Source organism: Caretta caretta, chromosome 22, assembly GCF_965140235.1.
Source record: "Caretta caretta isolate rCarCar2 chromosome 22, rCarCar1.hap1, whole genome shotgun sequence".
Lineage (NCBI taxonomy): Eukaryota > Metazoa > Chordata > Testudines > Cheloniidae > Caretta > Caretta caretta.
Genome location: NC_134227.1, coordinates 16916841 through 16988168, shown reverse-complemented (window position 1 = coordinate 16988168; position 71328 = coordinate 16916841). Strand labels below are relative to the sequence as shown.

Genomic DNA, 71328 nt, shown 5'->3' with positions numbered 1-71328 from the left:
TTCCTGATTCACTTTCCCTGTACCATTCATGATTTTATAAATGTCTATCATATCCCTGGCTTAGTCGTCTCTTCTCTAAGATCAACATTCCCACTCTTTTTAATCTCTCCTCATATGGAACCTGTTCCATGCCTCTAATTATTTTTGTTGACCTTTACTGTACTTTTTCCAATTCTAATATATCTTTTTTGAGATGGGGCAACCAGAACTGCATGCAGTATTCAAGGTGTGAGCATACCAAGGATTTATAGAGTGGCATTATGATATTTTCTGTCTTATTATCTATCCTTTTCCTAATGGTCCCTAACATTCTGTTCACTTTTTTGACTGCTGCTGCACATTGAGTGGATATTTTCAGAGAACTCTCCACAGTGACGCCAAGATTTTTCTTGAGGGGTAACAGCAATTTTAGACACCATCATTTTGTATGTATAGTTGGGATTATATTTTCCAATGTGCATTACTTTGCATTTATCAACATAGAATTTCATCTGCCATTTTGTTGTCCAGTCAGCCAGTTTTGTGAGCTCCCTTTGTAACTCTTTGCGGTCTGCTTTGGACTTAATTATCTTGAGTAATTTTGTATCACCTGCAAACCTTGCCACCTCACTGTTGATCCCTTTTTCCAGATCATTGAGGAATATATTGAATAGCACAGGTCCCAGTGCAGATCCTTGAGGGACCGTACTATTTACCTCTCTAGTGTGAAAACTGACAAATTATACCTACCTTTTGTTTCCTCTCTTTTAACCAGTTACTGATCCATGAGAGGATTTTCCCTCAATGACTCCTTACTTTGCTTAAGAGCCTTTGGTGAGGGACCTTGTCAAAGGCATTCTGAAAGTCCAAGTACACTATAATCATTGGATCAGTCTTGTCCATGGGCTTGTTGATTCCCTCAGAGAATTCTAATAGATTGGTGAGGCATGATTTCCCTTTACAAAAGCCGTGTTGACTCTTCCCCAACAAATTGTGTTCATATATGTGTCAGATAATTCTGGTTTTTGCTATAGGTTCGACCAGTTTGCCTGGTACTGAAGTTGGGCTTACCGGTCTAACATTGCCAGGATCGCCTCTGGAGCCTTTTTCAATTAGTTATCTGCCAGTCATCTGGTACAAAGCCTGATTTAAGCAATAGTTTCTATACCACAGTTCGTCATTCTGCAGTATCATCTTTGATTTCTTTCAGAACTCTGAGGTGAATACCATCTAATCCTGGTGACTTATTACTCTTTAATTTAACATCTTGTTCCAAAACCTCCTCTATTGACACCTCAATCTGTCAATAGAGGAGGTTTTGGAACAAGATGTTAAATTAAAGAGTAATAAGTCCTCAAAGTTCCTCAAAGTTCCTCAGATTTGTCACCTGAAAAAGGCTAAGGTGTGGGAATCTCCCTCACATCTTCTGCAGAGAAGACAGATCCCAAGAATTCATTTAGCTTCTCCATAGTGGCCTTGTCTTCCTTGACTGCTCCTTTAGCACCTTGATCATCCAGTAGCCCCACTGATTGTTTGGCAGACTTCCTGCTTCTGATGTACTTAAAGAATATGGTGTTTGTTTTGTAGGAAGGAATTGGGGAGAACAGGGCAGTGTGGGACATCTGACATTTCCTTACCCCCCCATTCCCTCTCCGCCCCTCAAACACACAAGCAGAGGTAAGGCCATCAGGAAACTTGTCAGTGGAAATAAGTTGATGGGCAGCCTTTGCAATGGCTGGTGAACAGGGTTGGAGGAAGGGGGATGTCGCTGTGATGCTGCGGATGGAGCGGGTGAAAGAGGTACTGTAGGACTTGGGCATTAACCTCAGACACGGGCTGTGCAGTGATCTCAAGCATGACTGAGTACACGAGGAAGGACACAGTTTACAGCTTGGGGTTTGGCGTGGAGGTGGCTAAGTGTGACTGGGAACGGCTGGTCCAACAGGGCATTTGGGACGGGGTTGATTGAGCAGCATGGAAGGGATGGATGAAAGGTTTGCTGCAGCCAGGCTCTTCCGCAGGGGGTTGTGGAGCAGCCTGGGAGGAGTGGAGGGCTGAGGCGGAGGAAATGCCAGCTTATAGGAGCATGGGGCTGGCTGAGAGGAATCAAAGGCAAGAGAAATAAACACGTTTGCAAGGCATGTGAGGCTTTTGCTGATGGGTTTTTTCTCCCCGCCTCTCCCCCCTTAAGTAATGATAATGAAACAGAAACAATTAATATAATGTCAGCTGCAGGGTGAAGTGCGAGTCCCTATTCAGAATAAATAAAACAGGCCCGTTCTGGCTACACATTCAAACAAATTCCAGCCTAGATAAAAAAGCAAAGGAGTTCAAAGAGAATATAATGAATTGGATGAAATAAACAGCTAATCGCCTACAGATACTATTGAATGGCAACCGGGAGAGAATGCTGAGCAGTGCAGTAGGAGTGGGGAGCAGGGATGGTAAAGTGTGAGTCAGATGCACCCAAAGTGACAGCGACAGACTCGGGGCCAGATCCTTAGCTGCTCTAAAGCAGCATAGCCACTGTGAGATCTGGCTCATTCTATATCAGACCCAGCTATAACAGAGCTGCTGTAAAGGGTACGCATAAACCTGCAAAGGCAGGAATGGTCCCAAATGAAGCAGCAAGTTGGATTCGGTGAGCATGGTTTGGAAGGCGTAGGGTTGTGGGTGGAGGGGTCCACGCATTGGAGGCAGGTTTCCTTGCACTGGCTTTGTGATGTTAGGGCAGTAGGGGGGTGCCTCCAAACCCAGATACACAGACTCACCCTAGCATATGACTCACCTCTCTGTAATATGCATCAGCATTCAGCACAAACACAATTGTGCTGTCCTTGATACCAGAGAGGTGGGGTGAAAGTCCAAAGGGGATATGAGAGAGAGTGCATCCACTGACCTTCAAGGTTTATACCTGAAACCTTGAGTCTTGCACATTTCTCATTGCTATCCAGATGGGACTCATTCCAAGTGGATGTTTGCAGAACTCCTAAGGGGCATTAGCATCTCCAGATCAGCTTCTTAACCTTCATTCATTTTCTATTTTCTTTCAAGGCCCCTGGGGACTGCCTTGTAGCTTTTATCAGAAACAGAGGCGGGAGGTAAAAAGGGGCCTGGTTCTCTAGGCTAAGAAATGTTGGCCCCAGAACTGGAGGGACTTTAACATCAAAGTCTCAGCAGGGCAGACTGAAATTATTAACAGCATTGTTGGTGCTCAGATGCCATGGTGATGGGCTCAAAATAAGACCCCAAATAGCATAGAATAGGATTCCATCACCATGCTCTTCTACAGCTAATATTGAGACAAATCCTTCCACCATTCTGCATTCCCAAATCGTAAAAAAAAAAAAAAAAAAAAGCCCACTATGCTCAAAAGCAAAGCCCAGGCCTTCCCATATTGTCAGGAAACAAATTATTCAATCAATATGGCCTCCGACTAAGAGCATGGGATGGTGGGCCCCAGGAGATCCTGAATTCTAATTGTGGCTCTGACTATGGTCTCTAGAAAGTCACTTAATCGCTCCATGCCTCAGTTTCCACATCTGAAAAATAAGGATTTACTCTCCACCCTACCTAGGAGCTCTATTTTATCTCATTGTCTTCTCTCCACCAGTAATGCTAGCCTTTAGTGCCCATTAGTCTATTCTCCCACCCTCCTCCCCACCAAACAGCTCTGTGCTTTCTTTGTTTCAGCATGGAATAGGCACGTCTCAAGATGTCAAGTTCCACCATTTCTAATCAAAACAGAATGATTTGACCTTTTTCATTTTGATTCTCCAAAGCAGAAAAATAAAAAAAATTCACTGAAATCATCGTTTTCTTTCAGAAAACTTCCATTTTGATGAAACGGTCTTTTATGATGGGGAAATTTGTACATGAAAAATTGTGACCCGTTCCATGGTGTAGAAACCATCCAAAGGGTTGCTCTTGTGTTTATGTGACCAGATTCCTTTGGCTGAGTTAGTTCTGTCATCCTCTCTTGGGCCCACTATATTGATGACCTCAATATTACCATCCTGAAGGCTGAGCAGTGATGCTCTGCCCCTGGGAAAACAATTCTTTGCTGGACTTGGGTAATTGGGTAGCAAGCTCCCATAAATAAGAAGCACGAAGAGCGTGTGTCAGGCTCTTTCGAGTGGTGAAGGGACAGTGCAAACACAGAGCCTTCTGCAACAGACAAGCTAAACTTTATTTCCTTCTGTATCTCAGCCTTTGTTCCCCAGCCTCCGCATCTGCCTTCTCTCACTGTAAATGAATCTCAGCATTGCTAAAGTCCCCATCCTGATTCCTGTGTTCCACCAGGAGAATTTCTCATCAGCATTGTAAAATGCCTCATTAGGAAGGAACCAAGCTGAGCAGCCTTTGTTATGCTGGAATCCAAGGGGTGTGAAATGCACTCTTCACTTGCACTGTCTCAGGGTAGGAGATGAGGCAGTTTCATCTGTGATATCTTGCTTGACTTGACCTGGAAGCGTCACATGTGAGGGGTTTTATTCTCACACTCTCATCTGCATCCATTGAACTAAGTGACCTGAGAGCCTATCTGCATCTCTTACCATCAGCCTGCCTCCCCCACATGCCCTCCAACTCTGCAGCTCAGGAAGGCATGATCTCGCAAGGGACATGATGATAATAAAAACATCCTAAGCCCCCATTCCCCCATATCCTTTCTCTCTCACCCCTGGCCTGGCAAATGATGAGCTTCATGTTCTCAAATGGCTTCTTTCCATGCAGTGAATTTGATCAAATGGCTGAACATGGAGCCATAAAAAAAAAACTTGATTTTTATTCCACTGTTTCTCGTGTGTGGCTTCCTAACTCTGTTTGCTTCAACCATCTCCTTTTCTCTTCCCTCGGAACTGGAGTGGAACAGAGGATTTGCCAGTCAACTCTCATGATACTTGGTGTGTTTTCTTAAGCCAGCTCCTGGAGTCCTATGATTATCTGACAAGCTCAGATTTTGTAAAAAAAATAAAAAAGTTTTCTAGCCCTCACAATTGTAGAGAATAGTTTGAAAACCTGAACCATAAAGACTCAAAAATAAGGCGGCAAATAAAAAAAGAGCCCGAGTGTAGCAGCCTTCTTGGAACTTGGAAGGAGTAGCACAGGTTGCAGAGGGAAGAGTTTGGAGGAGGCTCTGGGAAGTCAGTTTGCGTACACATGGCTGGAATGTTAGCTACAGTTTCAGCATCTCTGTAAATAGTTCAGTTAAAAAAAAGTCAGTTTGGTTTTAGTAACATGGAGGCCTCTCATGTTATTACTCAGCACACGCTACATGAAACATCCAAATTTATTCATTTATGTTTTAAATCTCATGATTTTTTAACAGTTGGGGATAGGAATTGTAGTGTATAGGAATAGGAAAAGTTTCCTTAAAATAGCTTCCAGAGCAGCAGCCGTGTTAGTCTGTATTAGCAAAAAGAAAAGGAGTACTTGTGGCACCTTAGAGACTAAGGTTTAGAGACTAAATTTATTATGCTCAAATAAATGTATTAGTCTCTAAGGTGCCATAAGTACTCCTTTTCTTTTTAAAATAGTTTGTGGGCCCTGTAGGTGGTGCTCACTGTCTTCTCTGTATTAGAAGCCAGCAAAGGGCACAGCAGGTAGTTTGTGTATTCATTGTGCCCATGAGCTTCATATTGTTCTTATGCAACGAGCAAAAGACACCACACCAGTAATGCCAAATTATTATTTATTTGTATTGTGATGGCACTCAAAAGCCCTGATCAAGATCAGGATTTCAGCATGTGCTGGGTGTTGCACCATCCCAGAGGTAGACGCAGTTGTGTTCTGGATGGAGTGGAAGAATCAAAGTTTTCCACCAGGCATAGCAAGAGGGCCTTCTCAAATGCTGAAATCCCCTAGGGCTCTTTTTTTTGTTTTTTTACCCCGCTCCCAAGGATACGGTCTCCAATTCCATTAATCTTTTTCTGCAACTCATGCACAAATGGGCTGCAGATGACAAGCAGGCTCAGGAGAGTAGGACTCTGTCACAATGTGAAAAGCAGAACAACCCTCCCCATGAACACCCCACTCAGGTCTGGGATGATCCCAGACATGGACAGGGGGAGATGCGGGGGGTCACTTAGAAGCGCAGCACCAGGGTTTGTGTCACTTCTCTCATCCTGCTTTGCCTCACACATGGAACACAATTAGTAAGTCCTGCAGCTGAGATAGTCCCTGGGCCAAATTCAGAGGGGGTATAGATAGAAGTGTAAATTATCCCTAGGTAATTGGGTCTAAGGCTGTCTAAGCTGCTGTAACTCCCAGATATCAAGGAGCCCTGTAGTGAGGGGTGTCATGAACTGTAGCTAGCAGGAGCATGTAAGTTAAAGCTGCCTACACAGTTCACACCCATTCTTCAATCTTCTTGCAACCCCTTGGCACTTCAGTCGCACCAGCTGAGGATCTGATTCAGTGCTCCTGCAAACCCGGGCTGTCTCTGAAGTTAATGGTGACATCTTAAGTTCAAAACTGTTGTAAGGGAGATCAGAATCAGACCTGTAGGCAGCTCTCCGGGTCAGATCCCATTCTCGTACACCAATGTGAAGCCGGTGTGACTCCAGTGACCGCAAATCAACTAGCTGTGAAAGATTAAAATAACTTCCTCATGCCCAACACTTGTGAAACACTCGGGATATGTTTACACTTAAAATGCTACAGCAGCGCCATAGCACTTCAGTGTAGACACTCACGACAGAGACAGGAGAGGTTCTCCCGTTGCTTGTAGTTAATTCACCTCCCCGAGAGGTCGTAGTGAGGTTCACATCAGAATTCTTCCGTTAACGTAGCGCTGTCTGCAGTGGGGGTTAGTTCAGCATGGCCATGTCTCTTTGCGGTGTGGATTGCCCCTGACAGACATACCAATATCGATGTAGATTTTCAGTTTTCGAAGAGGAGCAAATCCTAGGACCCCGGATAAGTATGCAGAACGACTCTGCTGAGCTACCCAAAGCCCTAGAACCCTACAGAGAGACAGAGGGTAATTACTGCTGCCACAGGGAACCTGGTACCCTCATCCCTTCTGGGGAAGAGGGAATTGAGGATGGAGAGACATCATGCAGATGATGGTCTGGGAACAATTCCTGCCTGAGGTGCACAACGGGAGTGAACCCTGTGTAGGGCTGGTTGGAAAATAAGATTTCCATTTCACAAAAAATGGTGAGGTTTTAACATTTGTTTCCATTCCAATACCTGATTCAGAGCAGGGACATGAACACGGGCCTCCCCTATCCCCGTTGGCTGCCCTAACCACCTGGCCCTCCCTGGTTTGGGCCAGAAATTCCATCCTGCACAGAGAAACCTCACCAGTGAAAGTTTCAGCTAAAGTGATAGGTTTCCGCCAAAAGTTTCAGTTTTGATGAATTGGCATTTTCCAACAACAACAAAGTTTTGCAGAAAAAGTCTTGACCGGCTCTAGCCATGTGTCTCTCTTCTCTTCAGAGCTGGGTGGGAACATGGGATTTTTTAATTTTTTTTTGGCCTATCTATTCTATTCTCTCACCAGTCTGTCCGGTGCATAAGGACAAAGGAGCTCATAAATAAAGCCATGGATTTAAGGTTGGACTAAAATCTTATTTGAAGGGATTTGCTTTCCATTTCATTTTTTTCATGTATTTTTATTAACAAGTCTATTCAATCAGAACTGGAACTCTGCTGCCTCCTAATCCTGGAAGGATCTTTTCAATGTAATTTTTCAGCTGGATCCTTTCCTGGTCATCTTCCTGTTTTTCAGCACATTCAGATTTCTCAGTTTTTCATCACACGTGGGCACTTTCTATTCCTGGTGCATGGGGATGTTTCAATCACAATTTTGGCTGTGCGCGCATGTACACACACACACACACACTTATATATTTATTTATACTTAAAGTTTTAATTGAGTTTTATGTGGGGGGAGAAGTAGGAGGGGAATTTCCTGACAGCTTGACACATGAAATTGCAATCTTCTCCCTCCCCTGCTTGCCTTACAGAAATTGTATGTAAACCAGGTCTAAACACTGGCAAGTTTCACCACGGCACCAGCACCGGTGTGCAGTAGCAGTGTGTGTAGTGACAGCTGGTGTTTTTTTACCACCGAGTCAGTGAGGGTTGAGGGAAGGGCAGGTCAGTGAAATGGTTGTTGCAATCTCTTATTGTCCTTGTTGCGGATTTACCTTGAATAAGGGTTTTATCTGGTACCCAGATCTCTCTCAAAACTTTGTTTGGGGCTGGGGGAGGAAACAGAAGAGGCAAGAGTTGGGGAAAGGGGTGTGTGAGAGAGACAGAGAAGCCCCTGTAACGTGGCGATAGGCTCTTTAAGGGAGACTCTATGCCAAGCATTGCATTTGTCCTGAACAAACCCAGTCTGGGTAAGGGTCTGATGGGAGGTGTGTCCAGGAATCACATGACTGTGCTGGGGTTATATAAGGCAAACCTCTTAGAATCATAGAATCATAGAATATCAGGGTTGGAAGGGACCCCAGAAGGTCATCTAGTCCAACCCCCTGCTCAAAGCAGGACCAATTCCCAGTTAAATCATCCCAGCCAGGACTTTGTCAAGCCTGACCTTAAAAACCTCTAAGGAAGGAGATTCTACCACCTCCCTAAGTAACGCATTCCAGTGTTTCACCACCCTCTTAGTGAAAAAGTTTTTCCTAATATCCAATCTAAACCTCCCCCACTGCAACTTGAGACCATTACTCCTCGTTCTGTCATCTGCTACCATTGAGAACAGTCTAGAGCCATCCTCTTTGGAACCCCCTTTCAGGTAGTTGAAAGCAGCTATCAAATCCCCCCTCATTCTTCTCTTCTGCAGGCTAAACAATCCCAGCTCCCTCAGCCTCTCCTCATAACTCATGTGTTCCAGTCCCCTAATCATTTTTGTTGCCCTTCGCTGGACTCTCTCCAATTTATCCACATCCTTCTTGAAGTGTGGGGCCCAAAACTGGACACAGTACTCCAGATGAGGCCTCACTAATGTTGAATAGAGGGGAACGATCACGTCCCTCGATCTGCTCGCTATGCCCCTACTTATACATCCCAAAATGCCATTGGCCTTCTTGGCAACAAGGGCACACTGCTGACTCATATCCAGCTTCTCGTCCACTGTCACCCCTAGGTCCTTTTCCGCAGAACTGCTGCCTAGCCATTCGGTCCCTAGTCTGTAGCTGTGCATTGGGCTGGATGAATGCACTACAAGGTGGGTAGAAAGCTGGCTAGATTGTCGGGCTCAACGGGTAGTTATCAATGGCTCCATGTCTAGTTGGCAGCCGGTATCAAGTGGAGTGCCCCAAGGGTCGGTCCTGGGGCTGGTTTTGTTCAATATCTTCATAAATGATCTGGAGGATGGTGTGGATTGCACTCTCAGCAAATTTGCGGATGATACTAAACTGGGAGGAGTGGTAGATACGCTGGAGGGGAGAGATAGGATACAGAAGGACCTAGACAAATTGGAGGATTGGGCCAAAAGAAATCTGATGAGGTTCAATAAGGATAAGTGCAGGGTCCTGCACTTAGGACGGAAGAACCCAATGCACAGCTACAGACTAGGGACCGAATGGCTAGGCAGCAGTTCTGCGGAAAAGGACCTAGGGGTGACAGTGGACGAGAAGCTGGATATGAGTCAGCAGTGTGCCCTTGTTGCCAAGAAGGCCAATGGCATTTTGGGATGTATAAGTAGGGGCATAGCGAGCAGATCGAGGGACGTGATCGTTCCCCTCTATTCAACATTGGTGAGGCCTCATCTGGAGTACTGTGTCCAGTTTTGGGCCCCACACTTCAAGAAGGATGTGGATAAATTGGAGAGAGTCCAGCGAAGGGCAACAAAAATGATTAGGGGACTGGAACACATGAGTTATGAGGAGAGGCTGAGGGAGCTGGGATTGTTTAGCCTGCAGAAGAGAAGAATGAGGGGGGATTTGATAGCTGCTTTCAACTACCTGAAAGGGGGTTCCAAAGAGGATGGCTCTAGACTGTTCTCAATGGTATCAGATGACAGAACGAGGAGTAATGGTCTCAAGCTGCAGTGGGGGAGGTTTAGATTGGATATTAGGAAAAACTTTTTCACTAAGAGGGTGGTGAAACACTGGAATGCGTTACCTAGGGAGGTGGTAGAATCTCCTTCCTTAGAGGTTTTTAAGGTCAGGCTTGACAAAGCCCTGGCTGGGATGATTTAACTGGGAATTGGTCCTGCTTCGAGCAGGGGGTTGGACTAGATGACCTTCTGGGGTCCCTTCCAACCCTTATATTCTATGATTCTATGATTCTATGATTAGTCAGGCGTGACCTTCCCTTGGTGAATCCATGCTGGCTGTTCCTGATCACTTTCCTCTCATGCAAGTGCTTCAGGATTGATTCTTTGACGACCTGCTCCATGATTTTTCCAGGGACTGAAGTGAGGCTGACTGGCCTGTAGTTCCCAGGATCCTCCTTCTTCCCTTTTTTAAAGATTGGCACTACATTTTTTCCAGTCATCCGGGACTTCCCCGGTTCGCCACGAGTTTTCAAAGATAATGGCCAATGGCTCTGCAATCACAGCCGCCAATTCCTTCAGCACTCTCGGATGCAACTCGTCCGGCCCCATGGACTTGTGCACATCCAGCTTTTCTAAATAGTCCCTAACCACCCCTATCTCCACAGAGGGCTGGCCATCTCTTCCCCATTTTGTGATGCCCAGCGTAGCAGTCTGGGAGCTGACCTTGTTAGTGAAAACAGAGGCAAAAAAAGCATTGAGTACATTAGCTTTTTCCACATCCTCTGTCACTAGTTTGCCTCCCTCATTCAGTAAGGGGCCCACACATTCCTTGGCTTTCTTCTTGTTGCCAACATACCTGAAGAAACCCTTCTTGTTACTCTTGACATCTCTGGCTAGCTGCAGCTCCAGGTGTGATTTGGCCCTCCTGATAACATTCCTACATGCCCCAGCAATATTTTTATACTCTTCCCTGGTCATATGTCCAACCTTCCACTCTTGTCCAATATAGAGACCAAAAACGACCCGCAGGGAAGCTCTGTCAGAAGAGCCAGGGAAACAGTCCAGGAGAATTTGTGAGGAAAGCTTTGGTGGGACCCCTGGGTTGGGTGTAAATTTTTCAAGGCCTGCAGAGACAGGACACACAGGGACCCTGGGAGGGAGTGAAACAAGTGAGGGGGGAAAGGCTTAGGGGAACACAGTGAAAGTGTCAGCTTGTTATGTGTCTTTGGTTAATGGCTTCAGGCTGGGGCCTCGAGAGGGTGGGAGGAATTCCCCCAATCTGCCTCAGTGGGCAAAAACTAGGGCAGACCCTGGGGGAAAGGACTACTGACCTGGTTAGGACAAGGACTGATAGGTCAGATGTGGAGTGATTATAGGTGTTTTTGTCGTCTATCATTTTATTTTATTTTTTTTGAGAGTTCATTTGAGATCATAGCAATTGTCTGGTTTCACCCACTTAGTTGTTATCGGGGCATTTGATGCACTGGATGAGGTACTCCACATGTTATGATAAGCAATGTATAGGATCCATGGATCTTGAGTGGGTATGGGTTGTGGAGGGTATTTATCATCAGAGCAGTGGAGCAATGTCTGCAGATTTTGAATTTCCTGGGGCAGGGTCTGGTGCTGCTTTGAATTGGTGTGTCCTGGTCTGTTCAGAGATTGTTTTTGGTGAGGTTTGAAGGCCGGAAAAGGGGGTTCAGGAAAGATTTCTTTCAGGATGTGGTCCCCATCTAGTATAGGTTGTAAGTGTTTGACACCCTATATGGGTTTCATTGTGGGGTTGTAGGTGACAACTAGTGGTGCGCGGTCAGTGGAGGTTCTTTCTCTATATTGAAGCAGGTTTTCTTGGGGTATTTGGGTGGTCCGTTTCATGATGCAGTTTACTTCTCCAGTGGAGTGTCCTTGTTGAAGGCAGTTTTAAGTGTGTTAAGATCTGTATCCTGAACTTTCTCATAAGAGGTCATATTCTATGGTATCTGAGTGCCTGGCTGTAGATAACAGATTTCTTGGTGTATTTGGGGTGGTTACTAGATCTGTTAAGGTCAGCGTGGTGATCTGTCATTTTCTTATACATCGTAGTCTATAGGTTTCCATTGTTAAAGCTGATCCTGGTGTCCAGGAAGTTGATGCTGGTGTGGGAGTGTTCTAGAGAGAGTCCGATGGATAAGTGGTGGTGGTTGTTGAAGTTGTGCTGGAAATCTGAGGGAGTTTAGGTCGTCTGTCCAGAGGATGAAAATCCCAACGCTGTATTTCAGGTATATCATTGATGCATTTGTCCAGAAATCCTTCCTTGGAGTGGGCCTATGAAGAGATTGACATACTGGGGAGCCATCCTAGTCCCCATGGCGGTTCCCACGGTTTGGACAAAGTGTTTGTTTTTAAATGTAAAATTGTTAGAGGTGAAGATTAAATGAATGAGTTTGGCGATGTGTTTGGGGTGGACAATTGAGTGTTTTCCCTTGTCTTGTAGATATCTGAGGCGGGCAGCAGTGCCATCATGGGAGGGATTTTGGTGTAAAGGGAGGTAACAGTCCTGATGGCAAGGAGCGTGTTCTGAGGTTGTTGAGGGAAGGGTTTGATGATATCCTTAAATTCCTGTGTGAACTGTGGTGTGGAATGGTCTTTGAATTCTTTTTCGTAGATGGTATTTGAGAGTTGTCAGTTGGCCTCACAGATGTAAGTCCTCAGAGTTGAGGACTACAGTGACACCCCACTTTGTCTGGTGGTTTGATCACTATCTGGCGGCCGGATTTCAGGGACTGTATAGCTGGCCTCTCGGCAATAGAGAGATGGTGATGTTTGTTAAGGATTTCGCCATTTTTCTACTTATGTCATCCTTAGGTTGTGCTCTCCTAGGAGGAGGCAGTCCTCCTTGAATGCTCTTTGGACATAGTGAGTGCTTCAGAGCAGGGATGGGTCATGCAATAGTCTAAAACTGATCAATGCAGATGATTTGTACAGAAACAGAGCCCTTCCCGGCCAATAGGCATCCATTCTTCCAGCGATTGACTAGAACTTACTGTTGTGTTAGTGTTCCAAGCATTGCTCCATTTTAAGGGGAAAGGCAAAGCCCAAACCACAGATGGCAGATGCATCGTGTAGTGGAGGACTGCAAAGCACTGAGATACCACAGTGATGACGATGGTTGGTATAAGAAGCGATGTAGAGTCGAATAAATACCCCAAGGTCTGGGTATTGTGCACTGTGCCTGTATATGACATTCCCATTGATATCCATTTCTGGTTTCCTGAAAGTTTGGGAGTTTCCCAGGCAGGGGTGTAGCCTTGACTCACACCTCTTCTTTCTTGCACATTTGATCTATTGTGCATGCCCTGTTGTTATTCATTGTCAGTGGAGAGTTTGCAAAATACCCCCTGGCTGCCTACAGGAAGGGGCCATTCAGAAATGGAAATCTCCTACTGATTGCAGTTCCATATCAAACCTTGGATTTCAAAAAGTTTAATCATCCTTGTTAGCATAATTTGGGTGGATTTATTCCATATCTCAGTGACATAGCTGATTATTTATGGGACCTAACAGCAGATTACAATTAACTTTGATTAATGTAAAGATTTCTGAGGGGAAAAAAACCACCTTCCTCCACTCCCACTATAATTTATAATGCAGATCGGTTTTGGTGCAGATAAATTGAACCAGGTCATAAACCATCAAGACTCGAAGCATGGGGGCTGTGGGGAGAATCTGTGAGCCAGATCCCCAGCTGGTATAAACTGGAACAACTTCACCAAAGCCAACAGGGCAGTGTTTGTTTGACATAAACTGAGGATCTGGCCTTTTATTTTTAATCCTGTTTTTTCCTCTTTCCTGCTGATCTCTCCTTTGCTAATGCTAAGAGAGGAGAGGGAGAAAGTGGGTTTTAATTTATGTAGATTTATGCACAATACCAATATTTATGGAGGTGTGAGTATGCAGAGAGGGTAGGGGGAGAACAGGGATGTGTCCTCAGAGATGTCCCTAATAAGCAGATGCTGCAATCTCCAGGGATCTTTACCCCAGTAAACAGATCTCTAAGCAGGCTAAATGAGCGAAATAATCTCGTGAGCCTGGAACGTGAGAAATGCTGCATGTCAGAAAATGATGCAGCCTCAAATCAAGGTAATAACCAGAGAGAGGTGGTATTGAAATGGCCAGGGGTGGGGTGGGGGAAACACTGTCTTCACGGGGATGTCATTAGCATTCCAGGGTGATGCTGTGTCCATTTTGAGCAGGGGAGAGTCAGTATGAGTTTGGGCTGGTATTTGAACTACCCTTCTGAGATGAAGCTTTCAGAGATGCAAGGTCAGTTCCTGAGCGATGCCTTCAGGATGAAAATAACTGGGCTTGGGATGTTGCTGTGTCATTTGGGAGTTTTCCCAGAGATGCTCTGTGAATTCAGATCAGTCCAGCACTATCCCGATTCCATACCCAATTAACTCTCATTGGTTGAGATCCTGTGTGGAGGGCTGGTTCTTCTGATCTGCTTCCTCTAGTTCTGGAGCTGGACATCTTTAGCAAAGAGCCGTTCTCTGGCAACGTAGTTGCGTCTGATCAGAGTGGCGGGTTAAACTACTTCCTATCCCTTCTGAAGTCTGCTCCTGCCCTGTATATGATGGCTATTCAGTTAGGGCAGGATGCCTTTGAAGATGGGTAACAAGGGATATGGAGCTTTTCCCACCAAGTCTGCTTTGACCTGGTCGGTGGTAACTGAAAGGTGGCTAATATCTAATGTCTGCTCAGCAGCCGATGTGAAACTGGTGGATGCGTCACAAAAGAATCCCACTACGGCTGGCACCCTGCTGGCAGGCTCAGCAGAGAGGCCAAGAACAAACAGGCTGGGAAACCTTCATCGTCCTCCCTATTTCTTACCTGGAGACGGGGCTCTTGCAGCTCCTGGCTCAAACACACTGGCTGGGCGGCATGGAGGAAGATTGCAGTGCTGCTGTCCCTGCTCTGTGAATAAGCAGCTCATTCCATCACTGAGGCTTTAAGCCAGTGCTGGGGCAGACATTTAGGGGGCAGCTAGTGCCAGCAACAACTCTGAGCTCCCACTTCTGCCGGGGCAGAGGTCTGCCACCAGTCAAACTCTTCCCATCAGATTCACATGGCAGCTCTATCTCCAGGCTGAGAGGAGGGTTACCCTTGCACCGATGACCAGGAGAGCATGCTGCCTAGAGTTACACTGTATGCCTCTTGGGCTAAAACATCCTCCCTCACTCAAAGGAGAGAAAGTGCTTCTGCCTACAGGGTAAATGCTGCCCTATGTAGCACATGGCAGCCAAGCTGCGATTACTCAGCTTGAGAGTGGCGTGTGTAGTTCCTTCTTCCCCAGGGCGTGCATGGTGGGCCTTTTATGCTCAGCCATGTTTCACGTCTCCAAATCACCACCCTTTACTGGTTAGCAACAAGTCTCCAAGGATGCTCACAGCTGCAGCCTTATGCCCTGGACTCGCTCTGAGTGGGGTTTTGTCCATGTAGTTGTGTTCAATTCCTTAGGCACAGCTGTCTGCTGACAGTGGCGTTTGCACCAGGTCTGCAGCTGCCGCTGGCTTGCAAGGATTCCGAAAGGGACTCCCAGCACCTGCCTCAGCCACAGGATCTGTGCCTGGAGCCTGCTCACATGGGAGCACTAATCAAACTATTTTAAACAGCAGAACTTAAAAAGGATCGGGGAGGTGTTTGGATCGACTGCCAGAAACCTTCTTTGTCCTAAGCTTCCCTGCTCCTTCCTGGCTGGGAAGCGTGTGACGTTGCCGGTGCACCTGGGTTTTGTCAGGTCAGAACTGGAGGCTGGGACAAGATGAAAAGTTAAGATCCTGGATTGAGAACACTCAGTTGGGAGGTGTTAGGATCTAGGGGCTGGGCTCATCTCTAGCTAGACTATGGCTGTTAGGAAGGCATCCTCGCCAAATTTCTATGCAAGCAACCTTATGCTGCTGATCATAGAATGAGCCATATGCTTATAGGATAAGCTCTCCCTCGCTTTGAACGTGCTCTTGCTGAAAATCAGTGGGAACTTTGCCATGAAGCAAAACCGAGAGCAGTTTTTCATCCATGGGTCCCCACTCTGCAAAGGTTATATTTAGCTGCTCAGCACCTGCAGGAGTCCCCGGGCACCTTGTGGGATCAAGCACGAAAAGCAACTCTAAGCAGCAATGCTAGTGCAAGAACAGCTGCCATATTCCATCTCAGAGGCGGCTGCACATCACTGACGAGCAATGTGGCAGCAAGAGGAAGGCCTGGCCTGGCCTGTTAATTAGTAGTTTAGGATATGGGAGACTCGGGTTCAATTGCCTGTTCCACCACAAACTTCCTGTGTGACCTTGAGCAAGTCATTTAATTTCTGTGACTCAGTTTCCCTTCTTCAAATGGCAAAAATAGCACTTTCCTCCTTCACCAGGGTGTGGTAGGGATAAATGGATTAGACTGTGAGGAGCTCAGTAAGCTGTTGTATGACACTGATGGGGGGCCATAAAAGTACTATAGATAGAACACAATCCCTCCGCCTGCAGGACCAGCCTCAAGTCAGCATGGCTTGCTCTATTAACTACAGCCAGCTGAGTCACTGGCCCCCGGTCTGCTGATCACTGAGCAGTCCCCTTTGTGGATGAAAAGGTGCTATTGGAATGCACAAGGCATTGTTCTGCTTAACATAAAGGGGCTTGCGTGCAGTTGTTTCTTTGTGCCGCTGACCTCGGGGTGATGTCCTCCCTCTGAGCTTTTTACCAGCTGTAGTAAATGTTCATTCCAGATTAATTCTGTCTCCGATCAATAATTAATGTTGCTGCATCCTTTACAACTCTCCCCAGCAAGAGGGAGAGAGAAGCTTGGTGACAGGATAGCATTTCACACGTTCCCTGTCAATTTCACACGTTCCCTTGTTGTACGCAGTGGTGTTGTCGCCATGTTGGTCCCAGAATATTAGGGACATAAGGTGGGTGAGGTAATATCTTTTGTTGGCCCAACTTCTGATGGTGAGAGAGATAAGCTTGCGAGCTTACACAGAGTTGTTTGTGAAGAGCTGAAGAAGAGCTCTGTGTAAGCTCACAAGCGTGTCTCTCTCACCAGCAGAAGTTGGGCCAATAAAAGATATTACCTCACCCACCTTGTCTCCCAAAAGGTCTTTTGTATTCTTTGAAGACCCCTCTGGTCCAAGCTCTATCAGGCTTTTTATATCATAGATGCATTTTACTACTTTAGGGAAAGCAAGATCTCAGGGCATGTTGATTGACATTGTCTTTAATAGCTTCCCTCCTTGCTACGTAAATGAAATCCACCTAATGTGCTTGCCCGAGTCTGTGAAGCAGAGCCCTCGCTATCCAGACACAGTATCTTGTTTTAAGGGGGAAGTGCTGCTGAAAGGTGCCAGATGGCAATGGAGATCAATCCTCCAACCCACAAGATAGACAGGTTCCCCACTATTGCACCTCAATCCTGGCCTAGAGGGAGATCCCCTCTAAGAATGAGAGGGGAGTTAAGTCTCCATAACCCATTCAATCCAGGCCTTTCTGGTGGGACCCCCCAAAAAAGAGGACAGATGAGTAGACCAAGACCACCGACTTCCTTTTGGCCACCAAACAACTGTCAGATCATTGATGTCCAGCTGCAAACAAACTGAGTCAGACTTGAAGTGGTGACCTAAGGTGAAAAATCTCTGAATCCCATTACCAGCCCCCGGAGCCGTCCAAGTAACTCGTATTAAAAATCAAAGTGATCTTGATTCTGTCTCTTTAGAAGACAAATAGGTCAAGACAGAGCAAGTTGGAATCAGAGCTCCTTTAGCCTCCGGCTCCCCTTGAGACAGCTCGCGACACATCAGGGTTCCTTCCCAATTGCAGTTTTGACTAATGCATTTGCCACTGGATAGAGAAATCTAAGCATCTATGTTTATTTCTGTAATGGAGAAAACTAGCAGTGCAGCTGGACTTAGCCATGCTGGTGGCTATCGAGGAGCCTTGCCATTGCACCTGGGACATAGGACTTGTAATATGTTTACAGTATATGAGACAAATGCTCACTTAATACTGTGTTTTAATAGCTCCTTTCATGCATGGATCTCAAACAGATTTTGCAAGTCCAAATGTGTGGATTATGATTTCCTTTAAAGAAACTGAGGCAATGATAGGTGCTGCAACAGGCCTGTATTCTCCCAGAAAAGAGTTTTGAATGGAGCTAACTGAAAAATGCCAACTTTCCATGGAAAATTTTGAAAGATCCTGGGTTTATTTGGGAGTTTGGGAGGAGGGGTCCCTCAAAATTTTTTGTCATTTTGTTTTTTGTCGAACAAATGAAACAAGAAGAACTTCAGTTTTGTATTTTTTTCTCAAATTGATTCCAAAAACTGATTTTTGCCTGTTTCTTTTTAGAAAATGTTGACAGCTTATTTTCTGCACAAAAAAAATACATAAAAATAAATCCTTTTTTGTAAAAAAAAATTGTCAAAATGGCTTTTATGATGGCGAAAAAAATTGATGATAAATTTGGAGTTGTAGAAGTCAAGTCCTGCCTCCTAGTTCCCTCCCTAACCACTGGTTACACTCCTTCCCAGTCCACGGGTATCACAGTGAATCAGTGCGAGACTGAGCAACAGAACCCAAAAATTCTTACTCTCTAAACACCACTTCCCAGATCCTGCTGACCAGAAAAGGGAAAAAAGAGATTCTGAGTATAGAAAGAATAAAAATGTGACTCACGATGTAGAATGCAGACTGCTGTTCCTCCAATTTAATCTCTCTGGGACCAGGACTGACTCTTGCTATGTGTATGTACAGAGCCTAGCATTATGGGCCTAGACATCAACTGGATTCTCTAGGCTCAATAATAGGAGCACTGAAATTTAGAAGAGCTGACTGGTAGCTCATAGTTATGCTTGACAGAATTAGATTTTTATTTTTTGTGCCTGTTTTTTTTTAAGCATTTTTCCTTTTTTATAACTGTTCACATTTGTGGGAAAATACGGGAGGAGCTCAGACGGCAATTATTTCATGACAGTAGAGGCTGACATTCAAAAAGTTAAAGCTTTATAATCGTCAAAATCCAAATACTCAACATCACACGTTAGGATACACAAGCAAATATCCTTAACGCAAACACTGATAAGTTCTAAAGCAGCATTTTTCTTACCTGGCCTATCTGTAAATTTTGATCGTTATCAATGGGAATATTTTTTTCGTCAGTTTGTATGCGTGCAGCAAAATTGACATTTCCAGACATTTACTGGGGTAAAATTCTAATCCTTCCAAGCCTGCTCCTTGCACAGCCCAGGACCACCAGCTCTCTCTCTCTCTCTTTCTCTCTCTGTGTGCAGGTTTTTATTGCCAGGGAAGTCTTGCAACAAGCAATTTCTATTCATCTATCTGGGAACATACGAGCTCTTTGTTCTTGGTTTGTTTTTTCCTCAATCAAAATAAGTCGTCTAGCCTGAAAGACCAGTTTCACTCTTATGTCTAAAAAATAGCATGAGAGACAAACCTAAGGGGGCAGAAGGATCCTGGTGCTGGAATAGATCCTCAGCTGGCATAAAGCATTGAAAGCTGCACTGCTTTATACCAGCTGCGGATCTGGGCCCTCACAATGGGAGAAGCTTTGACACAATTTGCCTATATTCTCCCTCTTTGCCCCAGACTGGGCTCAGGAAAATCCTCTGCATGCTTCCTAGCCAGCACCAATCGGTTGGTGATAAGCAGCAAGGCCCTAGCATGCGGCCGCATGCCGTTGGTCTTGTAACACAGGTTCGTGACAGCGTTTGTCTGTTAATGTGATTGATGCCATGGGAATGGCTAAAGCCCAGCTCGTAAATCTAGCTGTGCAGACTTCGTGCCGAACATCGGTTGCATTGATCACTGAATCGAAGAGTCTGTGGCTGAGTCTCGTGGGGTTCCTCCCACAAGGCGTCTTCACTTGCGAGTCCATTAATCAGAGCTTGGAAGAGCGAGCACAGCCTAACTCTAGCCTTGCGGTTGCAATACACGGTGTGGCTTTCTCCTTGTACCACATACGCTTGCATATAAAACAACGTGCATGTAAACTGATCCTCCCTGCACTGCCCTGCAATGTGCTAAGATTGAAACAAAGAGCCTATAAATAATCCAATCCCCCGCCACAACCTGTGTTACCGCACCACTCACTTCTGTTGTCCTCTTCGTTTGCTGTGAACATCCTCTCCATCCTTCAGCCGCTTTGCCAACCTCATTGTTCTCTCTGTGCCCAATAGCCTTTCCTCTAGGCATGACAAGGCATCGCTCAGCTACCTTCTGCTCATCTATTGGTGCAACAATTGGGTTACTCTAATTAATCCATAAATACGTCAGTGAAATGGGTTGATCAGCCTTGGTCTCTCAATTGGGCCCTGATCTAAAGCCAAATGGCATCAGTGGAAAGCCATCTGGTGACATCAGGCCCATCTTGACTTGAGATTCCATTATGCCTTCCTTTATCTCCTAGGTGAGAGTACATGGTATGTTGCTTTTACAGTACAGGTGTTCAGATACTCCAGTGAAGATCAGGCAATAGAGTTGTCTGGGGGTAAGGGGAGGGGTGGAAGCAATATAGGGAGTGCAAACTAATTAGAATGGGACATAGGGAGAAAATGTGTAAATATCAAGATTAATTGTGAAGGATTTTTCTTTTTTTTTTTAAGCAATATACTTACTGTTTGTTTTGCTGTAGTTCTTGACCTGCAGAAGGGACTGTGGGATTTATTTCTGGAGTCAAACTGGTGCTTTTGACTCACACAGAAGGGCAAACACCTTTGGTGTTTTGTTTTGTTTTTTTTAAACTAGTTAACTTGTTTCGAATAATGGGGGGGGGGGACAAAGAACAAATATAAAGTCTCGCTGGGAGAGAGCACCGTGATCTTGCTGGAACATTCTGCATCTGAATTAAAACACACAGTGCCTGTGCAGCAGAGAGTGAGGGTTCTCTGCATTTCAAGGGGAAGAAAACAGAAGGACCAACATCTCCATAGCTACAAACACCATCCAGACCAGGGAGAGGAGTGTTTCCTTGTGGGGGCGGGATTTGGAGTTATGTTTGGTGGCTGGCCGGAAGTACTTAAGAAAGAAGTATATGAACAGGAGTGTGTTGCTGTACTCTGCCTGTAGGAGGAGCAGAAAAAAAATGCTCCGTTTACAGATTTAAGCCCTGAGGGAGAGAGGTATAAGTGGTATATGCATGATAGTTACTGTCTTAGCTGACACATTAGGGACTGAACTGGCGACCTCAAGAGCTGAAAGCATGAGCTAAAGTACCATGGTTCCTTACGTGTGGTTGTAACAAACACACATCCTCACCAGAATGGGCACACTCACCGGTGGATTATGCAGGGCTCTTACCCTCATGGGGTGCTGAGGCTAAGGGACTTGCCCAAGGCCACACGGAGGGATTCTGTGGCAAAGCAAAGAATTGAATCCAGGTCACCGAGTTCCCGGGCAACTACCTAACTACTGTACCGTCCCCCCTCACAGAATTCTGGGCTGCTCAAGGGGCCAGAGCAGGCCCTGGTGTTGCTCTAAGTTATGACATCCCATCCCAGGCTGTGCCACTGTGTTGCCTAGACCTGCACAGAAGGTCAACAGCTATGGGGCTGTCTCTCTGAGCTGGAACTTTGCGAGGGAGCTTTTGTAGAGCAGTTTATAGCAGCTCTCAGCAATGCCTACACTGCGGGAGTTCTCCCCTGGCAGGCTGTGGGCTTTTACAGGCAGGGGCCTGTGCAGGGGGGTGTGGGGGGGCAGTGCTTCCAGGACTCCTGAAGAAGGCAAAGGGGCAGGTAAGGGACTTTGTCTCTCTCACAAGGTCAAACACTTCCTCCTCTCTCGCTGGTTAGCAGAAGGAACGAAGACCACTGCAAAGGGCAGCTCTCTCGCTCCATGCAGGAGTGTGTTTCGTAACTGGAGGTGCTCAGGCATATTCCTGCATCGAAGAAACTGAGATGGAGACAGGAAAATATAGATTTTTGCAGCGTTGCAGCAATTATGGCAAATTACAGCTCATGCCCACACCTTGGCTATGAATGCATACTTCTGAAGAATGCGCAGGATTTTGGGGAGAGGGGAGAGGACATGTGTGCAGGGAGAATGATAGGCTTGTTTTAGCAACCGCATTTAGAATAGCAATAGCAGCAGCCATGTGGACTGGCCAGCCTTCCAGTCCTACAATTCTATGATTCTAAATGCTAACCATGTTTTGTGCTGCACACCATGGTCATGAGCCAGGGAACTCGAATTCTTCTGCTCTAAAAGCACAGGCTGCTGCCCCTGGAGCTAAAAGAGAGTGTTAGAATTGTAGGACCTATCATACACAGCTGAGCTGTTCTGATTCCATCCAGTGGAGGACAGAGGCCAACTCATTGCATGATTTAGCTGTAAGGTGCTTTGGGATTTGTTTAACTGCAAGGGCCTAGGTAAGCCAAAGCATTTGGGTAGTTGCAGGGCTGAGGGGGGAGTGATACTAGCCTTGTGTGAGCATTCCAGTCTGGGTACTAGGGGAGTTTTGGGGAATGCTTTTACTGCCCCCTCCCTGAGAAGCCTTAAGGCCTGTGAAGTATCTGTCTTTATGCACCCCCTCTCTGAAAAGCTACCGCAAAATCATCTCACCCCAAACAAGAGTCCTCAGGAGTGAAACCGCTGAGTATTGTCTCATTAGGAGGTGTCAATCACAGAGGATGGAATAGGCTGTGGGAGGAAAGTGGCTGAGAGAGAGAGAGAGAGAGAGAGAGAGCTGGGAGCCAAAGATGGGTGGGGAAGGTGCAGGGGAAGTGGGAATCTGACGGACATAGTAGTGGGAAGAATCTCTGACACAGCAGCTGCACCACCCGTCCTTCCCACTGAGTACACCTGCTCGACTGCACCCTGGAGCACGAACAACATTCCCCCCCCGCACACACACACATGCATTTGGCCACTCCGTCCTCCTCCATGTACAAAAATAGACTATGCAATAGACACCTGAGCGACCAGAGGCACTTGCCAGGTTCTCTTCGCCTGACCTGAGGAAAGGGAGAGGAGCACTCTGACACAGAAATAGCCGTACAGGGTCAGGCCTTTGCTGGTGTACATGGGTGTAACTCCACTGAAACCAACAAAGCTCCACCAAGCTAGGTGAGCAGAGTCCCATGGCCCCCTGTCTGCGGTTTGCATGCATTCATGTCTTCTGAGACTCCAGCACCAGTCAGGGATTGCATTGCATTCAGTAGCAGGCAGTGGAGTTCGCAACGTGGTGATTGGAGGATGGAGGAAATGGGAAATCTGCCTTCCATGATTACCTAAGCAAGCTGCAAAAATCAATTGCCTAGAGCAGAGATTGGTCTTTAGTATCCCCCAGGTACCAGTGTAATTTCCTTCAGCCTTTATTTAAAGAGTTGATTTAAGATGGAGTCAGAAGGGTCCTTTGTATAAATTTCTCTGTTATTTCTTGTCCATCAAGTGCCTGTCTGTTTCCTCCTTCCAATCTCGGCATCTCCCACAGATCCTCCTGACCCTGCTCTCTCCTCTTCCTTCCTCTCCTGAATTGTTTCCTATCTGGGTCATGCAGAATACACCCCCCTTCTCTTCTGGCATGATATGGGGAACTGTAGCCTCCCTAAAACAGGAACCCTTTCTGAGTCTGAAAACCCACAAACCTGCTTCCCCACACAGCTTGATTCTAGCTCTGTCCCCTCTATCCACCAAGAATCTGCAGGGAAAGGGAAAGAGACCTCTGCTGGCTGAATATCCTAATGCAAGCAAAGATATCATTGCTCTGCAGGGAGAACAGAGGGACAAAGATGCAATAACATCCTAGAAGCTGGGAACATATGTCATTTGCCTGATGACTAGGTTGTTATCTGCAGCATATTGCACAGTGGATTAGGTCTCTGCCTTCTTCCTGAGCATTGTGGAAAAGCTGCCCCTAATTCAGAGTTAAAGTGAAATCAAACCATCTGAAGGTGATGAAGCTGTAGCCCATCGTGAAGTTGATTTAGCCACACTGGCTATTTTAGATCTGGTTCAGCAAAGATCAACTCATCTGTTTCTGCTTTAAATTACATGTGAGACTGGCTTATTTCATGATAACCCAGAATTAAACTAACTGCTGCCTGGTTTACTTAGTCTGTAGCGAAATGGGTCCAGGTTAATGAGTCTGCACCCACCAGTTTAGTGTGGATTTGGCTGGCAAACAGCAGGCGCTGGCTGCAGTTACATAGACAGTAGCTGCCTTAGTTTCGCTGTACTACAAGCCTACCTGTCTGTGGGGTTACTAAGCAGCTCAGCGTGTGTAGACACAGCAACAGCAAATATTGACTGCTATTGATTATGATCCATTGGCTGCACCAGCAGCAGAGGAATGATGGAGCATTGTGCCATGACTGTTCCTTAGTGCCACTCAGAACTATGGTGGCTGATTGACACACATAAAGTGCTCCCAACCTCTCTGTCCCTCCCCAGCCTCAAGCAAATCCACATACTCCCACCTCAATGTCAAAGCCCTCCTTGCCTTTTCTCCCTGTGTGCTCTCCCTTTCTGCGCACCTCTCCTCATCTAGCAGGAGTCTCTTTTCTGCCTTTTCCCACGGCCTTATCATCTGCAGCTCCTGCTATCTGGAAAAGAGGTCTTCCTCTTCATCTCTCCATTTTCCCCAAAATTTCCCTGAGTTCCTGGCACTATAGCGCTTATGACACACACTAAGGCACTTCTGATTCCATCCAGCAGAGGGCAGTGATACAGTGGCCAACTTATTACAGTTTATCAGAGAGAAGGTCAAGAGGTGACTTGATCATGGTTCACAAGTGCCTACCAGAAAGAAAACTTCTGATGATAGAGGGCTATTAACCTAACAGACAAAGGAAGAACAAGATACAATAAGTAGAAGCAGAAGCTAGAGAAATTCAGGCTTGATACAAATATTGAACAATGAGTAACCATTGCAATAACTGACCAAGGGACAGGGTGGATTCTCCATCAGTTGAAGTCAAGATTGGATGTCTTTCTAAGGCCTGGTCTACACGTATAATTTAGATCCCCATAGTTACATCCCTTGGATATGAAAAACTCACATCCCAAGCATTGTGCTATGCCCACCCAACCTTCAGCGTAAACATGGCTTGGTTGATAGAAGAATGCTTCTGTCGATCCAGCTATTGCCACTTGGGGAGGTAGGTTACCTACAGTGATGGAAACCCCCTTCCGTCGCTGTAGGAGGTATCTGCACGACAGGCTACAGTAGCCTAGCTACATCATGTAGTGCCCATGGTGTAGCAATGGCCTTAAAAAAGGGCTCTAACTCTACCACCAGGTATGGGCTAAAGGCAGGTATTACTGGGTGAAATTCTTCGGCACGTGTTATTCAGGAGGTCAGACTAGATGGTTATAATGATCCCTTCTGGCCTTAAAATCTATGAATTACAGCATGATCATGCACGGTCTGTTCTGCAAATCTTTCTTGCTTCAGTACCACTCGGAGCACCAGGGTCTCAATGCTGCTCAGAGTCTGGGCAGCACCACTGAGAATCTCGTGTCCCTCGTTAGCATGCCTGTTAGCACAGCTGAAAGTGTTTGACATGAACTCCACAAATCCCAGGATTACCATAGGTAGCTAAATGTTTGTACAGTGCTTTGGAAAACAGAGAACAGTGTCTTTAAGTACTTAGGTATTAGTATTGTCATCAGCCCTCCAAGGCCTCTTTGCTTGGCGTTCAAGCTGTGTTCATGCACTAGGACGTCTTTTGAACCGTCAGGAAACCATCTGTCAAAGCTTTATGTGACCTTTTCTGGGCCCTCTCTGGATGCTGAGGAACATTCTGGGGTCTCCGTGCTTTAGGAGACATGAGGTTCAACCTGTGTTTACTAAGAATATGCACATAAGGCAACCCACGCAGTCATTACTTAGAGGACTCCTAGTCTTGGTTCCAGTGAGGCTGATACGAGTGCACATGGCCCCATCCCACCTGATTACTCACTTGGCAGGTTCTGAACAAGACTTGACCCACGGGGGAAGCTCAACCTGAACCCATTCCAACCCCCACGAATTGGCCAACTTGGAAGTGCTCATACAGTGCTAATACCTGTCCTCTTGGTGTCATTTAGAATACATTTGACCATGCTCTGGAGCTTCCAGACGTGGTCTGGTGAAGAGGGCACTTGATAAGTACCTGGGAGAGCTGGGCTGTCTCCTTAATTATGTCGCTGTGTGAGCCGAGGCAAGTCACTTCCCCTCCCCGTGCATCAGTTTCACCAGCTGTATGGCATGTATGATAATGCTTGAAGTGCTTTGAGATCTGTGAAGCCGAGTGCTTAGCAGGATTTGAAAAAGGATGGGACATTTCCACGGTGAATGAGACGCTACGTTAATGGGATTATTCTTTTTAAAGATAGTTTGGAAGGGCTACATAACCCCACCTGCTTTTAAGAGTATAAACCGACCTCTGCAGGAGGAATAGGGGAATCTTCTTCCTGTCTACATGCATGTTCCTCATTACCATAGCATTTGAGTACCTCCCAGTCATTAGTGGATTTGCCCTCATGATACCACTGTATGAGAGGGAAGGATTAATCTCCCATTTTTACTGGGGGGAACTGAGCACAGTGTAGATCAAGTGACTTGGCCAAGGTCACAGAGGCAGTCTGTGGCAGAGTGAGGAATCAAAGCCCAGTCTCCCCAGCTCCACTAAAATCATCCTTTCTCCTTGTGGGCAGGTTATTCGATTTATTGCCCATTTGGGGGGGGGGGGGCAGGAAGGAGGGTGCACCTTCCTCTGATGCATCTGGCGCAAGGCGTTGTCAGAGACAGGAAACCTACCACTCCAGAGGCCAGCCCGCTGTCTTTCTTCCTCTGCTCCTCATCGGTGCCATCCTTGGACCCACTTGGCATGGCCATCTCCTCCTTCCACCGCCCTTGCAAGTTGGCCGCCTGGGCTGGAAGCAGGTTTGAAGGCGGAGTTCGCCCATGTGTTGCCAGCAGCCCGCGCTGCTTGAAGCTGGCACCTGCTGCCAGGCTGGAGGAGGAATCCGCCTCCTATTTCACTTGCCGTGGCTGCAGCAGCAGCGTGAGAGGCAGGGGATGAACCGGGAGCCGTGGAGACATTTCGCCATTAAGTGGTGTAATTTAGTCTCCGCTCGGTGTTTTGATTTTGCCCAGCTGAGTCTATGTGCATTTAGATTAATCCTGTTAGCTGGCAGGAGCAGGGCTGCCTGCCGTTTATCAAGTTTGCTTGTGTGATTTCTTATTTGATATGCAGCCGCCACGGAGAAGGACTTTGCTGCCTCGCTTCTGTCTCTAGCGAGGCCCTCTAGACAGACCATGCTTGGAACCCAGGGGAGGGAGGAGATCCCTTGCTTTTTGTTGCATTCCTTGGGATTGTCTGAAATGCAAAGAAGGGGTCAGCTCCTCAGAGACTTCCAGGCCCTTCTGGGGATAATGGCTTGTTTCGTGACCATTGCTGTCTACCATACTATTAATATAACTCATGGGCTTGTGTGTGTTTGTTCTACGGCACTCTAGTGGTTGGAATTGGAACATATCAGCTATATCTCATAGACCCCATACAGCTAAGAGTAAATAAGGTTTCAGAGTAACAGCCGTGTTAGTCTGTATTCGCAAAAAGAAAAGGAGTACTTGTGGCACCTTAGAGACTAACCAATTTATTTGAGCATGAGCTTTCGTGAGCTACAGCTCACTTCATCAGATGCATACCGTGGAAACTGCAGCAGACTTTATATACACACAGAGATCATAAAACAATACCTCCTCCTTCTCCTTTAGCACAGGTAGTAGGGGTGCTTTTAAAACAGGAAGCTTTGAGCTCTATCCCAGCTGCCACTGTTAATTTCTGAGTGGGCACGCTATGCAGCAGAGTCACTAGCCATGAAGTCCTAAGTGGCCACAGGTTGGTTACGGGATAGATCTGCCTTTTCAGGTGTGTCACAGTTCCTTCTCAGGAACGTTATCCTAGATTTATGGGGCTAAGGTCCCAGATTCTAAATCCAGGAGTGGTGAGGAGGGAAACAAGTCTGTGTTTTGATTGTAGGAAATGATATGAAAGCGGTCAGTCTGATTCAATCAACGTGAGTTTTGCCTTTAGCACAGGTAGTAGGGGTGCTTTTAAAACAGGAAGCTTTGAGCTCTATCCCAGCTGCCACTGTTAATTTCTGAGTGGGCACGCTATGCAGCAGAGTCACTAGCCATGAAGTCCTAAGTGGCCACAGGTTGGTTACGGGATAGATCTGCCTTTTCAGGTGTGTCACAGTTCCTTCTCAGGAACGTTATCCTAGATTTATGGGGCTAAGGTCCCAGATTCTAAATCCAGGAGTGGTGAGGAGGGAAACAAGTCTGTGTTTTGATTGTAGGAAATGATATGAAAGCGGTCAGTCTGATTCAATCAACGTGAGTTTTGCCGGCATCAGGACTGCAGATCAAAGCTGTATCCTCTGTCTTTTTTAAATAATGCACAATGAGGACTTCTTGCCACTAGATGTCATTGAGCAAGGAGCCTAGCAGGGTTGTAGTTAAGGAGGGCAGAAGACCCTGGTAGAGTCTGACCCTGGGACAGAGCTCAGGTTAATAGCTGGTTTTGGGGATTATTCACTGAGTCCTCCAAGGCTGGTCCAATCCTAGCAGGAGCTGGCAGATCAGGAACGTTCAGTCCCAGAGCTGCTGCCATTAGAACTGGCTGAATATTTTTCTTTAAAAAAAAAATAAAAATGTTTCAGCCAGAAAATGGTCCTTTTTTCCAAATGAATCTTTTTGCAGAAAATTTATATTTTTGTTGAAATTTTTCTTCCTCCCATCCCAATTTTGGGGCTTTCAAAATACAAAGCACTTTTGGTTTTTGATAAAACTGCCAAACTTCCACAAAATAAATGGACGCATAGAAAATAATTCCTATATCCCAACCAGCTTTACTTACCACGGGCCTCACTGACATTATACCTGCAGATTAATGGATCCCCACCTTTATAACAGAGAATGCATACTGCATCCTGAAAGAAACACCCCAGAGTCCTCCCTCTTAACGCCACCATCTCGGTCCTGCCAGAGTTCTCATTTTGATCAACAGCTGGCCTTTTAGCCAGGAGGATTTTTCTAATGTAAATCTGCTGCCCATGACAAGTGAGAATGGATGAAGTCGATTCATCAACACATGCTCCTTGGCTTCTGTTGTATGCATCGTTGGGAAAAGCGGGCTCACCATCTCCTGGGAGAGGAAACTGCAGTCTTTCTATATCCTAGCAGTATCCTAGAGGAAACTGCAGTCTTTCTATATCCTCACTGTGTCCACTGTGCCGCTTGCTCACCAACTGACCCGTAAACACATTGAGACCTTGGTGGAAGGGGCATTCCAACACATGGAGCAATCAATGGGAGGACTTCCTGAATCAGGACTGCAAGTCAGGGCCATGTCGTCTACTTTTCACATAATGCCTAACTAGCCAGTGGAACTCCTTGCAACGAGATATTGTTGAGGCCAAAATTCTAGTGCTTTTCAAAATAGGATTAGACATTTATAAAAAGAGCGAGAACACTCACAGTTATGTCAGGAAGCATGGTCCAATGGTTAGGGCACAAGTTGATGACTTCGGTTCAAATCCCCCCTCTGCCACAATCTTCCTGTGTGACCAGGAGCAAGTCACTTAGCTCCTCTGTCCTTTACTTGCCCATCTATAAAATGTGGATAATAGCACTGCCCTGCCTTGGGACAGGCTGCCTCCCAAGCACCCCAGAGGTTATTCTGCAGCTCCAACCTCCTCAGTGCTTCTCAAACAAACTCTCCACTGTCCAGAGGAAACCAAAACATCCCTCCTGCTTCCATGGGGTCCAATTTATTCACATCTCAAGTAAACAGGTGCCCTCCAGGCCACAAGCCCAGTTCAGTGTCTCTCTCCCCTTACTTGCGGGGTTCCCAGCCCTTTTCCCTAAATCTGGGCACACTTCAAAGTCTCAGAAAGAGCTAATGTTGCTTGCTGCAACCTCTGTTTCATGGAGATCACCCACCTGTCTGCCTCCACCTGCTGCTCTTTTAGAGAATCAGCTCCTCCCACAGGTGTGCCTCCTTTAGTAATCAGGGTTGGCTAGCCCCAGGCCCTCCAGCCAGGAAGGGGCAAACCACCCTTGTCAGTACCTTAGATATCTAGTTATTACGATTTTAAAAAAGAGGAGGGGTATAACGTAAGAACGGCCACACTGGGTCAGAACAAAGGTCCATCTAGACCGGTATCCTGTCTTCCGACAGCGGCCAGTGCCAGATTCTTTGGAGAGAGTGAACAGAATAGGGCAATTGTTGAGTGATCCATCCCCTGTAGTCCAATCCCAACAGTCAGAGGCCTAGGAACGCTTAGAGCATGCAGATGCACCCCTGACCATCTTGACTAATAGCCATTCGATAAACCTATCCTCCATGAGCTTAGCTAATTCTTTCTTGAAACCAGATTTGGCCTTCACAACATCCCCTAGCAAAGAGTTCCACAGGCTGACTGTCCGTTGTGTGAAGAAGTGCTTCCTTATGCTTGTTTTAAACCTGCTGCCTATGAATTTCATTGGTGAACCCCTAATTTGTGTGTTATGTGAAGGGGTAAGTAACCCTTCCCTAGTCACTTGCTCCACACCCGTCACTCTTGTCTAGCCCTCTGACATCTATCCCTCCTCAGTCGTCTCTTTTCTAAACTGAGCAGTCCCGGTCTTTTTAATCTCTTCTCATGGGGAAGCTGTTCCACGCCCTTAATCAATCCTCATAAATCCTCATCTTTCAGGGCATAAGCCAACGACTAACTGATGGGTGTCAGGAAGACGCTCCCATTATGGACAGGTTATTCCATAATTGTCCACTGTGTTTCTTGCATATTCCTTTTAAACATCTGTTACTGTTCACTGTGAGATGGGAGACTGGCCTAGAGGAATCCATTGGTCTCATCTAGTCTGGCATCTCCTTTGTCCTTGTATCCCCTGATTCCCCATTCAAATTTGTCATTTTCCCTTTGTTAATGGAGACTGATTATTGTGGAGCAGAATCCATCTCATATCCATTTGGAAAATCTGATGCAAAGGCTTGGCTGAGGGCTTTTTTATTTTTTTAAAAATTATTTTTAATAAAATTGGAAGTCATCAAAGAAAATGAACCTTGCTCAGTGGTATTCAGGCCTCAGTGACTAGGCTGAGATGGCATCTGATAAATGAGAGGTAAGAAGAGTTACAGGAAATTTGCTTCTGTTTCTTGGAAGCACATGACTGAGCGAGGTTAATAATCTGATTCATTAGTTTATATCTGTGTGAACTAAATGTAAATCTTGAGTCAGCACTGCATATCCTCCCACCTGGATGTTACCACTTCCAGCACAGCCCAGACTGTTCGCCAGTTGGCCAACGAGTGCCATCCTATGGTTGATCAGTGATCAATGTGAAATGAATTTGGTTAGATTCTGGCCCATTCCTAGTATCTGTATTAAAAAAAAAATCTCACAACAACTGTCGAGAGCTGGCCTCCTTGTTGGCCACCAGCGGAGACGTCATGCATTGAAGAGGCAGGGAGGGGCCAATGTACCACTCACTCCTAGAGATGGAGACATCCTGGCAGTAGTGAAATTTGCCCTGTTCTGTAGCTAATGCATCGCCATCTAGGGCTGCCAGTTGCCAGCACTAAATGGAGATGGATTTCACTGTATGTTACCATAATGGGTATAGCCTTGTTATTCTGACTCTTGCTGTGTGACGGGGTGTGTCCATCCTGTCCAGAGATGGGCAGGGAAAGGGCTTAACCCTCTGTCTCTGGCTAAAGGAAGGACCCACACTTGCCTTCCCTGAGGACAGGGATCTGCTCGGTACTAGGGCTGGGCCAGCCGTGAGGAACTGATAATGACTGGGATTGTCAGAGGAGTCTAAGGGAATTAGATACATCCCACTGAAACCAGTGAGTCAGGTACTTAACTCCCTTAGGCACCTCTGATGACCCCAGCCTGCATCCCTCCTAGCATATTCAAAGGCGAGTTTGCAGAGGGGAGCTGGGATGGACTCCGGGCAGGGAGAGTCAGGATCCCTAGAGACGTGTGGGAGGGGAGTGGGCAGCTTCCTCTTTAGAACTTGGCTGGAGGGACCCATCCTTGGACCCCTGCCCTGGACACTGGCTGAGAGGCCCTGGATGGGGCAGGCCGTTCCTCCTGGCTTACAGTAAAGCTCATCGCAAAGGTTAAAGTCCCCCTTGGTGCTTGTTTAGACTCACGCAACTCTGCACCAGTGCACCACAGCACTGGGGAAAAGCCCTAATGCACTGCTGTAGAATCATGCTTGCGCTGGCCCCGCTTACCCCCCAGTAACTGGAGTCGTTAGTGCATCTCCTCTGGGGATTTCCACAATGCAGCCAAAAGCCAGTGTAGGCAAGACCTTAGAGGGTTTAATCCTCTGCTGCCGCCTTGAGGGAGTGGGGGTTGAACAGTCATGAAAATCAGAGACTTTGCAACCAGCAGTGACAGGGATAGACCCCCCCTCCGTGTTAGATCACTGGAGCTTGCCATGCCGGACTTCACTCATGCAAGTAACATAGATCTCATCCCTCCTGCTCAGAGCCCCAGGAAAACGGACGCTTAACAAGCTCCTCCTGCTGGTGCATGCAGCAATGCAAGGCGGCACGTCCTTCACTGTGCAGGAGCCCAGCTGCAGGCGCCTGAGCTGGGAAACCTAGGCACTTCCACCCCCGCAGCCAGTTCCATGCAGGTACTGACATGCCTCCAGCACCCACGACATTAGCCAGCTGCGTAGCTCGGCAGGGATGGCCGCTGATGTATTTTAATTAGAGAGAGAGTGAATTACATCAGGCTACAAGAGCCCCTGACTCCTACTTGACGGCCTGGGAAAATGGAAAAACTAGCATTTTCAATTTAAGGTTTAGTTCGATAATGCCTTTTGGTGCCAGTAGATTACAGAGTGGATATTAAATCCTGCAGGATTTGCAATAGCAGAATACCAGTGGAATCCATAAGTAGGTGGGAGATGCAGAGTCAGGGAGCGATCGTCCTCTGGAGGTCCTGAGAGGCAAGAGAGAATCAGAAGTGAAGCTTTTCTATGAAGGTTGCTCCAGGTCAAGGCACACACGCACAGGCCTGTGGCCTGTAAAGGTTCCCTCTTGAGACAACTTGGGGCATCAGACAGTAGCTGACTCAACATGTCTGAAAGAAGCAGTGTAAGAGAAGATGGGGGCATGTCTAGATGTTGGAAAAGGGGCTCGGGAGCCAGGACTCTACAGTGCTATCTCCCAGCTCAGGGAGGGGAGTTCGAGCTAGATGGTAAAACAGAGGGCGAGGAAGTAGGATTCCTGGGTTCTTCTCCCAGGTGGGAGGAGACTGTGATTTTGTGGTTAAAGCAGGGGGAAATGGGAGCCTGGACTCTTGGGTTCTATCTCCCAGCTCTGGGAGGGGAGTGTGATTAAGTGGTTGCAGCAAGAGAACAGGTGTCAGGCTCATAGGACCCAACTGACCTTTTTTGTGCACCTCTGTTTGGTTTTGCTTTCCACGAACATTCTAACAAGCCAGTGCACTGGCAGGAATTTCTGCTGTAAACGTGATAAAATAGCCAAAGCCAAACTTCATACTTGTGTTATATTGAGTATAGGCCCGGAAAGGCGATTCTAAGAGTTTGGCTTATCCAGGCAGGGTACAGAGACATACCACAGGACTTCTGCCTGTACAACACCCAGCAATAGCATCCCAGCACCTGTTTACGCAATCCACATGGCTTTAATCACTGATATCCAGTCCTTGCAGAGACAGCTGCTAACAGCCCAGGACAGTAGGTGGGAAATGCTGTGCAAATCATTTAAGATAACAACTGGATAACAAGAACATGCAGAGTTGTAACAGTTAAAGCAAACAAAGAGTTTTGGAAGGGATAAACCTCCTCCTGTTTCAGGATTTAAACCAATCTCTAGCTATCAGGGATTAGAAGGAGACCTTCATGGGTGGGAGGGTGGGGGCAGATGTTCCCACATCTGTCTTGTCTTGTGCCTTCCTCTGAAGCATCTGATGACGGGCACTTTTGGACTAGATGGACCACGAGTGACCCAGTCTGACAGTTCCGATCTTTCTAGGACTGGAGAAAATTCTCTCTCCACAGAAAACTGGCAAATGGAGAGAGGTGCAACAATCTGAGTAAATTATGCATTGTACATTGTACATCTAGTCAATTTTTGGTCTAGCCTAAGGATAGCCAAGCTGGAGCAGACCAGTGGTCCATCTATCCTTTCTCCAACAACGCCCAGAGGCTTCAGGACAAGGGCAGCTTTAGTGCAGAGTCATGGGTGCAATTGCACACTCAGGATCACAGCGCCTGACCAGTTTGGCCCGGCTACAGAGCCTGCTCAGGCTGGCCCAGCCACCCCTCCATTGTGACATCATGGCAGAGGGGCAGCCAGGCCTAAGATGCGTGGCACTGAGACCCTGTGCATCACATTGCAATGGCCTGAGCAGGAAGCCAGGCCCAGCTCCGCAGGACAGGAGCTGTTGCTGCAGGGTGAGCGTGAGACAGGCTTGCTTTCCAGCCCCCAGACTCCAGGGCCTCTTGTCTGCTCCCACTGAATTGGGAGGCTACGTCTGTCCCTGCTTCAGGGTAAAATGCAAGAAACCCTTGTGGGATGACCTAACTTCAGGGAAAGTTTGTGCCTGACCTGCATTAAAGGTTGGCTGCTACCCTGAAAAAACAGGGTTTCCAAAATTCTTGGTGTGAAATCCTGGCCCTGTTGATGTCAATGGCAAAATATCCATTGACCAGTGGAGCCAGGATTTCACCCTTGGTTGTTTTTAATCCTTACCATCATAACTGGATATTTTTGATAGCAATATCCGCACCTGCTTTGAATCCTGCTGAGCTCTTCATCTAAATAATATTTCACAGCAACGAGTTCCATGCTAGAAATGCCATGGCTAGGTTTCCCCATTAGTAAATGCAAGTAATATTTGCTTACCTCCCAGGATGGAAGTGGTGAAAATTAATATTTGCAAAGCACTTTAAGATCACTCTGATGGCAGGTGCTGGAGGAAGGCAAAAGGTTGTCACTTATTATTCTAATGTACAGGTTGGTTGGTTTGACAGTTTATGGAGACTGTTTATGGACTATATACATGATTGATGAGGTTATATAGGATTATTAGTTTTAAGTAGAATAAAACGTGTACATTAATTACCCTGAATATTTTATGTGGTTCAAACTTTCACTCATGGGTTAGGAGAAATATTAACCTTTAAGCTCTTTTCCAGCAGCGTTTCCTTCTATTTGGATACTAAGGTTAATTGAGAGTTGTTTCAAACACCCTGTTAGAGGAAGGAGTTGGAGTGGTAGAAGAATGTACCATATGTTTATCACTCGTTCTACCGTAGTACAGAGAGACCCCGGCTGAGATGAGGGGCCCGTTATGCTAGGCACCGTAATACGTGGGATGCTCAGAAAACTTTGAGTAATAATTCAGTGTTCATTCTCTGACCACGATGGGAGAGAAGCTGCTGTGGGGAAGGGAAGGGGGGTTTCCTGGCCGCTGAGAATTAGCAGATACCTCCCAACAGAACACTCGCATCCCTCTGCTGATGATTCCAGGTCACTGCCTCGAGGACTCCAGTGGGCAGGGAGGTGGGTCTCCTGAAAGGCTGTGGCACAGAAGCACCTCCATCGGGCGAGGCTGACAGCACTGTGGAGTGTGAGACTTCTAGCCTTGGGAGGGCGTCAGAGAGGGGTAGGGGATGGCCGAGCAGCGAGAGAGAGCTCGTTATGTTCAGGTGAGGGAGGAGAAGCAAGGGCTGGGAGAGAAAACAAATCCAAGCTCTGTCTTTCCCTTAGTTTGGCCTAAGAAGGTGAGGTTGCACGGGACTAATTTACAGCAACGTCTAATGATATGCCTTGAAAATCAGTGTTTTTTGATGCACGGGTGAAGGACGAAGAATGGAATTAACAGATTGCTGGGAGGAGAGTAGGTGGCGATGTCCTACAGGGAGTCCAAGAGCTGTTGCATGGACTCATAAACCAAAGGGCTCCCAGTCAAATCACAGGAGTGCTGAGCACCTACGGCTTCCATTGATAGCAACAGGGGTTGTAATGCTCAGCACACCTCCGGGTTTGGCTCACTGACCTCGGTGAGCATTGTGGGTGCTCAGCATCTGGCCCTGCTGGCAACGGGATCTCCACAGAGATGGATGCAATACTCAGGCTGCCCTGTCTTCCAGGCCTGGATTTCTACCTCCTGCCTCTTTTTGTTCTTCCTGCGCTTAGAGAACATTAAGCACATGACTATTCACAGCTGTTTCCTGGGGCATTCAGCAAATGGCTGAAAAAAAGCCAATGTCTCGCTGTCAAGGTGTCACCGTTATCAATCCCTTCAACCTAGCAAGGTCACCGAAGTCATGTGATCAGAATTATTTCAATAGCACCCAGAGCCACAGTCATTCACCATTGTGCTGGACATTGTACAAACACAGATCGAAAAGACAGTCTCTGCCCCCAAGAGCTTACAATCTAGGTATCAGACAAGAGGGAGAAGATGGATACAGGTAGGCACCTGGGGGGCCACAAGGAAACAAGGAGAAGTTGCTCAGTATGATCTCTTGGTGAGGGTACTAAACCAAGAGCCAGGAAACCTAGGTTCTATTCCCGGCTTTTCCACTGACTTGGGGTAAGTCGCTGCTACAGCATTTCCGTCCTGTAAAATAGGGCTAATATTTCCTTATCTCATGCAATGTTATGAGGATGAAGTTCGAAATGTCTGTGAGGTACTCAGACCGTTGGGTAACAGGGTGTGTCATGTCACTAGCTACATAGTATACTGAGCTCCTACGTGTCTAACTTGCCGCCAAATAACCTTAGGCCCCAGTGCTGCAAGCACTTACGGACGTGCTTAGTTTTTTCTCGTGCACTTGGCTTCAATGGGATCACCTGCGATGAGTAAAGCTAAGCAAGTGCATAAATGTTTGCAGGCTCAAGGCCCTAGACTGTAAACTCATCAGGGCAGTGATGTCTTGCTAATGGCCTGATTCAGCTCCTGTTGAAGTTAATGGACTTCCTTCCATCAACTTTGACCCCTGTGTTATCAGTAATATGTTTTTAGGTTCTGTATTGATGACGGGTGGAGGTTATTTTCCAGCATCCTAAACCCAGGAGTTTCCGATGATTTGGATAAGCTTTTGCTAAGGATTTAAAGGTTGAGATGCATATTGGAACAGTACCTCTGAGTCTTCCGAAGGTCTCCAGTCACCATTTGTAACCCTTGAGTAGTTTTACCAGGAGGCTGTATTTTACACTTGCTAATTTGCAAATTCAAATGCTACTTTCATCTGTTATTTCTTTTATGCAAAAAGTGGCAAATTTATGTGGCAAAAAATACTGCGAGAACAGAAAGGTTCACATGCAATTAGACTTTATTAGCCTTGTTTATGCCTCCCAAGAATTGTTAATTGTAAAACTTTATAGTCAGTATGTAAGAAAGATAAAACAGTGGCCTGACTTGCTCTGGTAAGAGGGGCCAAGGATTTGAATGGACTGAAAGGGATTAATAAGAAGCCCATCCTTTGGGGAAGTTTAGGGGACATTGGGTCACATCCCCAGCTAGTGTAAACTGGCCTCAGGGGAGCAATGCTGATTTACGCTAGCAGAGGCTCTGACCCAACATTATCCTGATCTCCTGCTCAGTGGTGCACACAGAGAGTAGATCCATTTAAATCAATGGAATGACAACAACACACAACCAAGCACAAGTATGAATAAACTCAAGCCCATTATGATGCAAACCTATGTTAGTGTGGACTGGGGGTCAAATCCTGCATTGCTGAGCACCCTCAAATGCCATGAAAGTCCATTCACAAGACAAACACTTCAATGCTGCTCTGGGGTCATCCTGACCTTCCTGAACAGGGCTGTAAAAGCCCAAATTCAACCACTGGAGAGGTGAGGTATTGCCCAAATGTCCCCTACAAGAACACTAGGCTACATCTGTGCTAGGAACACTTCACCAGTCTAGGAATTCTGGAATAGTGTGCTGGCAAAGCGCTCCTAGCATATGTCAACTTTGCAATCCGAGGTGTGATGGCAGCATGGCCAGGCATGCCTGCCCTAGCACAGTTAAAAATAACAGTGCAATCATGGGGGCGCAGGCTAGCAGGGTGTGTATGTCCCTAGAATCCCCAGTGTGCTTGTACAGCCCATGCTGCCCTACGCAAGAAGTAGGGGTCACCAAATGAAATTAATAGGCAGGAGATTTAAAACAAAGCATTTTTTACACAACGCAGTCAACCTGTGGAACTCCTTGCCAGAGGATGTTGTGAAGGCCAAGACTATAACAGGGTTCAAAAAAGAACTAGATAAGTTTATGGAGGATAAGTCCATCAGTGGCTTTCAGCCAGGATGGACAGGGATGGTGTCCCTAGCCTCTGTTTGCCAGACGCTGGGAATGGGCGACAGAGGATGGATCACTTGATAATTACCTGCTCTGTTAATTTCCTTTGAAGCTCCTGGCATTGGTCACTGTCGGAAGACAGGATACTGGGCTAGATGGATCTTTGGTCTGACCCAGTATGGCCGCTCTTATGTTCTTATGTACACTGCTGTTTTTAGCCCAGCTAGTGTGGGTAAAACTAGCCAGCTTTTCCTACCCAAGCTGTAATTCTACCATGGACTGCAGTGTAGACGTACTTCTAGTGTAGACGCAGCTGTGCCAGCAAAGACGCACATTATAGCAGGATAGTAAAACCACCGCCCATGAACGAAACAAGCTATGCCAGTAAAAGCACAGCTTTGCCGCTATAACTGTGTCTACACTAGGGACTTCTGCCAGCACCGCTATCTTGGGCAGCTGTCTTCACCCCCTTATCTGACAGAGCTAGGTCAGCAGAAGCCTGTTGTTTAAACACAGTCTTAGTACATAGTATTGCAGTGTTCAAAAACCATGAGTCCGGCTCAAGAAACCGTGAGCTTGGCTTAAAACCCATGCGATTTAATAATGATAATTAATAGGTTCTTTTTATTTCTTTTGGCACTTTTAGCAGGCACAAGTCACATTTTCCAGTTCCTCTTGGCAAGGAGAAGGGATAGAAATTATTTTTAAAGAAAGCTCAGCTTCTCATTTGAACACGTTTCCAGGACCTGGTGCTTCAAGGAAAGCATCAAATAGCGCGAGAGATGACGCAGCTGATTACAGGAAAAAACAAAGAGCAAAGGTTAGCTGTCCAGGGAATGCCCAGTTCAGACCACGCTGCCCACTCCACCCCACCTCAGCTCTGCCCCTTTTTGGAATAATAGCAGTTGGCTGTACTGTCATGTTTGGGAGTGGGGGATTGTGCATCTGGCTCCAATGAGGCATCTCATCCTGTCCAGTGCGATCCTTCAGCCAGTAGCAGTTGTGCTGCCGCACAGGCCAGATGGAGAGTCCCATTCAATTATATGAACAGTTGTTATGCCTTGGAGCTGGGGGGCATGGGAAGATGGCAAGGAGGGGATAGGCTGCGGTAGGGTTGCAGGCTTTTCATGGCATCCCAAGGGGCATGCAGAGGAGCCTTAACTCCACCTGATCCTGTTTTCCAATGGCTGGATTCTGGCTCCGACACTTGCGTTCAGGAAGGGTACAAAGGCCACCAGCCAGCGTGCGGGCTGCAGCCTTCACTCCACCTTAGCTCCCTTGGACTGTGAGAGAGGAAGAGTCTGCATTCAGGTCTCAGCTTCACCATTCAGACCCAGTGCGGCTCATATATTGCTCCTATTGTGGTAGCACCCAGAAGCCCCAGTCATGGCCCAGGCCCCATTGTGCTGGGTGCTGTACAAACCCAGAACGAAAAGGCAGGCCCTGCCCCAGAGAACTGAGTATAAGAGAAAAGACAAGGACGGATACAGATGGACAGGGTGTGCAAAGAAACAATGGGACAGCAGTGGTCCGCATGACAGGCAGCTCATCCACCCCTTTCTGAAGAACAGCTTTGATTCAAGTGCCACTTTCCTAGGTCAAGTCCGGTTCCCTTCTTTGGGCTTTTGCCATGTAATTCCTGGGTACCTCGTGGCAAAACAGGGGTGCGACGTGCTTGAACACACAGCCCTGCCTCTGCCCATTCAGCCCTGCAACACCAGAGCTGCAGCCTCCTTCGAGAAGAGGAAGACTCACAGTACCATGCTGCCATCTAGTTCTCAGCCTGAGCAGGTGAGGGTGGCGACGGAGGCGTGCAGCTGTCCATCCGCTCTCCCTGCCAGTAGCAGTCATGCGGCTACTTTCCCCAGCGCCATGTCAAAATGAAGTATCTCGAAGGGTTAATGCTGGTCCAGCGTGGGAAGGTAATCCCCAGAAGGGCCCAGCAACAGGGATGTGCGGCACAGAAGATGCTGCAACTGAAAGGCTGTTTAATGCTGACATCTATTGGACGCTCGTGTCTCACAAACTTGGAACTCCCCCAGTGCTATGGGAATAGATGTGCGGGAAAGGCAGCAATGGGAATTTTCTGTCTGCTCCCCTTAGAGGTGGAGGTGTCCGAATGTTCCTCCCTGCTGCTCCAGGATGTTCCCTGCTGCTGGCATTGGCAGATCGGGGAGCAGGGACAAGAGGGCCCTGTCACCTTGCCCCTTTTGTTGTCCCTCAGGCCAGCGCTAAGTGGTGGTGTCGCAAACCAGAATGGTAGCGGTTTACACTGAGGTGGCAGGGATGTAAATTGACCACTCAAGGTGCAGGGCAGGGGGGAGCCCTGGCTATTGTCCACCGATGAGTCTTTACTACTCGTCTGCTGAGGAAACCCCTCCTCTGCACCAAGACTCTAGATCCGGACTCTCCTGAGTTTCGTAAGGAGTTCAGCAGAATAATTCCCAGGCAGGAAGAGCTGGTTCTGTGCTGTGAATAATAGCTGGGTCTGTCTTGAATGTCTCAACCAATAGGAAGGGCCCTCTTGGCTTGTCCTCCTCCACGCAACCCTTGTTCTGAATCTTTTCATCTACTCCCCCCTCTAATAGCCAAGCTGCAGGGCCCTCAGCACCAGCTCCATCACCCTCCCGCTGCTGGCTGGCCATGAGATGCTCATCACCTTGGCTATGTTCTCCTTGTAGTTTGTTTCCTTTCTCTCCCTTAGAATCTAAACTGAGGAAGGGCTACCTGAGGGGAGCCCTGTGGCAGTGGTGATGTGGCTTTAAAATACTCTGGAGTTAATCAGCCAATGTCTGGAAACACCCAAAAGCATGCCGGCCTGCCACTCCAAAGGCTACCGCTGTCCTGCCACCCTCTGACATCAAGCTGCTTTCACTATATATTTGGCATGGAAGAGGGATATGATTTGGGGCCTGCATGTCTTATGTTGCACAGGGTCTGGCAAAATTTAAGGTCAGCCCGGCACCTGTTCTAACTGGGACTGGAAGCACTGAAAATCTCTGTTCTTGTCAAATTTCCAACCTGATTCGCAGCTCCTAGAGGGGCCGGGCGGTGAACTGGACCTCAGAATTTTTTGAGGGGGTCTTGTAATGCTTGGGACCAAGCATCGAAGCATGAATCCAGGTCTGAACTTCCCCAAAGCTTAGGGCTGTGTAGATCCAGCTTTGGTTGGGGCTTGTCTCTTTCTATGAGACTCTGTCCCAGTGTCACAGAGCTGTGAGCGTGGACCACACTCCCGGGGGGGGGGGGGTTCATTATTTTGTGTCTCAGGGTTGGCTCTGACTGGATTCTCTAAGCAGGGATTGCACAGTCCTGCAGCTGTAAGATTCATTATTCTATCCCCATGCTACCACACTGACTCTGAGGCTGGCCTGGTGTTGAAGTTCATTCCCAGGAGCTGAGGTTCGTTATTTTCTCCCAGAGTCACAGAGACAGGAGTGCAGACTGAGGCTGTAACTTCCTTGCCTCATGCTTAGGAGCAGGAACAAAGAGGTTTTCAGTAATTTCAGGACCGGAAGAAGATTCCCTGTGATTGCTTTTTAATCACAGTAATAACAGTAATGGATGCAGCGAGTGGAATTGATGGGGAAGAGCTGAGATGTGTGCGCTCATAAACACATGTGGGATAAATGAGCAGGATTTATTGGCTTCTCCACTTAAGTGGCGCTGGCTTCATTCTGCTGGAGAGCAAGAGAGATCCTCAGTGTGGAAAAGGTACCCATCAGGCATCCTATGGCATGAAATGAGCCAGCCATCCTCTGGAAAGAGATGCATCTTAGGGGCTTATTATGGCACAGGTTACCACAGTACCTGGGCACCTTACAATAACCCTCTGAGATAGGGCAGGGCTGTTATCCCCATTTTACAGGCACAGAGACTAGATGATTTGACCAAGCTCACACAGGAAGTCTGTGGCAGAGCATGGTTTTAACTCTAGGTCTTCTGATTTCTAGGCAAGTACCCTAAACACTGGACCATCTTTCCTCTTGAGCACAGTGAGAGCTTCACCCTGCTCTGACCAGCCTTTAGGCCCTGAAGACATAACCATTCTCATTCTAGTGCCATTACTTTGGTTTCCCACTACATTTAACTTAGCATCAAGCCCCTTTCACCAGCAACCTTGTTCTGGTGAAGTTCAATCCTTCCTATAGGAGGAGAGCTGCTTCCAGGGAAGAAGGTTTTGTAAAGCTAAGTTAGTGTGGGGGACCTGCTGGTAGATAGAACCGGCTTATAATGTACCAGCCTGTTACAGAGACCTGGGCCCAGGCCATGGGTGAAATAGCATCCTCAGCTCAGCCCCCTTATATCATAAAACTGCTGCACTCTGGTCTTTTTTTGTTTGATTGGCAGTTTTTGCCAAATCTTTCCTTCAGCGGGAATTGCACGTGCTCAGGATTCGGCCCAAGATGCAAGCTGTGAATGACACTGGCAGAGTTTTGCGGGGCCCTAAGAATGGGTATTAGAAGGAAGGAGCTGTGTGGGTGGGATGTGACTGGGCTAGCTGGGGGGTTGGGGGCTGCAGAGCAAGTGCGAGGTGCTTTAGCGGAGCTATGTGTGAGAGGGCCTGGGCCAGCTAGGAATTCTGCACATCTGGATTTCTATGCACTGGCAGAGGGCGCAGAGTTAAAACAATGGGATTTGTTATACGTCAGGGGATGTTACGGGGCCAGGGGTACACACAGCAGGTGTACACTCAGCCCTTCCCCTGCTCTATTTGTGGCTCTCATTTTCGAAGGCCCTAAAAGTGATCCAGAATAATGTAAACACGCAATCCACAGAGAGAGAGATCTTGACCCCAGCTGCTCCTCAGACAGAGGTTTCTCTTTTATTTCCGCAGTGCAGGTTGCACACTCCAAGAACCTCGTTTACATCGGCACAGCGTTGGCCTGCCTGATAAGACAGAATTCTGAGTGGCGTTTCTGCTTTGTTGATCAAGACAAACAAAATAATAAAACAGTTCATGCAAAATTCACCTCTAAGCCTCAGTGCTAATCCACGAGGTACAGTAAGGACAAGAGCCCTGCCTGATACATGATTGCTTTCCATTGGGCGAGAAGGTCTCAAGCAAACTAGGGGTGCTGGCTGGAGAAAGTGGGGGCCTGATTCTTCTCTCACACTGGGGTAAATCAGGAGCAATTCCACTGAAGTCAATGGTGTTACATCAATGTAAAAAATGGTGTGGGCAAGATCAGAATCAGGCCCATAAGAGTACAGATCTAAAGTAGGGAATATCATCGAGATGGGCATGAGACATATATACACTGGGTCTCGGGGAGGCAGAAAGTGGTCAGTTTACCTTATTATAGACATAAGAGCCTGTAATGAAATTCAGATCTAAATCTGAGCTCCCCCCAAAGTTTGTGGGTTGTTTAGATCTGGGGTTGTGGGAGTCACGCCTGTCTCTTAACAAATACACATGAAGGAAGTGGGAGCATTTATCAGACTAAAACAATCAGAGTGCCTTTCAAGAGCCCAGATGGGGGACATTTTTTGTAAAAAGGCAACCGCTGTTGTATTTGGAAGAGAAGCCAGGGAAATCTTTTTCCTAAACTACCCCATCCCTGGTATCTAGACAATGCATCACTGCCTCTTTCCCCTGTGGTTTGTCTTGTTGCTTGCTAAACATATTATATTACTGTGTGCTGTTTCCCTAGGTCCGTGATTTCGGGACCTGTGGTTCCCCACCCCACCCCCCCACGCGCTCCTGACTTAAAACAACAGTGTGGTCAGTCGTTTATTTTAATATCACACACATGCACACATGCTACTCTAGCTTTTTTTTTATCAAAGCAAACGGATACCCGAGCCCAACCCCACTCCCACCCAACTCCAACCCCAGCCCCAGCCCCAGCCCCCTTCTCCCTCCCCAGCCCCTTCCTTTCATTTAAAACACGGATATAAAAGAGGAGGCGTTTCAAATATTCTGGAGCAACCATCTTTCAGACTCAGAAGTTTTGTCTGCAGAGTCAGATTAAAAAACAGCACATAGCTTTGCCATGGGGATTAACTACAAAGTAATTTTCAGCAAGCAATAGGTGTGACCTCACTCAACCAGGTGCTGCATGCGTGTGTGAGCGGGGAGCAGGGGTGGGCTGGCTGTGACCCTGAGGAAGGCTTGAACTGAACAAGTCATGAAAAGTAGCTGCACACGCTAGCATCTCGGCTCTGCAGCGACTTATCATTGTCAGAGAGCCAGGCCTTGATCCTGCAATGTGCCTTTAGTTCCAGCAGCAAGCTCCGATGCTCTTGGAGTTTTTCCATCGCTACAATGACCCCTCCCTGTTGCCCAGAGGGAAAAGCTAAGTTGGATGATTGGAACACTAACCGCCTCTGCCCTGCTTTCTGGCTGGCAACGGTCATGCGACCGCTCTGTCCAGAGCGCAGTCAGAAAAAAAACAACCCTGAAATATTACGCTGAGCAACAAAAAAATTAATTCCTGATCCAGAAAAAAATAAGGGAACCAAAATATATAAGCCAATTTTGTTTGGGGGGGAAAAGCGGGGGGTACCCACCTAAGACATCTAATCAATCTTCCATTAGTGGGATGGATTTTCCTTTTCTTTTTCAATTTGAAGCGGTGGCCGGGGGCGGGTGGGGGGGGTATGTTAATGGGATGTAGAGCCTTTTTGCCATCGATTGGGAGCCAGCGCCGGGGAGGAGTGACTGGAAGCGGTTACAGGCTGATGCTTCTTTGGTGGCCACTGTGAGATGGGTGGGTGGGACTCAGAGCTGTCCTTAGTGAGGAGGTGGTGTCCAGCATGTGGTAACCACTGGACATTGGCAAGGGGAAGCCCAAGAGTGTCTCCATAGAGAGGCCAAGGATTGAGTGGCTCACAGAGACAGAGCTGCCCTTTCCACTGATGGGGGCGGGGTCCCTACAGATTAGGTTTGAGGCAGGTGGATGGAGGAGCATAGACAAAGCATGGCCTGCCAGTTCCCGGGATGACCCTGCCTTTTAGATTCAAAGAGGACTTCAGACTCCAACTTGGCACCTTTCACCAGCTCTACAAATTCATTCAACGACGACTATGTGGTCGGGAGAGCAGGAAGCACATGGAGGGGAAGGGCTCAGTGCACTGTGGAGGGGAAGGGCTCAGTGCATACCATATCCAAGATCCCACCTTCCCCAAAGCACCTAGGAGAAGTAGAGCAATCTGCTCTGCAGGCAGAGGAGGGTGTTGCAAGACAGGGAATAAGAAATCTACAAGGGTTGTACTTGTTACAGTTCTCCAGGGCTGCAGAGCTTTCAAGGGAAATATAAAATGGCCCTGGGACCGAATATGAGTTGGGAAAAGTCCTCATTTCTTCTAGCGCCGACCACCCAATCCAGCCTCTCCAGAGATTAGAGCAGGAAGTTTAATATAGTAGCAGGTTCATATGTGAAAATTCTTGGTTGGTTCTCCACTCCTGGCACAGCTGGCTTTTCCCATGGACAGCGGGATTCAAGGTGCCTCATTTGAAGTGATTCCGTTGCCTTTGTTGACGTAAAAGGGACGGTGGTGTGACTGCAATGGAGAATTTGGGGCATGTGAATTAAAAGGACTGTAGCTTGCAGTCTGTCCTTGACTTACAATCAGTTTGCACTGCCTCCACCATCTAATTAGCCCTCCCACATACCCCTTCCACCCAAACTGTTATATATTAACAGTTCCAGACATTTTTGTAGCAGTGAGACACCACCCATTCCCCTTTTTCGGAAACTGGAGCCGCTTGACTTATTCATTGCAAACTTAGATCCTATTCTCCAACTGCACTCAGGCTTCGGGTGAGTTTTGTTCTGAGGCAGAGGGTCTACACCAAGTATCTGCATTAATTAAATCCCACGTGAGCCCTCAAAATAGGACTTAGGTAGTACATGTGTCTGCTGCCAGCCCTCTGGACAGGGCTGAATTTCACCCTTTGATTTTTGTATGTAGCTCTTCATTGCTCAGAACTAAAATTGTGGATGAACTAAAATTTGAATCTATAGGATGCTCACAAACGTTGACCTGTGCACTGTGTGTGATGGGTCAGCTAAGTTGCATGGTGTTTTTCTGCTCCCTGGCTGGATGACGCAAAGCCCTTAAATGTGACTGTAAGGAATAACCATTGTTAAATAACCAGTGCTGTTGTCGGTCCTCAAGTCCACATGTGAATATCGGGTTCTGTGTAAACAAAACCCAGTTTGTGCGAATATTCGTGAATGATAAAGGGGCAGGAACAAAGCTGAACTTGAGCATCTATTTTACAAACTTCCCCCCACTCTGTGCATTGCTGCTTTCAGTTGTGCCACTTCCCATCAGCATCTAACCTAGTCATCCTGCTGTTACCACCAGGATGGTCTGGCCATGTTTACCCCTGGGAAGAGTGTGTAGCAAAAAAAACAACCTTGGCTGGAACGAGGGAGCTTGCAGCTCTTGTAAAACACAACAGCCACATTATGGGTTAGTTGTACTAGTTGGTTGCAACATCCCAGACAAGATCTTCAACTCAGAGCCACCTGTATTAGTAAAATCTACCATGACTTCTCTGCTGCATGTAGCTGCACCAGGTCAACAGGTGCTCTTAATTACCTCCTGGAATGCAGGGCATTGTTTATGGAAATTACCCAGATGCCTCTGCTCCCAGCAGTGTTGCTGGGCCCTGTGAGTTCCACTCCAAAAATATGCTGATGTGGCCAGAGTACCAAAGTGTCAAAACTAGTGCAGCCATGAATATGCGCTAAACCAGCACAAAGGTAAATGAGCAAATCAGCCTTTTCATGACCTAGATGCCTCTGCTTAGCATAGGCACAATGGGGTCAAAGCAAAGGCAGCCTTGGTTTTGCTTCATCGTGATATACTTACCTAGATCCAGATTGTATTTTGGGAAGGGTTGGATAGATAGCTAAAAGGACTGGTTTGGGCTTATCTCTATTAATCATGCCAATTAACATCGCATACACTATGCGATGATGAGCATGAGATGGATGGATGGATGTAACATGCCCATCCAATCCTGCTGTTCAGACCATACTTCTAATACCTACTGTTCAATGCCCTCTTGTGTGTCAATTCTATTTGCTTTACAGCTCCAATTTCCAGCATAATTAAAGAAAGAAGAAAAGCTCCCCTTTAAATAACTCTCTGAGGGCTGGCAGTTCTGGCCTCCTGGAGCATTGCAGTCCGGTGTGTGAATTAATATTTACAGGCCTTTTAGAAGGTGGATTACTTAAATACATATTTAAGGCTATTTTAAAAGCCAGATTATTGACCCAATAGACTGTAACAGCTCCTACAGAGCCACGGCAGTCCAGAGCGTGTGTATCTGTTTTGCAACTTTTTAGTGCTCGTATATATCATCTGGATTGTTTGGTTCAGGTCTATCTGGTGAATATAAGCCATAAAAATAAAATAGCCCCAACTACTATATGCATGCAAAAGACATCCAAGTGTTTACAGGGAGGAATCTACCCAGACTGTTGGATTAATAACAGGGCACTAGTAAGGGTGTGAATTGCCTTCTTGGAACTGGACTGTCACAACAGGTCCATGCCCACTGTGGGGCTCACTCCTAGGAGACAGTAGATCTGCACTCAGTCTCATCACTGTCAGATGGAACTGGAAACCCCATTTCTCTAGTCTTGCTTCCCCCATTATAATAATGTGCTATAGCAGCAACTTCCTGGTCTCTCCTAACTTCCCCTACTGCAGGGATATCTCTTATGGAAACATTTTCCCAGCATGCCTTCCTGGGTTGAGTCCTTTAAATTTGGCAGAGCCAAACAGCTGTCACCCTAAAGCAGCCATTTTGCAAGTGGTTGCTGTATTCTTCTCTTCTAGCTGGTAAGTGTGCTTAACTCCTATGTTTTTTTCCCTTTCTAATTCTTAAGGCAATGGCACGTTCTTACAAATGCATAATAATTATTAAAAGATAAACTTTCTTTTGGGAGGGGGAGAAAGGGTTCTTCGTGCATTTAATTTAGATCTTGCAAGATGCTAAGATATTTCAGTGCTAAGGGAGATAAAGGAACCAGGATAGATAGGTTCAAGTAGGTTTTTATGTGATCAGTTGTTTTGCTAAGGGCTTGCTAATCCAGTATGTTTTTTATTTAGGAATTAAATAAAATGGCCTTGCACCTTCTGTAGTCCAGTGTTTCTGATTCCTGTGAATTGAGATATTTTGGTGTTTTTGTGAAGCCCCAGCTCCTGGAGTCAGGCTATTACCTAAGAATCTCTGCTTTTGTTTTGTTGTTGTTGTTTTTTTTAAAGAAAAGTAAGCCTCTAGCCGTCACGGTTTCAAGGAAATCTTGAAAACATGAAATATAAAGGCTCAAAAAGCAGAAGGCAAGTAAAAAGAATCCGCCCCAAAATGTACTATTTTTAAAATCTCTTGAGTTTTGGACAGCCTGACTTGTGAGATTTGAACACATGGGGTTGGTAATACTGGTATTTGTTTAGACCAGTGGAAAATGGGTGCAAAACATGACCACATGGGTCTAGGAGTGTTTTATGACTACTTTGGAGTGGTATAAATGATTACATAAGGTACAAAGTAGCAATGATTTGGGCCCACTTTTCATAGAGACTGATCCTTGATACACCCCATCAGGCTTCAAGGCTGTGTGATCAGTATGTGAGGTAGTCTTATGCTCCGGTCTGCGGTGCGCAGACTCCACAGAATGTGTTTTCTAGGCACCATAGCCCACACTTATAATAGGTGACCCCCATGCAGCAGTGTATTAACGCCTAGGCCGACAAGGCCTAGGCCTAGAGTGGCAAATTTGCAGGGGCGGCAAATTTATAATAGCAGCCAGAGGCGGCTGCTTCCCCTGGTGCCAGTTGGCACCCTCCACCCCCAGTCCCGCCCCAACTCCATCCCTTCCCGGTCCCCTTCCCCAAATCCCTGGCCCCATCTCCTCTCCTGAGTGCGCCTTGTTCCCCCACTTCCCCCCTCCTTCACGAAGCTGTTTCGCGCACAAGCCCTGGCAGGGAGCAGGGAGAAGCAGGACCCGGTGGCGCGTTCAGGGGAGGAGGTGGAGGCGGAGCGGAAGTGAGCTGGGGTGGGAGCTGCTGGGGGGATGGGGGGGCGGCAGTTATTTCTGGGCCTAAGGGTGGCAAAATCATTAATCCGCCACTGCCTCCATGCAGTGAACAGTAATATTGCAGAATTTAAGCAACTGTGGCAAAGTCTAGACTGGAGCAGATTTCCATTTAAAGCCCCAAAATTAAGATTTGAAATGGGGTTGAACCAAAACCCCTGCATCCAAACATTTCTGAGCCATGGGCAGGTTTGGAATCTGATCTGAACCATGCAACTCTGCCCATCTCCCAGTGACACGGGAGGTGACTACGAAAAATAAGAAATACTGTCACAGGTGAAGTCAGTCGCTGCCCCTTCTCCAGATCCAAAATGCCCCGAAAACTCCCAAAATCCTGTGTGCTCCCATAGCAGTTCCTTCTCTTGCTGAAGCCCCATGAGTGCACAAGTCCAGGTCTTATCACTTACCAGCATGGACTGCTTGGAGGATTTCCATGTCTGCGGCTGCACCTTTGTCGCTTGGTGTCTCACTATTGCAGGGTAAGCTGCGACAATACAAACTAGCTAGTTAGGAGCAGTGATGGGGTTATGATCTGCTCTGTGTATTACCCCCTTCTTGAAAGCACCATCGGAAATTACAGGATTAGAAAATACATATAGTTAGGAATCCTATCGTCTACCACCGAAATGCTACCACTTCTGGGGTGGATTGCAACATCTCTTAGAATAGTGGCACCACCATTCAACAGTTCAGGGAAAGGGAGTGAAAAAATAACCTATCCAGTTAAAATGTCAGGGGAAATTATGGAGGCAGAATGTCACTAGCCAAATTAAAGTTAGGCCAAGATACCAGACTAATTGCTCTAACTCTTACAAAGAATGCAAAGGGATTTTTAATTACTGCAAAAAATCAAGACCTTGGATTTACAGCTAAGCTGAAAGACGGCATTCCAGCAACCCTAACCATAGCTTTTATCCTGAGCTCTCCCGTTCATTTATTGGCCAGGCCTGACTCTGTTTAGCAGGAATTGATGCAATCTCAACTCTTGGCAGTAGCCAGTGAGGAGGAAAGGGTGAAATCCTGGGTCCAGTGAAGTCTGAGGCTAGGATTTCACCCTAAAAGTGCATGTTCCTCTGTTTTAATTGATGGTGATAACACTTTTCATCAGTAGATCTCAAAGTATTTCAGTATCCCCATTTTACAGATGGGGAAACTGAGGCACAGAGCAGGGAAGTGACTTGCCCAAGATCACCCAGCAGGCCAATGGCAAAGCCAGGAATAGAACCAATGTCTCTTGGGTCCTAACCCAGGGCTCTATCTACTAGACCACACTGCTGCCCACATTATTAAGATCATAAAGGTGTCTCCATTAGGATATTACAAGGAGGGGTCAATGAATGTCATTCACCAGAATCCCTCCCTCCCCCCCACTACTGCCCAAATAACTCCTTTGCTTTCCCTTCCCTCCAACAAATCACCCCAAACTGTTCATTAGATCTGACAACCCCAAAGTTTAGCAAAATCCTGCATTTCATTAAGCTACTCCCATAACCAAGCTGGAATGAGTGTTCAGGGGGCCACGTGTGCCATTACTCCAGGCTGCCTTTCACAGGGGGAGCAGTGGAGAATGGGATTAAACACCCCCCTCAGGTCAGTCACTACAGAATCTAACCCCTGAACAGTGGGGTGGAAGGAGCAGATAGAGGGACGTATAAAGCAGCTAAATCCCCAAAGCCCCATACCAGTCTTAGTGAAGAGGCTCCCATCGGACTGTTTGCTGAAGTCACCAGGTGAACTCTGCCCCATCTGGGAGAACTGATACGGCATCTTAGTTCCATTGCCTACTGGAAAAGAGAAGAGCTTATGTTACTTTCGAGATGTTGCCTTCCAGGGGTAAAAGTCCTTATCTGTGTAATCATCAATCTGTATAACAGCCTGGCACCTGCTGGGCGAAGGAAACTGAGATCCCTGGGAATGCAAACAAAGGACTGTTAATTACCCAACAGCTATCTCGTTTAGTTTTAATGGATTCTTAAGGGTCAGAAACAGAAAGGAGAAGGTGGCAGTCTGGGTTTTATAAAGCTGCCTAGGGATCTGAAATCCCAACCTCCTTGGGGGACTTTGAAAACCTCAGCAGGACCCATCGGAGGAAGGGAAGGGCCAGGCCAGAGCTGCAAATGGGGGAGTAGATATGAGGTGGCCAGGCCAGGTGAGAGAAGGTAGATGTTAGCAGGGTTTTTGTATGGTGTCAAAGCTCTGCATAGAGAGGGAAGAGTCTTTCTTCTGAGAAACCACGGCGCGTGTGTGATGCGGTATGGATGGCACCGGCGCCAGGCCCTAGTAAACCAGTGTGCCACAAACTAGAATCATTAGGCAGACTCCAAGTCTACCAAAGCTCCTTCACCATCAGCCTTTGGGACCCTGGGCAATGCTCAGTGAAGTCATCGGGAGTCCTCACCAGGGCTTTGGATCAGGCCCTTCCTGCTGAGGGGAGTCTAATGGCAGAGCATGTGGTAAAAGGGAGACAATCCTGCTAGCCGTGGAAGAGCTATGAGAAAATGTTAAGAGTATGAACAGAGAAATGAAGAGAGATGGAAGAGGAAGGGCGAGTGTTAAGTCTGGTTGTGCCTAGGGACCAACCAAGAACAGGGCCCAATTGTGCTAGGCACTATACAAACATAGTCTGTGCCCCAAGCTTTCAATCTACACAAAACAGAGATGAGGAGAAGGATGGTCTTGTAGGTAAGCCACGGGCCTGAGATTCAGGAGATCTGCATTCTGTTCCTGTGTCTGCCACAGACTGCCTGCATGACTTTGGTCAAGTCACTTAATCTCTCTGTGCCTCGGTTCCCTATCTGTAAAATGGGAATAGCAATATTTCCTACCTTCCTTTGTCTCTATTTGGATTATAAGGGGCAGGGACTCTCCCCAACTACGTGTAGCACAATGGGGCCCTGAACCTGGTTGTAATGTAGATGATGATGATATAAACCAAATAGAAAAGGTTCAAATAGTGGGATAGGGCTGCCCAAAAGTGTCAGGGTGGCTAAGAGGGCAAGGGTGGACTCGGTAGAAACCGGCGAGAAGCCCTAGCACAGGTGGTAGGAATGAATACCTTTCATTGAGAAAGCAGAGTTACCCATGCCAAGTGTCTCCTCTGCATTTTGGAAGGAGGAATATTCCCACGCTCGGTTGCTGAAACTGGCTGCAAGAGAAGAGAATCCAGTTCAGCAGTCAGCTCCTGATGTCCCAGACCTAGGCCCATGCCCTGACGTTGCTCCACTAACAGTCCTCCTGACAGACTTCGAATCAGAACCAACACGGTATAGGTGAGGATAAAGCAAGCCAGAGGGCTCGGTCTAAGCCGCAGAAGAATTGTCTGTCTGTTCTTTTCACAGTGCCCTGGGTGGGAAAAGAAGGGCGGCTTCTCTCTCCCTCTTTCTGAGCTGTGTGAATGAAGCTCCGTCAATGTAACAAAAAGCCATCATTAGTTACATTAAGTTGCCCACTCAAGCTTTGTCAGCGTGATGATCTTCCAGAGAATACCTGCAGGGAGAGGCTGGGACTCTTGCTTACACACACACTCTCACTTCACCTCCACCACCATAGACTTGTGCTTCAGGGTTTCCCCAGCACTTGCTGCAGAGATGTGGGTTTCCGCGGCTTACCTCTCCTCCAAGCAACCAGGCACTGAGGGCATATGCAAAGAGGAAAGGAGTCGGATCTCCGATATGCGTCTGCTACCACCCTGTGGGCTGCTCTCATTTTAGCACTTCCATTCATGCTCCTTTCACGTGCTGTAACATCTGCACCGCTCCCAGATACAGGGGCAAGTAACCTCCCTGTCCTAACTTTTCAGATGTGGGCAGGTGGTTTAAACAGAGAGAGAGCTGCCTCTTGCTAGATGAGGGGTTGAGATGGTCACAAATGACTGATTTGCAAATGAATCCAACTCCAATAACCTTTGACCACATCACTCTAGTACCCAATAGGATTACTTGCACTAGCTGGTTCGGCAGCCTGTCATTGTATATGGTACTGTGGGACCATCAGATTAAGCATTGCATGCTTGCTTCCCTGTAGTATCCTCTAGATAGATCTCTCGCTGCTAATCTGCACATGCACTAAATCATTTGCTTTAGAGAGTGGTGTGTGTGGAACCCCAGGCTGAGAGCCAGGAACTCCTGACTTCTAATTCTAGTGCTGACACGGACTTTGCTGTGTGACCTTGGGCAAGTCATTTCACCTTGCTTGGTTTCCCCATGCACAGAATAAGACCCATGCCACAGGGATTGTTGTGAGGATTTTTGAGTTAGCTACTGCTGCTAGAGCAGGGGTTCTCAGACTGGGGGTCAGGACCCCTCAGGGGGTTGCGAGGTTATTACATGGGGGGGTCGTGAGCTGTCAGCCTCCACCCCAAACCCCACTTCGCATCCAGCATTTATAATGGTGTTAAATATATTAAAAAGTGTTTTTAATTTATAAGGGGGGGTCGCACTCAGAGGCTTGCTATTTGAAAGGGGTCACCAGTACAAAAGTTTGAGAACCACTGTGCTAGAAGGCTCTGAAGCAGATGACTGTCCCTGTATTTAGCAAGTGCTAAGGGGTTCCCTGTGGTGCCCAGTCACAAAACCCCTACTGGTAAAAACCTTCCTCTGAAAACTAATTGAGGGGGGTGCAAGGTCCCCAGCACTGCATCAAGAGGGGGTGTCTGTTCAAACGCAGGGAGAGATGCACTGAGATGGGTATCGAAGGAATGTACAAGTTTGATCACTTGCTGTGAAGTTATTTGTCATGAGGAATAGTTGTTTGGGATCCAGCCCTCTTTCCTGTTTGTAAATCCTTTATGAACCAATCTTGCTGTCTGCAAATGGCTTTACTACATGTAGCTCTTTGCTGAGATCTTTGGACAAACAGTTTTCAACCCCCCTGTGTCTTTTGGGAAGTATTCACTTTCTCATTCTGTGCTGTTTGTTATTCTTCATAGTAGGTGATTTGTTGCCTAAATTACATGGTCTTGATTTTACTCCCTCATTGGCTGATTATAACAGAAATAGCAAATGATTGAGAGCAAATACCAACTAAGGAGTAGCCTTGGTAGGGAACGAATCCCCTGTTCTTGTGCCAATCTGGGCGCTGTTAGGGCAGCAGCTGCTTCTCCTACAGTGTGTACACGCAAATAACAAACCACCAAGGAGTGGCTGAGGGCATTTGTGTGAATTCCAGCCATGGCTCTGCAGCATTCAGCCAGCTCTGTGCGCTACTAATCTGTGACTCTCATATGGTTTATTAAAGTGAATGTCCCATTCAGTGCAGTTCTCCATATAGCGATAGACACAAGAGGCTCAATCCATTCAGCTTAACCAAGAGTTGGTTAATGGGTGACTTGAACACAGTCTGTAAATTCCTACATGGGGAACAAACGTTGGATAACGGGCTTTTCAGTTTAGCCGAGAAAGATTAAAACATGATCCAATGACTGGAGACTGAACCTGGACAAATTCAGAATGAAAATATGGTGCAAATGTTTCACAATGAGGGCAATTAACCATTGGAGCAACTAACCCAGGATCACGGTGGATTTTCCATCACTGGCAATTTTTAAATCAAGATTGGATCCTTTTCTAAAACATCTACTCTAGGTCAGACAGGAATTAATTCAGGGAGATCCTACGGAGTGTGTGATACAGGAGATCAGATTAGAGCCCTGTTCCTCAAAGGTATTTAGGAGCCTAACTTCCATGGAAGTCAAGTGGAGTTAGGTGCCTAAATACATTGAGGAGCTGGGCCTAGATGATCAGTGGCCTTATAATCTGTGTACAACAGGAGAGGGCCTACCTGCCAAGAGAGCCCCTCTACTTCAGCCTGGGAGTGGTCCCTTCTTCAGCACCTGCAGAGGTTGCTGGCAGATACAGGGGGGCGTTCAGGAGGGCTAGATCTTTGCTCCCAGCCAGGAGGCAGTGTAGCAAGATCAGCTTGTTTTTGCTCCCCAGTAAGACAAAGAAGCAGGGGTTCTCCTCCAGCATGGAGTAGGAAGGGGAGGTAACAAGTGGGGCACACATTGGACTGCAGCTCTGAACCCCAGTCTTGTAGGTAGTAATCTCTATGTTCCAGGAGGATTAGCACAGCAGAGCTCAGTGACACTGGACAGAAGAAACTCAAGATTTTTCCCCTCACTTCGCTATATCTGCATTCTGTGTGCTCAAAGCTCATGCTTCAGCCGCAGTAGTCAGGAAATATCTATCCCCACCATTCTCTCTGTGCAGCGAATATTTCAGTGCATTATGGGGAATTTTCACCTCCCTCTGAAGCATCAGGTATTGGTTAGAGATGATCTCGGACTGCAAAATTCAGATCAAATTTTAAAAGCCCCAGGGCTGAGAGGGGTTCAGGATCCAGGTTTTTGATTTTGACCCATCTCTAGAATTGTCCACTGCCAGAGGCAGGACATTCGGCTTAACAGCCCAAAGACCTGGACCTGTGTGGTAGTTTTTCTGCTTTGAGAGGGGGTGTGGCTGACTTGCAGCCAGCTCTGGGAAATGGGGAGATGGATTCTTTACATGAACTTTGGCCGACAGTCTAGCTTGTCCAGAGTATTTCCCTGATAGGATGAAACCTGTAAAGACCTAAAGCAGCTGTGTCATGACTGCAGCAGCTGTAACTTAGAACCAGGGATGGTTTGGATCTAGGTTCCTTTTTAAATTAACCCACCACATGCAAAATAAAGAAGCCTTCAGAAAATGCCCTTCTCCAGTCTGACAACCAGAACTTGATCCTTGGTTAGGCAGGCTAGTAGGGAATTGTGCAGTTGTGTTGGGCTGAGGAAGAGGCAGGCCCTGAAGCCTTAGTGTACCCTAGCAGCACTGCTGGGATGAGTTCTAGAGTGCTACGTCCTTGTCATTCACACAAACACATGTGGGAGCCAATAAGGCAGCTGCTAGGGAATCCATGTATGGGCTGAAATGGAGGAGAAGAGAATGAGCCTTAAAGGAAAAGTGGGAATCCAGACAAATGGATCAACGTTGGCATTCACATGGCACCCTTGTAAAACCCAGCAGGTGATATTGCAAAACAGGGAAATGCCATTGTTAATTACAGATAGCAGCCACAGGCCTACACTCTGCCCACATCTATTTGTGCAGAGCAACAGCTGTAAACACTGGGCAAATCCAAATGTGGTTTTGGAAACTCAGGAAGCAGAACCTGAAAGGTGACAGTTCCAAATGTCAGATCTATGGGAACCTTAAATATGTGGTTACCATTTTCACATATCTTCTTACTCTCTTCTTGCCTCCTTTTTATTTATATACATCTATACTGGCAACGAATTCTCGACTAACCTGCACTGTGAGGTCATTTCTACCAGACACAATGGTTGTAGAACGCTACTGATTCAGGAGGGTAACAGTTTATACCTACTTTGCATTTTCTTTGTGTAAGTGACAGAACAAGGTGCAAGGCAGCAGCCCCTTGTCCTCACTAGAGGCTCGTCAACACAGGTAGTTACACAGGTGTACATTTATACTGCTGAACCGACGCTAACGTAACTCGCCATGTGGAAACTGTTCTAGGGTTGAAAGTGACATTTTTCTGGTATCGCTTAAACAGCTTCAAAATCAACCTAAGCTGTACCAGAGAGAGCCACTTTGTATTCTGAAATAGAGTTATACCAGCATAGCTATATTGGCATACTTAGATCACTGTTGTTCTGTTGCTCAGTTTCCCCGTGAAGGCAAGCCCTACGCTAAAAGGTGTGCTTGTGTAAATCATGCTCGCTAACACCTTTGTGTAGACAGGTAAAGTTATATTTTAACATGTGCTAGCTGGTAGGGGATGAACATTACCAGCCAACACGTATTGAAATACTTGTTTTGTTAAAATGTGTAATAATAATAATACCTAGTTCTTATACAGCACTTTCCCCCCATCCATCTTAAAGTGCTTGACAAGAATCGTCATTATCCCTAATTTATACATGGGGAAACTCAGGCAGCGAGCAGAGCCATGATTTGCCCAATGTTCCCCAGCAATCCCTTGGCAGAGCTGGGAGTAGAACCCAAGTCTCCTGAGCTTTCCTACACGTTAGCAGGTCGAGGTAAAGAGCTCAGCCTGCTAACTCATGTTAAAACTTCAAACTGCCCCGTCTTCGCTCGGGTTTTACTTCATGTTGGCTAAGACAAGGTAAGAGCACATCTTTGTCCGAGGGAGAGAAGCCCTGAGCCCTTCTGTGCTCCTACAGGTTTCGCACTGAAGCATGTAAGCATTCAAAGCCGGTTACCCTGGCCAGCACCTTGTCTGTTGCCCTGTTTCAGAGAGTGCAAAAATGTCTCTGTGTTTTTAGGCTAAACAGAAAACATGGGGCCAGATCCAGACCTGGCATGAACAGTATGAAAGGGCTGAATTTGCCCAATTCCAGGATGGTGATGTGAAAAGTAAGTGGTCAGAGGAAGCAAATTACAAGGCATATGTTGCATGTCTGAGTCTTATCTGCCATGCTTTGTTTAGAGGAAGCCCAGCCGTGGCAGACAGAGAGCTTGAGAGAAAAGGGTCAGCCACGGTACCTTTTGGAGTCAGGAACATGGAGAATCTCTTCACGTTGTCAGGCTGGTTCCAATCGTAGTTGTTGAGCATGTAGCGGTGATCCCCTGGAGAAGCGGAGCAAAGCCTGGGTCAGCAGGAGGTAGGACTGAAAGCAGCAGAGGCGAGAGGGGTGGGGGTGGGATGGGGCAGCATAGGCCAGGGCTGTTCCCCTTTGGTTTCTCCCTAAAGGTCTGAGGAAGGCCATTTTGCCCTTGCAAGATGGATCCTTTGAAAATAGACTTCCTTAGTTTTGCAATTCCTACCCAGGGCTCTTTGGAATGCCCTAGGAATGGGGTGAAGTGATGGTGGCTGTACAGCACAAAGCTATCTAAGTGGATTTGACTCTAGGGACAGGACCCTGTGCAAAGAGCCAACACGAGGCTTATGTGCCGCTTACATCTGACTTCAGCTTAGTTGTGAGGCCTTGAGTGGAGTGTGAGCCTTCTGCTAGCTCTCTGCAAACAGGTGAATTTGACCCAATGTTTAGTTTGTTAGTTACATTGGTTTGACTCTTACATTAGTGAATAGAGTTGTCTTTTATTTGCTCTGATTTATTTCTGCAGTATTAAAACTCTCAGGATGCTGTTTGAATGTTTTGCCCCTTTGCAAGACTCTTAAGCGGGCACCTGTTGTAACAACTAAGAGTAAGCAGAGTCTCTTTGGAGACTGATATTAAACAGGTTTCACTCCACTAATATATTATTTCTCCCGGTGAAGTTTTTAACAATGAAAGATCAAATGGGTTGCAGGTGAGCTTGTTGGGTTGACTCAGGGGGAATCTGTTAATTAAGGCCAATAAGTAATTGTAGAGTTATTTCCTTGCAGTCACTAGATACAAACTCTGTCTTCTTTCAAGTGTAACTGTGGCTTGCAGACATGACAGCTGTAAAGAGTTTTTGGATTACCTTACATAACTTTTCCCAACAGTTTGAATATCTTTGGACTCATTAACCAGATTCTAAGCAGTGTCCATTAAACTATTGGTAAAATTTTCTAAAGTGCCTGAGATTTGTAAAGATATTTAAGCATTGCTACAATCAGTGTTGGAAGGCCTAAGTCACAGATGGCGAAGTCCAATTGTGTGTTACACAGGAGGGCAGACTAGATGATCACAGTGGTCCCTTCTGGCCTTAGAATTTAGACTCTTGAATCTTCAAAAGTGACTCAGAAGCTTAAGTCTGTTGACCTTTGAGCTCTGACTTGATCACTGACTTTGGGTCACCTCCTTTGCTGGACTCTGGGAAATGGGCACAGCTGGCTGGAAAATTTCAATGGGAAAAAAAAAAGAAGGTTGAAGGTTTTTTTCCCAGGGAAATACTGTGACTCTGGATATGAACAGAAAGCAGAAAGAGGGAGGGAAGAGCAACTCAGGGAAACGCTACCATTCTCCATATGATTCCTCTCTATGAAGTTCCGGCTGAGGTCTGCCTTGCAGATCTTCTCCACGTGTCTCATGCAGACGTTCAGCAGATCATCCCGGAGGAGCCCCATCGACGGGCTCATGGTGTCCCCGTCCAGCAAGACGCTGTAAGTCGGGAGAGACGGCGGGGCGATATAGTTCCTCATCATTGCGCCAAATTCCTGCCAACCCAGAAGGTGTGGAGGTTAAAGTACCGAGAGGCTGGAATGCAGAGAAGGCTAAAGAGAGATTTGGGTACAGGAGAAGTTAGATACAATGGAGATAAGGGCTCTGAGGAGGCTGGGGGATGTTAGATTTCAGGAGAGGTATCAGGGTCAATCAGCTAAGATTGCGCATCGCTCATAGGCAATATGGTATCATGTGAACTCCCTCTGAAATTGGGTGAAAGCCTTGGATACCCTGCTCAGCTAGCTGATTCCTGCTTATGTCAGGGGTATGTCTCCAAAAAAAACAGACCCTGACATTTCACAGCAAGATTGCCAGCCGGTATCAATTGACCCCGTTCTGTTATGCCTGTGGCACCAGCTGGATCATCTGCCCATCAAAGGTATCCCTTTCTCAGTAGAAACAGGAGTGGAGGAAAGATGCAGCCTCGATTTACCTGCAGGAAGAGAACGGAGTCGCTGATCTGATGTATCTGCTCCCTGGTCTCCTTGTCCTCCTGCAACAGCTTTGCCCTCTCTTCTAGCTCCTCCACAATTTCTTTTATGTTCTCCACCGCGGTCTTTTCCCTCTGGTCCAGGGCAGCCTTCACCTCATCCCGCTGCTTCTCCAGGTCGCGGACCAGCTCTTTGTAATGCTGATCCACGGTGGCTTTCTCGTTGGTGGTGAAATTCTAGTGGGGGGATATAGAAGGTGCATGGCATGAGGCTCTCGCACCGGGGACTCCAGCAATCGAACACAACCGCAATGTAGATTCAGGAGAGGAAGAACAGCATGATGTTGGAGGCAGACATCCCTCCCCAGCTATTCCACACATGGCCAGGCCCCTTCATCCCGTTAGGCAGCATTTGTGCATGCAGATCCCCTATCCTATCAAAACGCAAGCTGGAGAGGCTGAAATCCTAGGCTGTGTCGGGAGAAGTGTAGCATGGAGACTTCTTAGAGGGTAAGTTCTCTGGGTTAGGGACCCTGCCTGTGTTTGGGCAGCACCCAGCACAATGGGGCCCTGACCCTGGGTGGGGTTTCTGGGTGCTACTGCAAAATAAAGATTCATCAGTGTCACTTAAAGGGAGTCACTTACTAGAGTGAAACTCTTGGGACTGAGGCTTGGGGGGTGGCAGAGCATTCTTAGCAGCCAGCCCATGGGAGCAGAGATCCTAACCTAAGGTCTGGCCACGCTATAAAAGTTACATTGGTATAACTCTATTTGCTAGGGTCGTGTTCTACCAGTATGGCTATAGCATTATTACTTCTAGTGTGTATGCAGTTGTACTGATATAGCTTATATATACTACACTAAGATGCACCAGGAGAAGCACTTTTGTACTGGTGTGAATATGTCCACACTTGGAGGGTTTTTGCCATGTTAACTATACCAGTGTATACCAGTGTATACACTATACCAGTGTAGTGACAGTAGCAAACATTTCTAGTGTAGACAAGCCTATGTCCCTTGGACTTTCAAGAGAGTCCTAGGTTCTGAAGTGACACTTGAAAATAAGTCACTTAGGCCCATGTCCTCAATGGTATTTTGGTGCCTAATTCCTTCTGAAACCAATGGAAGTACCTAAATACCTTTGAGTATTGGTCCTTTGGCCCTTTTGAAATTGTGTCCCAGAATGACCAAGGATAGCCCCATGTTCAGGCCGAAGCTTTCTAGCTTGGCTTCCCAAAATAATATTAAAGGAAAAAAGAAAACCAAGGTACAGTTGTGGAAGGATTGAGAGAAGGCAGGATTTCTTGTTGACTGTACATAATTTGTTGGGCCTGGTGTACAGGTAGGGTATGAATTATGTTGGCCGATATTTACATTGGTCCCCTCCTGTGGATGTAGATATACCAGTATAGTGTATACCCTTTTCCATACAAAAATAAGCTGTATCAGTATAAGGCACCTTTCTATTGGTATAACTTGATCCATATTGCGGGGGCTGAATCATTTTAACTATGCCAGTATAGTTGAGCCAACCCAGCCTTTGGAGATGACAGCTGGACGGAGAGAAAGCACCAGTAACCCCAGGCAAGAAAGTAACAAGGATAGTCATCTAGCAAGTCCATCTTCTGTGTTCTTGGTCTCCTACAGGGTGTGTCATGAGAGAATTGCAGCAGACACCATTCTCCCAGACTTAGAGTGAGTGTGGTTGATCAGGTGATAAGAGAGGAGTGGAAGGAGGGAGAAATGAGTGTGATGTGAAAATATGAACCGGAAAATCAGAGCACGGGAAAAGGGGGCAGGCAAGTATGAAAAACACTGGAAAGTGTGTGTGGGGGGGGGAAGGGAGCATTTGGGGAAAGCCAAAGAGAAACGTCCCATCCTCACCTTGATGCGATCCTTCTCCTTTTGCCACTTATCCACTTCATCTTCTACCTCTATGATCTTCAGCTGCAGCTGCTCTTTCTGCAACGAGAGCTCGGCCTGTGGGAGGGAGGAGAGGGGGAGACCTGTGAAATCGAGCAGCGTATGGCCTACTTCAAAGAGAATTTCTGCTTTTACTTATGCATTTGGCCCTGAACCATAATGGCTGGGAGCTACAGGCTCCTGGCACCACTTCAATGGAGATCATACCCTGGCAGCTGGAAAAGATCCCAATGCCTTCAGCTGGGTCAAGAGATGTGGCTCCCTAAGCAAAGGAAGCAGCAGAATCTCCTGCTTGGGAAGGGTGGGATTGCAAATGGTACTGCTTTTAATCATGCTGGAGTCATTAGCTAGAGGGCAAGAGGCTTGTTTCAAAATTCAGCTGGGTATGAAATGAAGGGCCCAACCCAGGGCGTGTTTGTGCAGCCCTAGCAGTTTTCATGTAATTATGGAATGACGTTTGATCAGTGTTGCAACCAGGGGATGACGCCCCCGGCAGGAATTCTGTTTAGACAGGACTGTGGATTAATTTGCTCTTAGTCTAGGGTTTTAATGTTCTCATAGAGCTGGGTGAAGGCAGCAAGGGGGGAAAAAAAGGGGGTGCGGGGATGACTGGGAACATTTGCTTGGTCTAAATCCGCAACTTTCCTTTGATACCTTCATGAATCCCTTTTATTGGCTTCTCACGAACATTTGTACAACTGCTTTATTTGTTCATGAGAATGTTCATGTAAAGAGAGAGAGCCCAAATACCTATGCAATTACGGGTTTGTGTAACCCACCTATCAGTGTTTGCTGTGTTTCCCTCCACATTCTGTCTTCAAAGGGTGAGGTTGGGATAGTTCCCACCTCTAGAGCCTAGCACAGGTTGTAGAGATTCATATCTTTAGCTCCGGAGGTCCCTAGTCCAGTCCCTGGATCAGCCAAGATGGGTGGCTATCCTCTTTGCACAGCACAGTGAATTGCATCCGGAGAATATGTGTGGCTATTTCAAGGTCTTCCACGTCTGGGTAATAAGGCTGGGTTTGCACTATAACTGTAACCAAGTCAGGGAATCTGGCTGTAATGCTGGTGTGCTTACGATATGATTCAGTTGGGCTGTATCCCATAGCTAAGCTAAAGCTAGTTTCAAAGATGCAAAGTACCTTTAACTCTCGCTGGCTCCGCTGGCAGCTGGGGTCACTCACTGTGTATGTAACCCACTCTGTCCCCGTTTCTGGGGTACTAAGTTGGGCCACATAGAGGTGATTTAGCTGCTACAGCTGTGGCTAACAAAAGTAGATCTTCTAGCTACTTCTAGCAATTTCAACCACCCTTGTAACTAGGTTCCCTATCTTAATTATAGTTGTAGTGTAAGTAGGATCTAAAGGTTTCAGTCATCCAGTCGCGTAGTGGAAGGAGTACCATATGACTTAAGAGATCAGCTGCACAACATAAATAATGCACATGGCAGAAAGTCAGCCAAACAAGAACAACCAAGCTCCAGCGAAGGAAATCTATTTACTAGGTTCTTACACTTGTGCCCATCACCATAGTATCAGAGTGCCTTCTTGAGCTTGGGCAAACCACAGCAGCTTTTGAGACCCATTGATTCTAACTGTCCCTCTTTAATAAGTCCCTATTTATCAGGGAAAACATAATTTGCCAGGTTTTTTCCCCTTTTAAAAAAAAAATCCAGCCACTCCAATATATCTCAGCGGAGTTAAAAGTTGCATCCCTGTTTCTCCCGCAAAATCTCTCTCACAACAGTCTTTGCTTGTTGGTATCTGTGATCCTCTAAAAGGGTCCCCCAAACCATTTTATGGTTCCTAGGTCCAGGGAGGTCCCTCTGGGCTATTGGACTGTGACCAGCCACATAGTCATGTCCTGGAGTTCCAGGTGTACAGAGGTTGGAAAACAGACATAAGCAGGTTGAGTGGCTGGGGAAGGGATGCGTCTGGGGCTTGTTCACCCCAGCTCCAGCTCACATACAATGAGAGGAAGAAGGGGGATTGGCCTCAGGAAAAGGTACTGTGACAATGGGCGGGGGGCTATACAAATATCTAAGATAGAGGAGATTTTGCTCAGAGCAGGAAGGTGAAGGGATGAGACTTAATTCCTTGATTTGTGTTTAGGGAATAGGTTACCCGGAGCAGCCTATGCTGGAACCGTCCCTGACCACGCAGCAGCCTTCCTGAAGGCTTTCTTTCTCTCCCTCAGGCTGTGCAATATCATATATGTGTCACAGTCAACCATTGGTGCAGAGGTGGGACGCCATGGGATGCGAACCCTTTGGATCCAAGCCCCCATTATCCTCGAATAGCCAGCCCAAATTCAGAAATGAACGGCAAGGGGTTTTCACAGACAGCCAGGTCTGTTGGGTTACCTTGTGGTAACACTGAATAGTTAGTCAAGGAAAGAGTTGGACTACGAAGGTGGCTTTCTCGTAAGGGTTATTGGTATCATTGTCAAGAACAAGATCTTGGCCATGTGGCTGAAAAGCAAGTGACAGTGTGGAGGGGTTTAGGTCTGCAGGGCACTGGGGCTTTCTTTGGGATGGATCGACCCTTTCTGAAGGGAGGGGGGGACTGGATAGAAAGCGCTGTCAGGAGAATTGAAGCTGATGGATGGATGGTGGTGGTGATGATCCTGAATTTTGATGGTACTTTTTATGAAAATGGATCCCAACAAGATTTCCCCAATTATTACTAGCTCATTGTATAAGTTATAATTATCCCTGCCTCCAGCACTGAAATGCAGCTGCCTCTGGGGAGGAGTGAGGCAGCTGTTTTAACAAAAAACACTTCTCTATGATTTAGAGCAAGAATACAATTTTTGGTGTAAATCAGAGGCAATTTAGGTAGCCAGAATCTAACTATTGTAGATATCCACACCAGATATGGCACCAGGGCCAAGAGCAGATGGGAAAGCTTACGAAGACACCAGCAAAAGGCAAGGAAGATGCAGATTAAATCAAGTGGATTGATAGCGGGGGAGAGGGGGTAACTGAAGCAAATTAGAGTGCTCTGTGGAGAGGTAATTTATAACAAGGATGGAAGATGCAAAACCTCTTCACAGAAAAGAACAGGGAAAATAATCTAAGGATAGGCTGGGAGTAGAAGGGAAAGAGAAGGAAATGTGAATACAGCATAACTAGTGACAAGAGAATTAAAAGATCTGAAGACAAAGGTCCCAATTCATTAGTGGGTAAGAACCACCCATACTGGGTCAGACAACTGTCCATCTAGCCCAGTGTCCTGTCTTTTGACAGTGGCTGATGACAGGTCCTTCAGAGGGAATGAACAGAGCTGGACAATTTATTGAGTGATCCATCCTCTGTCGTCTACTCCCAGCTTCTGGCAGTCAGAGGTGTAGGGACACCCAGAGCATGGGGCCGAGTCCCTCGCCATCTCAGCTAATAGCCATTGATGGACCTATTCTCTGTGAGCTCATCCAGTTCTTTTTCAAACCCAGTTAAGGGTCTGAGCACATCCAAGCACACAACCAGAGGGTTTGGGGAAAGGTGCCTCTTTGCTGCCTTTATTCTGGGGCTACCTGGCAGGCCGGTTTAGCATCCAGTGTAGATTAAAGCAGCCTCAGGGCTGGCCTAAATTCCACTCAGCTGCTTGTGGCCCAAAGGGGCTATTCTGGCAGCTGGGAATAGCCGGAGCACAGTGAGGCTTCAGCCACCCCCACACCTATGCATGGGAGCAGCCTTACAGGAGGGATTTTTAGGATATCATAGAGACAATGTGCCAGCTCTACACCACTTAGGGAAAATTCCCCTGTGCTGAAAGGCTTCCCCAAGGTCCAGATCTATTGGCTTTGCTCTCATCCTGCGCAATTTTTTTCCAATAGTTTAAGAACCAAACAGTGGGGGGAGGGGGGGAATTGGGTCAAGCTCTCCCTCCCATAACGGTCTGCAGAATGCAAAGCTTGGAGAACCCCTGCTCAGGTTACTCCTGGCCTCACCTACATTGGTGGATTTGGCCCTGGTTCCTGTGTGACTGAACTTGCAACAACACAAAATCTTAACGAAGAAGCAAAGTTGCTCTAAGCAATGATGTGCAGCTTACCCAGTCTTCAGGTTGTCAGTAACTACACCTGAGCAAGGTGTGCTGCCCTCGAATAGAGTGTCTGCATTAAGATCACATCTAGGAGAGTAGCAAGACTTCTCCAGTGGCTGAAACCTCCACTGTACACAAGGTCTCATAGACAAGCCAAACCAAAACCTCACACTGTTTGCTCTGTAGCAGACAGTCTGTAACAATACAGAAAGGGCCGTGAGTGGAAGCACCATCAGAATCAACAGTCAATTTCAAAGTCTTGTTCACCCCTTTTAAAGGCGTCCCCTTTAGAAGCCGCTTTGTTGAAACCAGCAACGCCCAGTTCCGGTCACTGAATGTCAGTTCTCAACCACTTCATTAAACCTGCTGTACAATGTAAACTTTTCCTTAAAGGGAAAAGAAAAAAATATCAAAGCACTCTCCACTAGATATGATCTGACACACAGAGTATTAAGGCTAGGGATGGACGGTAATGCAATGCTATTTACAGATCAGTGGTTGTTGGGTATTTCCGATGCGTCCTTGCTTGAAAACAGGCCTACAAAACTGGTTGTGAACTGAGTGTCTCCTTTTAAAATGCTGGGTGTCATCTGTGCTGCAGAATTCTCTTGGGGAATCAGTTTTGTGTGTGTGCATTTGCTATCGGCAGCCATCATTTGCCGATGTTTTGTACTGCTATCTTAGCTTTATGATTTGTTGCTTTTTAAACAGCCTGGCCCTGAGGATGTGTTACTGTTTGTTTAAATCTGTAGCAGGAAACTAACCAGGAAGGGGCCTTGTGGAGGTTTTAAGCAGATACTCAGCAGTGTAGCAGAGGGAAAGACAGGGAGAGGCAGGATGGTCTGGTGGGTGGACTGCTATCCAGGAGACCAGCGTTCAATTCCCTGCTCCACCACAGACTTGCCTGTGTGATATTGGGCAAGTCACTTTGTCTGTCTGTCTGCCACAGTTTCCCATCTGTAAAATGGGGATAACAACATTGCCCTACCTCGCAGGGGCGGTGTGAGGGTAAACGTATTAAAAGGATTGTGAGGTGCTCAGACTCTATGGTCGGGGACTGTAGAGGTGCCTACAATAAGGAAAATACAGTTTGGTACGTGAGACGCTGGTGCGTCTTACTGTGTTTTCAGGCATTCAAAGCAATCAATAGGATCAAGTGTAACGGGAAAGAAAAATAATGTATATGGGATAAATTTCAGTGGGTTCCAAGGCAGGAGAATCCCTACAGATTTCCCTTGTTATTAGATGATGATGAGCAGCAGAAGGACCTGATTGTATTTAGGAGGTTTCTGGACTCCAGTTTGTGGTGGCCTTTTAATTCAAGTTAATTAGCTTCCACCACTCACAAGCCATTATAAATACTAATATAGACACTTTCCCATGTTCCTTTCTCATTATGTCTCAGCCTAGAATGAATTAACCAGCACCAGAAACAAACAAGTAACTACAGTTGAACTAATTGATTTCCAATTAATTCACGTTCCAACATGGCCAAAACCTGTAGTCTAGAAAACCCTTGTGCATGTGAGTGATTCATATCGATAAACCCCTAAATCCTTTAGGCTTAGCAGCAATGGAAACAACAACAGTTCAGGGATGTATTTGAAGTCCTGTTTGAGTTCCCCAGGGGCTCCGCCATGGCACTAACGAGAGCCAAATAAATAGCCACAGACAGATATGAGAAATCAAATAACATCACTTAAATCCTGAGTGAGGGGGGAGGCTATCTTTCTGCCCAATTATGGTCACTTGCTTACAATCAGGATGTTCTAGGTCCATTGCGCAACAGCAAGGATACAGGGCCGCTTGGAGACCTGAGTTAATCAGAAGCACTAGAGAGAACATGGTGGCCAGTGTTCTAAGGCAGAGAGCAGAGATTAAGTGGGGACCTCCCTGAGATCAGACATGATGTTAAAGGGAACAGGGGCGATGCAGATGCTACAAAGCATCAAATGTAACAACGAGGCATGAAATTAACCTGTAGACGGAGAAAGACCTTCAGGGATTTAGATGGGATTTCTTTATACAGAGAGTTGCTGAGATATGAGCAAACCATCACTTAGGCTGGTTTTAAAAAGCAGCTAGATGAGGACAATGTTGCAAGCAAGATTACAAACTGCATATGAGAGGATGGAGATTAGATAGACTTCCCTTCTTCACCATTAACATATCTGATCATTCTAGGTTCCCTGGGAATCCCCCTTGCATGCACTTAACTGAAAAGGGTAGGCAGTTTCCTTTTGCTCGGTCTTGGGAAGAGTTAAACCAGTTCTCTGTGTTTAGTGTCACTGAAGAATTCTCAGCAGCTCTGTCCATATTGGAATTTGTATTGTCCTGTTCACCATGGTATCTGAGGGGCTTCCCAATCCTCAAAGGAAGGATGGGTTTGCACTTAAGGCACAGGAATGAGATCTGGGTTCATTTTCTGACTCTGCCACAGATTTCCTGTGTGACCTTGGACAAGTCACTTGATCTCTTTGTGCCTCAAGTCCCCCATGTGTAAAATGGGGATAATCAACCTTTCTTTCTGTCATATCTATTTAGATTGGAAGGTCTCTGGGCAAGGACTAGCCCACACAGCACCTAGCACAATGGGGCTCTGACCTCAATCCATGCCTCTGTAGTAAGCATACCACATCCACGCAGCAAACAGACTGTAAACAAAGGTTGGAAGGTCTTTCTTTAGCCCTTACTTAATAGTGAGGGTACTACACTCTTTTGCAGACTCCCTCTCATTAGGATTCATAGAATCATAGAATCATAGAATATCAGGGTTGGAAGGGACCCCTGAAGGTCATCTAGTCCAACCCCCTGCTCGAAGCAGGACCAATTCCCAGTTAAATCATCCCAGCCAGGGCTTTGTCAAGCCTGACCTTAAAAACCTCTAAGGAAGGAGATTCTACCACCTCCCTAGGTAACGCATTCCAGTGTTTCACCACCCTCTTAGTGAAAAAGTTTTGCCTAATATCCAATCTAAACCTCCCCCACTGCAACTTGAGACCATTACTCCTTGTTCTGTCATCTGCTACCATTGAGAACAGTTTAGAGCCATCCTCTTTGGAACCCCCTTTCAGGTTGTTGAAAGCAGCTATCAAATCCCCCCTCATTCTTCTCTTCTGCAGACTAAACAATCCCAGCTCCCTCAGCCTCTCCTCATAAGTCATGTGTTCTAGACCCCTAATCATTTTTGTTGCCCTTCGCTGGACTCATTCCAATTTATCCACATCCTTCTTGTAGTGTGGGGCCCAAAACTGGACACAGGACTCCAGATGAGGCCTCACCAATGTCGAATAGAGGGGAACCATCACGTCCCTCGATCTGATTCCAGCCCTACAAGCTTCTGTACTTGCGAACAGCTCAGTAAAAACAACACTTGGCATATTGACGGTGCAGTTTTTGTCTCAGCAAAGGAAGGGCCAGCATTATTGTCATCTCCACGGGGGGAAAAAACAACCCCAGAGAGGTTCAGACCAACCTTTTCAAAAGTGGCCACTGATTTTTTGAGGACCGCCACTTTCGGGTCCCCCACTGGAGACACCTTGAACCCGAGCCAGGCCCTACCTGACTACATTTGCGTTCCGAAAAACTGAGGCCTTCAAAATGTGAGGTTGCTCTTAAAAAATTGGGACTTAAATGATATGCTCAAGGTCACACAGTGAGCTAGGGGCACAGCCGGGGCTAGAACCCAGGTTGCCCCACCCCCATCCCCAAGATCAGTCTGTTCGACCATATCAGCACCTTACTAATGTCATCTAGGATACCGGCAATGTCTGGTCAAGGACACTGCATGCTCCACCCCCCTGTGTAAGTAACTTTATACCTAGACATTCTTTGGGGTGGGGGGAGTTGCGGGGTGGGAACAGAACAGGGGCTATCCACTATTTAGATGAGTGGAAAGAATGACGGGAACAGGCAGTGGGGAGCGTTACCTCTTTCCCCGATTTCTCAACCTCCACCGTCACTGTAGTGTGGTTCTTGTGCTCCTGGAACATGCAGAGGTAGCAGATGCACATCTGGTCTGTCTGGCAGAACAGCTCCATGGTCTTGCCATGCAGCGGGCACTTCCTGGCTTCAAAGTCCTTGATGGGGTCCAGCAGCTGGTGATCCCGGAAAGCAGCCCCCTCCAGATGGGGCTTGAGGTGCAGCTCGCAGAAGGAAGCCTGGCACACCAGGCAGGACTTCACTGCCTTCTGCTTGTTATCGATGCAGGAGTCGCACAGGACCTCCTCTAGCTTCACCCGGGGTCTCGACCCGGACACTCTGTTGGTGGTGTTGTAGCTGGGTCTCTTCAGGTCCCCTGTCTCCACCAGAGGGAGGGAGGGCTTCTTCAGATCCCCCATCTGCCCGCTTGAGTACACTGACCTCCTGCCCTCTCCTTCACTGGAGAAGAAGGTCTTTTTCGACTCTGCCAAGAAGAGCGGTTTCCTCAAGTCCCCTTTGTCTACAAAGGAGATGGGGGGCCGACTCACATCCCCAAGCTGCACCCCAGGGTATGATGGCTTCTTCCCATCCCCTGAATCCATGCTGAAGTAGGTTGACTTCTTCTCGTCTGACTCCACAAACTGGATGATCGGCCTCTTCCAGTCAGTCCCTGAGTAGATAGAGCTCTTCAGTTTCCCTGTCTCCACAGAAGAACTGCCAGTGTTTTTGGCATTTTCCTTCTCACCCCCACTGGGACTGGTGGACTTCAGCTCCTCTCCATCTTTCTTAGGGGTGGACATACAAGTCACATCTTCTTGGTTCCCAGCCACGCCATTTGTCCTTGCGGCACACCCTGTTTCCATTGTGCAGAGGGATGAATTGGCCTTTCTCTACCCTTGCTCCTTTCTCAGCCCTCTAGGCACGGAGCAGATCTTTGGCCAACTGCTCTTCTCTGTAGAGCAGGCAACCTTGCTGGTGGTTGGGTCAGCAAGGAGTGGAGGCAGAATGCAGGAAAGCCTCTGCCTAAATGACACACCTTGAGCTGCTGGGAGGTGGAGAACACCAGAACTATGCTGGGTAGAGCAAGAGAGAGAGATGTTACAAAGGGATCAGAAGCCACAGCTGTGTGATTAATTATACAAGGCAGCCCACACCCAGAACATTCTTGCCTAACCAGGTTTTGGGAAGAAGGATTGTTTATATCCTTTTTTTAAAAAAAGAAAAATAATTTTGATTAAGACGCAGCAACTGGTTCTGCAGCTTGTTTCGAAAATAATTACTTTTTTTGCCATCAGAAGCTGAGCTTACCTCCTTGCAGATGTGGGCAGGGCAAGAGAGTGTGAGGTCAATGACATCGGCTTTAACTGGGTCTCTCTTGTGCACTCGCATGTAATACTCACACACAAAATAAGGTTGAAATTAAAATGAATATGGTGAATAAAACGTGTTGTTGTTTAAGATGGGATCTCCCTAGGATTTAAGGTGATGAGTACAGGTAGGGGAGAAAATTAATGGATCATACTTGGTATAAAATGATCCTAGTATCTTTATCGATTTAGATTTTGATCTCATATAAACTTC

The 71328-nt window shown here is 46.9% G+C and overlaps 1 protein-coding gene across 2 annotated transcripts; it reads right to left on the bottom strand.

Moving 5' to 3' along the window:
* Window positions 1–44174: 44174 nt before the first annotated feature.
* TRIM29 (tripartite motif containing 29) lies at window positions 44175–70844 on the bottom strand. Of its 2 annotated transcripts, XM_048827608.2 has the most exons (9): window positions 69756–70844; window positions 61745–61840; window positions 59864–60097; window positions 59225–59423; window positions 57824–57907; window positions 52378–52467; window positions 51005–51106; window positions 49730–49806; window positions 44175–45768 (listed from the first exon to the last, which is right to left on the bottom strand). In XM_048827608.2, the coding sequence occupies exons 1-9, from the start codon at window positions 70608–70610 to the stop codon at window positions 45706–45708; spliced, it is 1800 nt and encodes a 599-aa protein (XP_048683565.2). In that variant the 5' UTR covers window positions 70611–70844; the 3' UTR covers window positions 44175–45705. The 2 variants fall into 2 exon arrangements, with proteins under 2 accessions (XP_048683565.2, XP_048683566.2); XM_048827609.2 differs by lacking the exon at window positions 52378–52467.
* Window positions 70845–71328: the final 484 nt, after the last annotated feature.

What these genes read in the sequence shown, in the direction of transcription:
- TRIM29 (XM_048827608.2), bottom strand. Translation starts at nt 70,610, where the DNA reads ATGGAAACAGGGTGTGCCGCAAGGACAAATGGCGTGGCTGGGAACCAA. An exon ending in AGGAGAAGGATCGCATCAAG is followed by an intron (nt 60,098 to 61,744) that starts GTGAGGATGGGA and finishes TCCCCCCACTAG; the next exon opens with AATTTCACCACCAACGAGAA. An exon ending in GAGCCTCTTCACTAAGACTG is followed by an intron (nt 49,807 to 51,004) that starts GTATGGGGCTTT and finishes GTATTGTCGCAG; the next exon opens with CTTACCCTGCAATAGTGAGA.